Here is a 72,089-nt window from a genome sequence, read left to right as displayed (position 1 = left end):
GGTATGTTGTGTATAATATTCATTGGACAATGCCCTCATGGCCATCCCTTTAATCAGATACCATGCATATACCATCGAACTACTAAATGGAACTATTTATAATTATTTTCACCATGATGTTAACACCATCCAATTTATTGTTTGAATTCATATTTTTTATTATGACTTTAGCTCAGGTTATGTTTGATTCATTTGAAGCTGTCCTTCAATCCAGTCGTGGTTGTCCTCCTGCATATCAACTCACTATGTCGTGACTGTCATATGTACATTACCTTATTACCACGTCAATTGCATGACTCATGGTTTTGTTTTTCACTTTCGCCATTACCTACGGCTATTTGCATTCATCATTCATCACTTTGCATTGTATTTCCACCGCTTTTGATAACCTTACACCCCATATAACATAAATCATTTCGATTTGATTTGTTTAATGGCTTTTCATAACGCGCATGTTTTCTATTTATTGCAATTTATTTCCATAAGGTTTGCTATGATAATATCCTTACCCTGTTGTATTACCATATTGCTTGCCATTATATCATATTCCATTTGCCATTATAACTTTACACCATGCATATATTACCAATAGCATTTCTTTTTATGCGCTATGATAAGGTTAATACATAAATCATTTTGATTTTGTATTTTCTTGCAATATATTTCATGATGTGCATATCCCTTATGTTTTACAATATATCTCTTTAATTTTAAAATGACCACCTAGGTCATGTTTAAAATTATCTCCATAGTACTAATGTTTGATTTGTTTGTGCAAGTTTCGGCTCATTGCATTCGTTTTCAATCACTTTTGCTTTGAGGAAGAATACTTAGCGTTATGGAATGTTAGGGTCATGGAATGAAATATAAGATGTACTTTGGATTAGGTATAAGGTAAATGTAAATGTAAATGTAGGATATAGGATAATGGGTATAAAATAATGGGTATAGGATGAAGGTAATGTAATGAATATGCATTCAGGTACTAATCTCAATTTTAACAAACTCTAAAAATTTCTAAAAAAAATTCAAATTTACAAGAGCAAAATTGTGTACTCACAATACTTGTACTTCCCTGACAATATTGGATGATGTCTTCTGCTCCTTGACAATATTGGATGAGGTCTTCTGATCAAATGTCTTAGATAGATTGAAACATAGAATTTTATTTCTGCTTCCTGTTCTAACATTCTTCATTGATTCTGGTTCTTGGATTGCTGATGTCATTCAAGTCCCTCTGCAATTGTTTCATAATAACTCAGGTCCCAACTGTCATGCACATTTTTATGCAATATGTACATGTTTTTGCTAACATTTCAGGTCCCTCTACAATTAATTTCAAAAATATTTCAGGTCCCAACTACGAAAAATACAAGTTCCGTCGTCAATTCAGCTACACAACTAAGTTTCTTTTGTGACCTTCCCCCTTGCTTATCTAAAGACTTGTCCTCAAGTCATATTTCTGTGGTGGATTTTCTGCAAAACAAAGCTATTATAAAAGTAGAACAAGAAGTTGTGAATTCATACACTCCAAAATGATTTGGTTTTCCTCTATTAATTCCCATTCGCTTGGTGCCAGTTACTTGGTTCTTGGTTTTCACTAGCAAACTTATATATATATATATATATATATATATATATATATATATATATATATATATATATATATATATATATATATATATATATATATATATATATATATATATATATATATATATATATATATATATATATATATATATATATATATATATATATATATATATATATATATATATATAGATTATTTTTATTTTTTTTATTCTTCTAGAGTACTGGAAGATACATGGCTCTATTGTTCCATTACTTCCACATCTGTTTCTTGTATCAGTTCTTTCATAAATTCTTCTTTGTTGATAGGCTTGTTGTAAACTTTGAGCCTATGTCCATTTACCAAAAATGATGTAGATTCTTAATCAATTGTTTTGATTTGAATAGCTCCATTGTCAAAGATTTCTTCTATCTCATATGGCCCTAACCAATGTGTTATGAAATTGGCCTTGAAATCTTTGAATTTGGAGTCAAACAATAATGCCCAGTCTCCTTGTTCTTGATGAATTTGTCATTCCATTTCATTATTTGTTGTTGTACCAATGTTGTGTGTTCTATTTCCTTCTATCGATGTTCATTCCAGTTGGTTTAATTCCTTTAGCTGTTGTTGTTGTGCTTCAAACAGTTCTAGTCCTAGTTCTGCTACCAACTTAAATGTGTGTATCTGAAACTCTATGGGTAGTAAGACTTCTTTTCCATACACTAATTGTAAGGACTAAAATCAATTGTGTTTTTCCATGTTATTCTGTATGCCCATAATGCATCTCTTAACTTTTCTGACTAGTCCTTCCTATTTAGCTGTACTATTTTTTTCATTATGTTTTGTAGGACTTTATTTGTTGCTTCGACTTGTCTGTTTGCCTGAGGATGATACGCTGTTGATTTTCGGTGCTTTATCTTATGCTTTTTCATAAGATCCCAAACAAGTTTTGAAGTGAATTGTGCTCCTTGATTAGTTACAATCTGTCTAGGCATGTCAAATCTCACAAATGTTTCCTCAAAGAGGAAGGCGACCACTGTATTTTCTGTTGCCTTTGTGACTCCTTTTGCTTCCACCCATTTAGTTACATAATTTGTACATACCAAGATGTACTTCTTTCCATTGATGGTGGATTTATTGGACCCACAAGATCTAGAGCCCATTGCTCAAACGGTTATATAAGAACTTGTGGTTTAAGTGGCATCTCATCTGATACTATTGGTCTCCCTACTCTTTGGCAATGGTCAGATCTCTTGACATAAGCCTTTGAGTCTTTGAAGATTGCTAGCCAGTAGTAGCCCAATTGCAGCACCTTATAGGTTGTTCACTTGTCTACAAAATGACCACCACATTGTTCATCATGACATGCTTTCAAGATTTCTAATATCTAATCTTCTCTCACACATTTTCTTAGTATTAAATCTTAACTAGTATAAAACAGATCACCATTTACCCAACTATATCTAGAGCTTTCTCTAATGATCTTTTGTTTTTGTTTCTTTGAAAATTGAGTTGGAAATTTTCCAGACAATAGATAGTTTGCTATTTCTACAAACCATGGTTCTTTTACTATTATTGCAAACAAATTTTCATCTGGAAAGCTATCTACAATAGGATTTGGATCATTGGGTGTATGTAATCTTGAAAGAAAATCGGCCACTTGATTGTCTTTCCTTTTTCAATCTTGAATTGTAATGTTAAATTCTTGCATTAATAGTAACCAGCTTGTTATTCTTCCATTTGTAATTGATTTGTTCATTAAGTATTTAATTGCTGAATGGTTGGTATCAATGAATACTTGGTATCCTGTTATGTAATGCTTGAATTTGTTTACTGCATGTACTACAACTAACATTTCTTTTTCTGTGACTACGTAGTTCAATTCCGTAGGTGTTAAGTTTTTGTTTATGAAGTGTATAACATAATTGAACAGGTTTTCCTTCTATCCAAGTGATGCACCTATAGAAATATCAAATGCATCCATTGAAATATGAAATGGCAAAGGCCAGTTTGGTCCTCGATGGATGGGTGCAGTTGATAGTTTTTCTTTCAATATCTGAAATACATTTTGACAATGATTTGTCCATTGGAATTTGACATCCTTTGCTAACAACTTGAATAGAGGTTGGGCTATTTTCCTAAAGTTTTATATGAATCATCTATAGTAGCCTACATAACCCAAGAAACTCCTTACCTCCTTTTGAGTTGTAGGTGGCATTAAATTCACAATGACTTGTATTTTAGCTGGATCCACCTTATTTCCTGATGAGGAAATATGGTGTCCCAAAACTATCCCTTCAGTTAATATCATGTAGCATTTTTCATTACTCAAGGAAAAATTTGTTTCGATGCATCCTTTTAAAACTTTCTCAAGATTGTTTAAGTAATCATCATATGTGTTTCCATATACGTGAAATCATCCATATAGACTTCTACACATTCATGGATTAAATCAGAAAATATTGCAAGCACTGCTCTTTGGAAAGTTGCAGGTGCATTACATAGTCCAAATGGAAAAACATTACATGCATAGGGTCCCCATGGGTAGGTAAATGTTGTTTTGTATTGGTCTTCTGTTGCTATTCTAATCCGATTATACCCACTAAACCCATCTAGGAAAGAGAAAAATTTATTCCCAACTAATGAGTCTTGAACCTGGTTAATGAATGGTAGCGGAAAATGATCTTTTAATGTTGCTTTGTTCAATTCCCGCTAATCTACACATATTCTCCACTTCCCATTTTTCTTTGGTACAATTACCAATGGAGAAACCCATTGACTATCTGATATAGGATAGATGAACCCAACCTTGAGCAATTTCTGTAGTTCTTCCTTCAGGGTTTCTTTCATCATAGGATTCATTAGTCTTTGAGGTTGTCTTACTAGTTTAATCTGATCATCTATAAAGATGTGGTGAATACATGTGTTGGGATGAATTCCTTGGATATATGTATAATCCCAAGCAAAATCTTTTTAATATTTTTGTAATAATGCTATTACCTCCTATTCTTGTGACAATTGAAAATGGTTACCAATGTTCAAATGTTTTCCCGGATATATCTCAATTGTTTTGTTGTTGAATTGGTAGCTGTGTTTACAGGAAAAATGTTTGTAAAGGATTCTTGCAAGGATTGGATTGTACAAGTTTCCTGAAAACATTGATTCAAAAGATTACTTGCAGCTTCATATTGAATCTCTCTAAGCTGCTCTGAAATATTTGGTTTTGAGATGAAAAGATCCATTAAATCTTCATTCTCTTCTTCTTCTCTAAGATCAAAGACCTGATTGATACTCAGAACTCATTTAGTTTGATGTTGTTCTTGTTCTTCAAGAATTGATTCTAAAGAAGGTCATTGTGTGGGGGAATAAAGTGTAATGTGTTTTCTTTCATCTCCATGTGCAATAATCATACTTCTAGATCTGCATCCTATAAAGGCATCAACAGTGGCTAAGCATGGTCTACCTAAGATTAGAGGATGTCCTCCAAAATTTGTTTTGGCTGCAAGATGAGGAAGTCAAGATACTCCCATGAATCCAAAGGGACTATAATATCTTCTAGTATTCCTTCTGGTACAACTTTAGATCTATCAGCTAACTCTAGGATTGTAGAAGTAGATCTAATGTTGTTCAAATGCAAATACTTCATTGTCTCCATAGTCATTACATTTATAGCAACTCGCAAATCTATCAATGTGTTTAGAACTAAGAAGTTATTTACTGAAATAGTAACCATAGGGATACCAGGATCAATATATTTTTCTACTACTGTTTTTGTAGACATGAGGCTTGCTAATTTGCCAATGACTTGGATTGTAGTAGGATCCTTCTTCTTTTTACCAGTTTTCTTAATGCATAATTCCTTTATTGTTTTAGCATATATTGGTATTTCTTTGATTGCTTTCAATAAAGGAATTTTTACATAATCATTTTTCAATTCATCCAAAATGTCAAATTCAGGAAGGCTCATTTCAATTTGTTGCTCTACTAACCTCTCAGGATAGGGTGGTGTTTGAGTTATAATAGTTTTTCCTTTCTGAATTTGTTTTTCTGAATGTGATGTTTTAGGTTGTTCTCCTTGCTCATTTGGTTCTTCTATGATTGGAGGAGAATCCTTTTTAAGCACCTTTCTAGACCTTAAATGGACATCATTTATGGGAAGAATAGAATATGTTGTAAAATATGATCCTTCTTCAACATTGTATGCAAGTTTATCCATTTTATTGCTTGGATTTTCCACTAGTTGGGTTGGTAATTGAGTTGGTCTAGGCTCGTTTGAAGGTAGTTGTAACTGTTGTGGTTTTGTTAGTAGTGGTGGAGAATTCTATTGCTGAAATGGCATCGATAATGGATATGCAAAATTCTGTTGTGGAAATGGCATGGATTGTGGATATTGTTGGTATCGAAATGGTTGTTGATATTGTTGCTGGTATTGTTGTTGGTATTGTTGAGGCCGCTGATTTCCATAACCATATCCCCTCCAACCTTGTGCAGGTTGGTTTTGATATTGTTATGGAGGCCAATCTTGCCATGGAATTGGAGTATCCCAAGAATTTTGAGGTGGATACTGATAGTTTGTTGAGGGACTTGTTGCAAATTTTGTTGAGGAATCCTTAGCTGCCAAGGTCTTATTGGTGCCACATAGTAGAAACCTTTTGTTACTTGCACTTCTTCCATTGGATTCATTTGCAATTCGTTCAACCTTAGACAATTTTTTGTTGAATTATTTTCTGTACAAAGACCACACACTTGAAAACTATCCAGAGGACATTCTCTTAATGCATGTTTCTTTCTACATTTAGGACAAAAGATTGCTAAAGTTTGTTCTTGTTCTTCTTTCTTTTTGTTTGCTTTTAGAACATCTACTTGTGTCCCTAGTGTACTTAGGAGATTAGTTTTGAATTTTTCTAGAAATATTCCTATCTCTGCTCTTGTTACTCCTCCTGCTGTTGATTTTGCTGCTTTTGAACTAACATCTCTTCTTCCAGTTTTTGATCTTCCTCTAGAATATTTTTGACATAAATCGGAAATTTCATTAAATGCCAAGTTTGAAATGTCATCCTTTCCCATTACATTCAGAATGTCAAGGTATTCATCCCTTATACCTTTGAGAAAGATTGTTTGAAAGGTGTCTTGGTTTAGAGAGTGTTGTTTAGACTTTTGTAGATTATATGCAAATCTTTCTAAGTATTCTTCTAGACTATTGTCTTCTTGTTGTGTCATTCTAAAAACATCCCCTTGGGAGTCCCTAGGCCTATAATAAGCTTGATATTTTTTAAGAAAGATTGATTTCATTTCATCCCAAGAAGCTATTGTTTGCTCTCCTAAACCCATGAACCATTTTAAATTTGTTTCTTTCAATGTAGCAGGAAAGAGACAAAGCTTGTGTATGTCATCAGTGTATCCATAAGTTCTACACAAGATATCAAATTCAAACATAAAGGAATTAGGATATTCCGTTGATATTCCATAAAAAATTGGCAATACAGAAGGTGGAATATTTTTCATTTTCACATCTTATCCTAATACTGCACTTGTATCCAATATTGGAAAGCCAAAAGTAGTTTCCTGATCACCACCATCTTCTTGTCTTTTCCTATCCTCTTCTCCTTTCCTATCATTTTCTCATTTTTCCTCTTCCTCTCTTTTTCTTCTCCACTCTCTTTATTTTCTTTCATATTCAAGTCTTTGTTTATGAGTAAGAATAACGGATCCATCTCCCTCTTCTACCATAGCTTCAATTGTTTCAATGTCAACTTGAGGTTCAAGTTGTTCAAAAATAGGTTGATCTATGGATTCAAAAATGGATTTTTTTCCTTAACAATTTCTTTTTGTTTTCCTGAATTAGGTGTTGTTGTTGATGGTTTTTTTCTTTTTACCTCCTAGGCTAACAAAGTTTTCCTTTCAATTAAAGCTAATCTTTGCCCTATTCTTTATTTTTCTGCCAATTCCTCAATTGTTGGTTTACTAGTAACCGGTGTTGTTAGCTTTTATGGTCCTACTATTGAAGGGGGTTTTATTTAATAAATCTACCTTTAGGATCTTTATTTCTAGGCATAAATAAACATAACCAAAAGAAATGTATCTTAACTAATTTGTTTATTTTTGTTTCATCAAATTTCTAGTGGATTTTTTTATCTTTCTATTTTACTATGCCGATAATTGCCTCCTTGGCAACGACGCCAAAATTTTGAGCTAATTTATTCACACAAATTAACACAAGTATTCATTATCAATCCAGGTTTGTAAAACTTGGAGGCAAGTCCATAGCATGTGGATATCAGGTATACCCAAGCTCAGAAGATGAATTTTCAAGAACTAAAGAAGTACATATTACAAATACAAGCCTATATTAACAATTTCTAACTCACTTTTGCAATGAAAGAAAGATGAATTGGCTTTTAACTTAAGAGATCCATTTGTGTCCTTCTCTCTCAATTATCACTTAATGAATAGAAATAAGAACTCATGAATTAACAATAACTTAAGATGCATAAATCAACAATGAAGGAGACTCTTAACTTAAGAGATATTTGAGAATTTTTCATCACAATTCATTCATCATTATGCTATCATTTGAAAACTGAAAATACATAAGAAAAATTGTTTGCATGTAACAAATGAGAATTCTAGTTTTGATCTACCAATTTAATAGAAGGAGAATTCAACTTGAACACTTTGTTGTTCCATCTTACTAAAGTGACAAAAAAAATAAAATCCAATAATATAAATCATCACACATCAATTCATAAGCAAATCTTAAACAAAGCAAATAAACAAATTCTACAGTAACCAGTTCATGGAAAATTAAGCTAATCTAACAGTGAAGTGTACTTAACTTGGAGGGGGACCTCCACCGTTTCTTTGCACACTTGAGGTTGATATCAAATGCTGAAACTTCAGTCACTTATCCAAGTCAATGAACAAAAAAATGAAAGTAGAACAAGTTCTTCAAATTAACCTCCAAAATCCAAATGTCTCAGCATAAAATTATACAAAAATTACATATCATAAGCCTTCAAAGTCTTGGCTTAAATAGAAGTTTATGAAACAAACTGATATAAAGTCTCTCTAACAATCACAACTACTCATATCCATCTATATAAGTTGAATTCATTCATTCCATCCCAAGAAATATTGACAATCCCATAAAATCACAAAACTACCCTATTTCCTAGGGATTTTCTGGGTGACTAGTCATGTTTGACTAGCCTTGATCGGGCCTAATAAAGCTTGTTTTGACCAAACCAAGTGGAAATAGTTAAGTCCTAGTTCCCAAGATTTCCATCCATGTATCTAACTCGAGCCCAAGTGTCCTACAAGCATGTCATCCACATAGCTATTACGGGAATTTCTGATTCTGTCAAAATTTGCACTTGAAATCAAATTTTCATAAACACTTTAAAAATTGCAAAATTAAAATTAAATACCTGAGTATACATGAAACACATTAAAATGGGATGGATATAGTGGAAAATAGATGGAAAGTATAGGGATTAATTAAGTTTCCTCAAGCAAAAATAGACCAAAATTGAGGGCCAGCAAACCTCCCAAGGGCATTATTCATAAATAGGTGTTCAACCGTCGTATGAGAGATACATAGAATTATAACATAGTTGAAGATCTTGTTGAAGCTCCTTCAACTATTTCAACCCTGAAGGTGATGCAAAATTTTCCCACCTAGAAGAAGAGCTTATTTTTCGCAATTGGAGTTATTGATCCTTTATATTATAACCTTGTATTCTTTAATCATGAGAATCATACACCCAAACTTCCTACACAATTAGCTTTCATGATCCAGCTTGTTGTTAACAGCTTCTTGTTCCGCGTTAGCAGAACATGTAGAGAAAACCAACCATCATGTCTGCATCGAGGAAGCTAGTGTGATTGCTAGAGTGTCTCAATTCCATCACCAGAAATTTAGGGAAGCCCTTGAGATTGAAAAAAGGCCGATCAATCTGAATAGAGAGGATGGCTGGAAGATTAGTAGTTGCTGGGTCCCAGCCCTCTCCTCCTAATTGTTTGCCTTCTTTCCCTCCCTTAGTATTTGTTTTTATTGTTTGCCATTTATATCAATTTATTTGTTTATTTTATTATTATTATTATTACTATTTAATATATATATATATATATATATATATATATATATATATATATATATATATATATATATATATATATATTATTATTATTATCATTATTACTTTTATTTTTTTATTAAACTTTGTGTTTCAATTTTGATTTAATTATAATTTATTCACTAAAATTAATTTCTTATTAGTTAATTTATTTAAACTATTAATGGTTCTTAATATATTTAGTTTTATTTATAATTATGTATTTTCTTTACGTATTAATTTTATTTTAGTTTATAAAAATTAATTTTAAAATTAATCTAAATTTAATTTAAAACTAATACACTTTTGGTTCCTTAAATGAATTGGTATTATTGTAATTATTTTATTTTATTTTATTGTCCTTTTTAATAAAATTAATTTGAAATATTTTTATTTTTTATTTTTTATTTTTTATTTTTATTTTTTTATTTTTTTTTTTTTTTTTTTTTTTTTTATTTTTTTTTTTTTTTATTTTTATTTTTAATTTTTAAATTTTTTTAATATTTTTTTAATATATATTTTTTTTTATTTTAACACCATGGTTGATGTTTGTAACTAACTATAATTTTTTTATTTTTATTTATTTATTTTTTCTTTTTTTTAATAAAAAGTAATTTTAATTTAATTCATTTTATTTTTTCAACATATTTGAATTTATTGATTTTCTTATTAGTAATTTTAATTTTAAAAGAAAATAATAATAATAATAATAATAATAATAATAGGTTTGTTATGTATAACTAACTATTAAAATTTTAAAAAGTGATTCATTTTATATGATTTAATTCATTTTAATTTTTCAACATATTTAAAATTATTAATTTTGATTTACTTATTATCAATTTTATTTGAAAAGAAAATATTTTTAATAATAATAATATTATTATTATTAATTTCCCTTTATCTCGGTCAAACTAACCGTTATCATTTTCTAGCTGTTATTTTTTAGCCGTTGAGTAATGGATTCTCTGCCCTATCTATTTAATATGCTAAATGAGATCTGCTCATTCAACTTGTCTTGATGATGAACTGCACTGGAAGGTTCGAAATGCGTCGAAATAAGTTTTTCTATGTGATTTTCGCCAAAGATTCTTCATAAAAAAATGATAATATCTATCAGACCATTGTGGATGAAGGATCTTCAACCTATATCATGTCTCTTTATTGTTGGAAGGCCATTAGTTCTCCTTAATTAAACCACTCACTCACTACTCTAAAGGCCTATGATGGAGGAGGCTTCAAGCCTTATGGAATTTTGTGTTTGTTAAAAGTTGACTTAGGTGGAAAGACAATGCTAGTAGAAATCAAATTTATTGATAGACCATTATATTACAATCTTCTACTAGGTTATACATGGGTTTCCACTATGGATGTTGTCGTTTCAACTTATTTCATAATGATAGCTTTCCCTCATAACGGGGGAATAGAGGCCATTGTTCAACTCTTCTTCTTTGACAATAATTCTCAAGTTTTTGGAAGCATCCCTCTTGAGGGAGAAAACCCACATCCTTATCAACATGTCATGGTGGAATTGATTAAGGATTCTTCCCTTATGGGGACCATTTATTTTCCTCCTCCTCTTCCTTATCTCCTTCCTGACAGCACGAACCTGGTTTCCCACATCAACATGATATCTTCTTTTTCTACTCCATTTGATCCTTTAATAGTAGAAAATGCATATAATATTGAAACCTTTGGTGACTGCATGTCACTCAATCCTATTGAGATCAAATATGAAGACATCTATTCATCTTGTTCGACACACTCTCCTCTTTGATCAATTGGGTTGATCATTCCTTATATTATGGTACTTATTATGATCCTTTCTTTATTACATTCTTTGATGATGGAAGCATCATGGTGGTCATGATGCCAGGTGATGCACTGTGGGATGAGAATCATCAATATTTTTCCCTACTATATTCTTCTAAGGATAATCTTTGTGATATTTATTCACCCAAAGTCATTGAGATGTTTGTGAATTATATCCACATTATCAATTCTAAGAATTTCTCAAATATTGAAAAGACTATCCCTCTTAATATTTCCATCAAGCCCATAATTGTGAACAATGTACATAATGTTGCATCTTTCTCTGCCAATGAGATCAATATCTATAAAAAAAAATCCAAGAATTTAGAGGCATTTTCCCTTGGTCATACGAAGAGATAGTAGCTATAGATCTAAACATTGTTGTACATGAAATCAGAACATATCTTGATGCTAAACTAGTTCACTAGCACCTATGGTTGGTACATCCAAAGAATTTTTTTGCTATCAAGGATGAGGTTCAACAAATTCTCCTTGCTGGTTTCATCTACTGAATAGCTCTAATTGATTGGGTGTTGAATATTGTTCCTGTCATGAAGTAACAAGGAACAGTTTGTGAATGTGTCATTACCAGGACATCAATCGTGCTTGCCCTAAAGACAATTATCCTACCCTATTTACCAATCACATTGTTGATGATTGTACTGGTAGTGAGATATTTTGTTTCTCGACGGTTTTTCCGACTACAATTTAATCAAAATTTTCTTATTGAACCAACATAAACCTGCATGTATTTGTCCATGGGGCACATTTTCACATCCAAATCTCCCGTTTGTATTGAAGAATGTTGGGAAATTTTTTAGAGGGCAATGAACTATGCCTTCCATGACATTAAACAAAATGTATAACTATATTCAGATGACCTACCTTCCCACTTGAAACATCGTGCAAATCATCCCATGCATCTTAGGGCTATCTTTTTACATTGTCAGCATTATAGCATTAGGATCAATCCGCAAAAGTGTGTGTTTTGTGTGCAATCTCTGCAACTTTTTGGCTTTGTTGTATTAAATCAAGTAATGAGTATAGATCCATTGAAATTTCAGGCAATCGTAGATCTACCTACACCATCCTCTCTTGTTCATCTAGAATGGCTCTAAGGGAAAGCTAACTTTCTACAAAGAATTGTTCCCAATTGTTCCCAATTATGCCGAATTGACCAAAGGATTTAGTTTATTGTTGAATAAATGGGTTCCATTTCACTGGGATGACACTTTCTAAAAGGTATTCAATTGTTTGAAAGTTCTTCTCGTTTAGGCATCCTTGTTGTATCCCTCATATTATCAACATGATTACTTCCTATATCTTGTTGTTACAATTATTACCATAGTTATGGTATTCCTCCAGGAGGATCATGTTGGGGATGAAAATCGCATATGTTATTTGAGTCAGAACTTAAATGAGACAGAGATGAATATACTCACGTTGAAATGTTAGCTTTGGCAGTTGTTCAAGTTGTCCAAAGGCTTCATCGCTACATCTTGCTTCGCAAGACTATAGTTATTTCCAATTGTAACCCCATGATGTACATTTTGTCACAACAATTGATGTGGGGTAAGTATTCCAAATGGATTATCATCCTCTAGGAATTCGATTTGGAGTTCATCAAACCCAAATCCAAGAAATCCTTAGTCTTTGTCGAACTTATATGCGACCTTCCCACTATCGAAATTGAAACGACATCTGGTGATTTTATTTCAAATGATTCATTGTTCCTTATAGATTCATATGACCTATGGTACAGAGAAATCATCATATATCTCCAAAACCAAAATTTTCAGCCTGATAGCTATCACTCTAAGCAACAACATATATAATATTAGGCTAAAAACTATATCATAATTGGTGACATTCTTTATTGTTGTGGTATCAATACGACTTTTCAATGGTGCCTCATTCATGAGGAGGAAGATAAATATATAAATTAATGCCATGCTAGGGCATGTGGTGGACATATGTCTGACTATGCCACCACACAAAAGATTTTACGTGCTAGTGAATTTTGGCTTACTGTGTTTTGCGATTGTATCCTCATGGTCCAAAAGTATCATTCTTTCTAGATATATGACAGTAAAGCCCATGTTCCACTAGCTCCTTTACACCCTGTTATCAGCTTTAAACTTTCACAAAATTTGGCATTAACTTTATGACATGTAACCCTGACTCGATCGAGGGGTATGGATACATCATTGTGGTGGATGACTATTTTACCAAGTGGGTTGAGGCAATACCTACATATAATAACACAAATGAGACAACTGCTCTCTTTCTCTTTTATCATGCCATTGCAAGGTTTGGTGTACCATATGCTATAGATACATACCATGGGAAGCATTTCCTTAATCACATGATATCTGAGCTCACTGCCAAGTTTGGCCTTCAGCATGAAATCTCAACTCCCTACTACCCACACATGAATGGGCAAGTCAAAGTAATAAAAAAGTCTTTAAATTATGCTTCAATATATGATAGGGATTAACAAATTGGATTGGAATATTATCCTTTATGAAGCCTTGGGCATATTGAATTGCTATTCAGACTACTACTAGTTTCACATATTTTCAACTAATGTACGGTATAAAAGTAATCATTCCTATTGAGTGTGAAATCCCATCTATGAATCTTATTTTCAAACTCCTCCCTACCACTTCAAAAGAAGAATATCATTTCCCACATCTAAAATTTTTAGATGAAACTTGGTATGATGTCACGATAGCCAATGAGGACCACAAGAAATACATTAAAGCACAATATGATAAGAATGTTATGCCTCATGTCCTTTCGGAAGGAGACCTTGCCTTATTATACGATTAGGAGTCCAGTAATGTAGGGTTTCGAAAGTTCCATCAAATATCGCTAGGCCCGTACATTGTTTAAGACGTTCTTTCTAAAGGGGCTTATGAGCTTATTTGTTTTGATGGAGTTCCATTGGTGAAACCCAGAAATGGGTTGCACCTTAAGAAATACTATGCTTAGGTAGGTTTTGATAATTCACTATGTACATATTACCTATAGGAGTGTTGAGCGTGTTTGCATTGTATACCCTTCAAATTTTCTTATTGTTTCTATTAATCTTGCTTTACATTTGGTTTGCATATGTTGGTATCCCTTCAACCATATTTTTGTTATGATGATGGTGCTAGTCATAGTACTTGAAACCTTTCCTCTGCAACATGGGCTATATATTCTCTGAATGGAAATTTAGTGAGTTTACAAGGGATTTCTATTGGTCACTCTACCAATATCATTGCTAAGTATAGTGTAGTAATCAAGTTGTTGTCTGATGTTATTTCTCATGATATTTCTCATATAGTTATCAAACTTGACTCACAACTTATAGTACTATAGTTGAGTAATTCTATTAAGTTACAAGTCCAACTATACTTTGTATGTTATTAAGGATTCACCTTGTGGAAATACATTTTGACTATATCCAATATGAACACATTCCTATAAGTCTAAACACACAGATGCATTGGAAAATCATGTATTGGATAGATATTTGCAACATATGTAAATTCAATTGAATTCACATCACATACATTAAACAAGATAATAGAACACATAAATAAACACCAATTGGTAGATATTTTTATATCTATAAAAGTTTTGTTTTACCAAAAGATGTGCCCAAAACACATATGGCCACATGACCTATCATATAAAAAATACATGTATTCAAAACATGGATTTATAAGACTCGTAGTAGAATAAACTGTGATGGTGCTCATGATAACAAACAAATGCCCGAGCTACTTTGTACAATAGTTGACTAACATAGTTAGGCACTCAAATAGTATGGTGATGTAGTTTCATAGGGATCTGATTGACCCTAGTCTTTGGTATTCCCTAGGCCAATGTGTCAATATGTTAATCAACCTCTGTGAGAGTCTCAAAACATTGAGATCCTACAATACCTCTCGTGGCCTTGTAGTATCTTATAGTCCAACCTGTGCCTATTGTGGGTCTCCAATGTGTTGAATATAGGATGGATCCACTTGATGAATCAATCCAATATCTACATGTTAAAATCAATAGTTAGTCTTGGATACATGAAAAATACCAAAAGTTTGTAAAACTAAAAAATCAAAATAAAACTCAAAATGGTTTTGTTTTACCTATGGCACTCCATTGCTTGCCTTTGGGTAACATGAGCTTTAGATCTTTGTCATATTCTATCTGTACATATGGATAGTCTTCAACCATGATGATCTGCATACACAACTAGCGAGGGAAGGGAGGTGTGAAACTCATGGAAGATGGACTTGCATGTCTAGGCATGAGTTCTACCCACTTCCTCATCCGTGGAGATCTAGAATCCAAAATCTTGAGTCAGATATGTTGTGGCTGGAGTAATGTTATACTCTCCAAAGAAAATGTGATCAAAATGGTGTCATGTCCAAAGTTTTTCAATTTCCCCTCTTTTGCTATGGTGAGTAGTTCCTTCATGTTTTCTAAAATCCCTTCACTCCAATTGAATATTTTCATCTCTATGCACTCTAATGCATAGTGTATTTGGGACTAGTTAGCCAAATGAAATGTAGTGTTGCTGGTCAATCTAGAAATAATGAATAGGATTGTATTGAGAGGTAAAAAAACCAAATCCTTACCTCTATTTTTACCATATTTGGATAGGTGGGATCGAGATTTGTAGTGTCCTGCTATATACTACTTGACAGTCTCTCCACCCCTTCTCGAACCAAATAACGAGATAGGAGCACCTCTTATTGATAAAATTTTCAATAAATTAATGTATTCTACTTGTATGTTGAGCATGTGTACTCCAAGCGTGAGGGATTTTGCATGCACATCTCATGCCTGAACAAGATACTCCAATAGTTCCATCTATTTTCTCATTCCATGACACCAAAATAATTTGAGAAGCCCATAGTTTCTCAATTCCTAGATGGTTTTTGCATCATTGGAAACATCCATGTCTTGGATTTCATGTTCTCTTTCCTACCAAAATCAAAGCCATTTTGTTTCGATGGATACCTAAAATATGACAAGAAAAATAATTATAATAAATCCCATGGAAAAATATCAGCATAATTTGAGTGAAGGGAGTAAAGAAAAATTTTCAAATGCACCCAACGCATCCTACTAAAGGGAGCTACTGCATTGCAATGACCTCCACAATTAAGTTTTTACTGGCCCTACACACTTTTTGAAATTGTTGGGGTCCAATAGGGCTAGGAAAAAAAACTAAAGCCCCAAGTCACTGAAAGACTAAAAAAAATTACATGAAATGAAAACTAGAACCTTGAAAAGAAAGAGGAGGGAAAGATCTCCTACCTAGAAATGATGGCAATGAAAATGATCCATCGGATTGGCTGCAATTAGCTAATGAAAGATCAGGGGAAAAATGCACTTAGAGCTCACATAGCAATAGGTAAGATATGAAATGGTAACAATGAAATTACATTTCTCCTATTTATGGTCCTTTTAACGATTATTTTATTATGTTTTATTATTTTGACCTAAATTTTACCTAATTTTACCATGCATCAAATGTTTTTAATATTTTCGTGATGTTCTGAGCAGGTTAATAGTTGTTTGAAGGAAATTATGATGTTTTTGAGTTGAAACATATCATTTAGACTATACAACATACTTGTATCACTTTTTAGGGCTCTGTAAACTCACGAAAAGGGAACTCCCTAGAGTCTTCTTTTAGCTCTTTTCAGACTCCCTAAACATGACAAGGTTGTCGAGCACTTGTCTTTTCGAACTCATTAAAGTAAATGAAAATATGTCTACTCAATATAAGTTTAACCATTTTCCATAATGAGATGGACTATTTATAAAAAGGGAATACCTTAGTCGAAGATGGATAAGAGGTTCTCTTGCGTATTTTTTTTCTGACTTTTCAAACTCAAGAGATAACTTTATGAAAAGGAACCTTTGGAGTTTTCCTTTTTGCCTCTTTTTCAAACTCTCTAAATACGAAAAAGATGTCGAGTTTTAGCTTCTCTAGACACGTAAGAACATCAAACAATGATGGATTCATCCAACATGACGAGGATGAATCACTCCTTCTTAGTGTTCGTTAAAAATATTTAGACAGATTCCTATGAATGATGAACTTACATATCAAGCATATGTTATCCTCCTTAGGCTGGTTAAAAAATGGTTGTGGAAACTGGGAAAACATGGTACTCTACCTATTAATAGCAACGAGTCACTATTGAACATGAAACTCTTCCACTTCATCTTTTTGGTTCTTGGATTGGGAAATTCTCTTGTATTTTTCATTCAACATACCATATCAAAGGCTCTATATTTGATCTTAGGTCAATGCTTACAACTCCTTCCAGTGTCATTGATATGTTCAAGATAAGTCATTCAGTTGATATTTGTTACAATTATCCTAAGCCTTCATTCATGTCTTCCATTCCTGAACACATTTGGTATCAACATCATTCTATCTCAAACCTTGATAGCTATTTCATGTCATTGACAGGGGTGACATCAAGGCCCTCCTTTGAGAGTTCGCTTCCTATGTAGATGAGCTCATTATCCAATAATTTGACTTAGGAATTCCCTTCATTACCTTGGGGCTTGCATAGATCAATGAAAAGCTTGCTCACTCTCACCGACATGTTTTCATTAATGTCCTTCGACTGAAATATTCTGTGTAGTGTTAGACATTCAAATCATTCATTCAAACCATACAGATTGTACTATGGTTCCTTCAGATCCATTAACATCATTGGCAATTTCTCTCATGTCTGTTAATGGTTTACATAATTTTTTTATAATTAGAATTTTCTACCATGTTTGACTTCATCTCATTGATTAACATGGTTAGACTCATACATCAGATAATTGAGTGAATGAGATAGAAGACCCCAGATCTAGTTTCATCCATTCAGACTACAATATCATGATCAATACAGGATTATAAAGTATGATGGAAATTATCATATAGATAGTCATCTAATCGTGGGTCCACTCTATATCATCAGTGGATGAGACTTCCTGATTAGTTTACATGTAATGTTACCTTATGTGTTAAGCATGGATATGTCTCCCTCTAAAAAAATATCATGATGAAAATGTATTATAACAGATGATGGTCTCCACCAATTGTTCTTGATCCAGGCTTGTCACAAGGTAAAGTTCTTTAGTCATCAAGTTCCATTACAGGCTTTTTACTTTAGGGGGAAATATGTTATATGCCATTTTGTCACATCTGGTCAATAGGCGTACAAATAGATCAATCAACATCCATGAACATGTTGTCATCATCCCTTCACAAATCCCTAAGCATGAATTTTCCAAAAAGTTTTTGTTTCTGGGATTAATAGCTTGAAATCAATTTTTTTAGCCCTAGCGAATCCTACCTCTTCATCTACTCATATTCAATGTCGGTTCCTCCCTTCTACACCAACGCTAGTCAATGCTAGTTTCTCCCTTACGCATGTGCATTGATTTTAGAAATTCGAGAAAATTAAAAGTAATTTTAAAGCTTCCTCTGCTAACATCTTCTAAGAGTTTTTTTAACAATTTAACATGGATATGAAGCTCGAATAATAGTTGATCCTACCTTGGAGACGTCACCTCTTACCGCTTAAGGTCACCTTACCATCATAAGTGGATATCAAGCTCATTATGGTAAATCCTAAACTACCATCCATCTCCTATAAATTTACATTAATTCATAGCATCAAGGTTAGCTTTTGGAGATTGATTGTATCCTCATTTTTCTTTTTTTAACCTAAAGGAGTCATCATCTTCATGCATTAGGGTTTATATTGAGATGCTCTTTGTGACAAGGAAGGAAATTTCAACTTCGATAGACATCTACATGATCCACTATTGTTTATGGTTGTAAATTTTCTCCTATTTCTATTAATACAAAGAATATCTTGTTTTCTTGTATGCGTTGTCTTATGTTTATATTCATATATCTCAATGACTTATGGATTCATTGAATAGAGATGATAGACTATGCTAGTTGGTTGTTGTAGATCCTTTGCTTGTTTTAGTCATGTCTCAGGTTCTAATTATAGAACTTGGAGCAACAATTGGAGCTTACAAGTCAAGAGGAAGGAAATCTTACTACATATTCTACATAGGCATATATCTGATTCTCTAAATTCTCTATGGAAAAAATTATATTCTTTTCTCTTGTTGTTCCAGAACAATCCACTAGGTCTAGGAAGTCCACCTTTGTCTACAATCGTAAATTCCGCATAACAACGAGAATCAACACTTTAAGAGGGAGTGCATGTAATGTCTAAATTCTTTTTATTTATTATTATTACTATTATTATTACTTTATATGCAATTTATCTCATCTAGGAGGTCATTAATGAGGAATTCAAATGGATTCCAAGTCACAGGCTTGCATAAAAACTTATTGATCAGACATCCAAATTATGATTTATTTGAAATTGATTAGGGAAAATATATTTTTATGTTTAAAATAATCTTAAAACAAATTTGCACTCCGAATTGGAACATATTAGGCTTTATACACTTATGGGCATGGTTAGAAAATAAATTTCAAATAGAGATCAAGGGCTCACTTCAAGTGTAAAATTGAATCACCTAAGAACAAAATACTTTCATTCGTAAATAAATCAGAACACCTTCCAAGAAGATGATCAGAAAATATGTCATCAACAATACAATTATTTACAGTGAAGTAGATGAGGAAACCTTTCTTTTCCTTAAGGAGCTCCCTATAATACTTTGCACTTTCTGCTACATGCTCCCCCTAACATCATGCTGGTGTGGCTTTTTCTCTAAAGCCACTTATTGTAGGTTCTCTCCCAAAACTTTAATGGTTTGATATTTGATATTTTCACCTTTACCCATATCATCTTTTCTTCTCCAAATTCTTTTACATTTCCTTGGCTGGTTGTTTTGACACTATAGTTAAAGTGTCCATGTAATGATATTCCTTCTTTTTCACCTTATCCTTCAAAAATAGGGTTTTTTTCTTTGTTAATTAAATAGATGATGAGATCTATACCTACAATATCATGATTTATGTCCATAGTTGTCACAATTATAACATTTTATGTGACCTATAAATAGAGGGAAATACATATTATTCCCAAACGATGTACTCAAACTTCCTTTTACAAAAAGGCTATGCTCAATGGCTTTATGGGAAGAAGCCTTGCAAGGATAACAAAAACCATGAAAAGAAATTTTGTACCTGAACACATTTTTCCTTTGATATTTTCAATATTGAGGAGGGAAGTGCCTTGATGAACCCTTTGGAGTTATTTTCTTTCGTTGTTGTCCATGATTTTTTAATTGGATTGTAGGTACCTACAAACTAGATCTATTATTTTCTATATTGCTTCTTGCATTAATTTCCCCGGCCTCTAATTCTTCACATTATTTTTTCTTCTCTTTATATTTCTCACCCATTGCTTCTTCAACTCTCCTTGCTGTGTCCAACATTGTTTTTATAATAGAAACTCTTGTCTTGAAATTATCCTCTCTACCTTTAAGTATTTGAATAATATTTTTCAGATATCTTTTTTATAAACTAAGTTTTTCTATTTAGGCCAAAGATGAGGTAAGTTTAGCTTGATCTTCATCTGAACTCTCCTTTTCTCCACCATTTTTATTGATTTCTTCTCCATGCGGTGAATGTAGCCTATCCCATATCTCCTTTGGAGTCTTCAAATCCATGAATTTCCTAGTATCTAGATTGTGAAGATTATCATAGATTTCACACCTGGCCTATGCATCCTATTACTAATCTTGATTTGAAGAAGGGTTTATTACCATAACCATTTATCAGCATTTTCAAAACCTCAGATCGACGAGCGTATATTTCTAATTTTACCTTATCTCTCAATTCTTGAAAATTTGTGGGTTTAAGCATGTAGCACTTTGATAACATGTTCTGAAATCCACCTTCCAGTGATTATGCTACAATCAGGGTGCCTCATTTGATACCACATGTTGGAAACTTAGTTATACTAATAGGGGTTGAATCCGTATAATAATTATTTAAACAATATACCCATTTTTTCTAAATCAATTAGCACTTAAACAACTAGTAGCATAATGAAAGAATAACAAATTTAATCATGCATGCAAATTCCAAAACACAACATTAAGACAAATACACAAGAACACCATGATTTTAGGTGGAAACTCTCAAGGAGTCAAAAAGCACCATACTGCTACTATGTTTCTTTTCTTTAATTAATCTTCAAGTAATTTGTTTTACATATATTTGTTGGCCACAACCATCTAGGAAGCCCCAAATCCATATATAGTAGGCCCCACCTTGATGAATGCCCCAACATCAATAAATATTATTGCTAGCCACAACCAACAAGGAAGCCCCAACTCCCTATCTAACAAGCCACCACTTGCTAAATCTTCTCAAAACTTCACCCTTTCATACATTTTCATATTGGGTCTTTCATAATCAACACAATCAATAGTACAAAAGCTCACATGACCAACTCAATAATTATCCATCATAACAATCTATATTATAAAACCCTTATGCAACCATCAACAATATACTCTACAGCTACATTATCCTCTGAATTGATCTCTGCAACGAATATATTTCGACTTCATCATATATAATAGTGAAAATAAACTCTATCACGGGTATATCATATTCATGTTATAATTTTTTTCACACCAATTAGAATAAAATGACACACTAATTACATTCCATAGCCCATGATGACCATACCAAATAAAATAAAAATTAATTAATCATTTAAGCTCTCACACTAAATACCATGGGAAAAACCTCTGTTAATTTCGCATGGTTTTATTTTCACTACCAACATTGCATCATCACATTAAATAACACCATTCAAACCCCTTGCAACATTATCCAGCACCTACAACTAACTAAACAAATGCTATAAGGTTGACATCAATTCAAACCAAGCATTATTGGTTCCAATAGATAAAAAGATGGAAGTATTCAAAATTAAGTACCATGTAAGACAACATATTAAATCTTTTATGTATCAGGAGATTTTTGTCCCCTTCTACTTAGTAACCTGAAAAAGAGCATGTTGGAACTTATAGAATAGGAAGTAGTAGCTTCCCCGCAAGTTGTATCTTATAGAAAAAAATGGAGCTAGAAAACTCCTGTAGGTAGAAGCCTGCAGAAAATTGATGTGAGTGTGAGTGTGTGCTTCTAGCAAGTCATAGCTTACAAAATAGAAAATAACATGTAGCCTCCGATTGGTGGGTTCCTATAAAAGATAATGTTAAAAGGAAGTGGTTGATTTCTTTACATAACAACAACAAAGTTCAAGGTTTTTCCCTTTATGGGTTTCCACTTATATATAATTTTTACATGTGCTTCTCTTATGTTTGTTTCTTATGTTGTTATTTAATGTTAGTTACACATTAAATCTGTTATTCATGTGATATACTAATTCTCCTTTAATATTTCAGATAATGATTGAAAAGTAAAGTAAAATTTGTAGATTAGTCATCATCAATGCACTATACTAATTCACCCCCCCTCTCTGTATAGTCATGTTTCCAAGATACTTAGCACAACATTCATTTAACTGGAATGAAAATAAATTTTATATTTTAGGAAACTAAAGTTACAACAAAGAAGTTGGATCTAATTCTGATCAATGAACTATCTATCTTTCTATGTACCCACCTCAAGGAGATAATGTGTCTTTATACATGATGTTCTATATCTAAATTAATCAGATCATTTGGTGGATATCCATTAGTATTAGATTTTTCCATCTTGATACATGAACTTTCTGAAAGATAGACAAAATCAAGCGCATGTTGACCTTATAAATGATATCACAAATGGTAGCTAATTCGTTCTTTCCTTTCGAAGTTCCTATTCACCTTTGTAATTTTCATGCATGATAGTATTGATTTTTTCATGGACAAGATGATCCAGAGATTGCAATATTTTGGTTTATTGATCCACTATTATATCTAGTGTGAAAATACAACACCCTTCCTCACAGTTGCAACAATGGTCTTAAGTGAGTTGTAACAACAACCATGTGGTGCGAGACAACAATGATGAGATTCAAGGAATCCAATAGTTGTAGCATTGAAGAGGCGAGATTTAGAATAACAAGGAATTGAGAATTGCAACAACAAGGATTTGAGAGTCATTGTAGCAAGGAATTGCAACAATGATTACAATGCCCTCACGTTTCAGCATGAGTAACACAAACTACAACAAAATAGAGAGTTGTAGCTTAGGATTTGCAAAGCCTATGTCCCATGGAGAGTTGTAGTAGATGTTACAAGATTTTCCACGTCTACGCTTGGAATGTACATGCATTGACTTATTCTTTCATATCATTATTAGGAAAAAAGTGTAATAATATCCGGAAAATGTATAACAATAATTATTAAAAATATATTTCAAGGTGATAATCATAAATTTATAAAAAAATGCATCATTATACATGAAAAATATATTAGAATGATATGGGAATAAGAAAATGATGTGCAAAAATTTATTGGATGTGTGTTGAAAGGATCTCAATTTGAGCACCCATCAACATCCTTCAGATTTTGTTTCATACAGAGAACTTAAGTGCAACATGTTGCTATTGTAATATATCCTTCTTTAGTTTTTTATATAAATATTCAAGTCCATTTCATGTTCAACCATGATACCAAAACATTTCCCAAGAAGAATTCTCTTGCACTAGTTCTTTTATTATCATGAATAATTCCTACCAAATCTTCAACATTGTATTTGTATAAGGTGAAATCTTTCCTTCTTGAGTGGAATAATCCTATGTCCATAGTCCCCTTCAAATACCTAAAAATACATTGTATAACTTGCACATGTCTCTTCCTCGGTCAAAACTGAATCCTTGCAAACAATCCCACAACTTGGATGATATCAAGTCTTGATGTTGTCAAATATAATAAGTTTCATTCATTGACCTGCACAAATTTTAATTTACATTTAGAGATTTTTCATCGTTCTTTAATTTGCATCCTATGACCATGGGAGAGCTAATGGATTTACAATTTTCTATTTAATCTTCTTCAACATTTCATTCAACTATTTGGTTTAAGAGATGAATATAACTTTACCTAATTGAACAACCTTCAATCCTAAAAAGACTCAAAATTATTGGATCATGGGTATTTAAAAGTCTTCCTCTATTTTCACTACAAAACCTTCGACTCATCATATCAAAATCACTTCCAAATATGATATCAACCACATATATAACAATGGTCAACAAGTTTTCATCATATATTTTAATGTAATCTTTTTCATTTTCCACTACTCTTTTGAATCCTTGTTGTTTTAAATGTTTTTCAAGTCTTGCATATTAATCCTTGTGATCTTTGTCTAGTCCATAAAGAGATTTTTTCAATTTGCTTTCATAGTATTCACTTAATGGCAACTGAATTCCTTATAGTTTCTCAACATACACCCTCTTCTTCTATGTCTCCATTGATGATTATTAACTTAACATCCATTTGTTAAACTTTGATATTTCTAAAGCATGAAAATTCTAAGGACATTGCGATTGTTTCATGTATGGAAAATAAAGAAAACAATTTGTGATTTTTAAATCCTTCCACTTGATCATACACTTTGCAAACCAATATGGCCTTAACCCTCACTACATGGCCATTGTCATTCAATTTGTTCCTAAACATGCACTTTGTACCAATTACATTCTTATATTTTTTTTTAGGTACAAGTTTCCATGCCTCATTTTTCTCAAGTTGACTTAGGTCTTCCTCCATAAATTTGAGTAATTTCTCATCTTGAGTGCCTTGGACAATAATTTTTTCCTTTATTTTAGATAACAAGGAAAATTATGCATCCTTTAGTTTTCTTTTCAATTTCCTTTTGCTATGAAAACTTGAATATTATTTTCAAATATTTTGATTTATTGATAACACTTTTAAACATATCTTGATAAAATATTTGGATATGGAAATTCTTTATCCTTCTCTTATTTTTATTTTTGTTCTTCTTATACTTATTCTTCCTTTTCACACTATCTACTAATCATATTGTTTGATTATTTATTGTGTTGTTGCTTTTCCTTTTGGGGCATATTAAGAACATTACCAAATATTCACATATTATATAATATTCTTAGGTACTAAAATATTTTAAAACATTCATAAGGTATCCACTTTTTTCTATGTATGAATGGTACTAAAACTTTTGTGTGCTAATATGTCAAGGACTCTAAGCCCCTGGAGTTCGAGTTAGTCTCTTACATGACTAGTAGCGTGATCGATAACAATTATATTAGAATATTAGGAAAATCCTCAAACTGTAACCTTTTACTATAACGAATATATGTCAATATGTCAAGGGCTCTTAGCCCTCATGTTCTATGCCCTAGTAGCCTTGTGATGGGAACTTTGACTCAGGGATATATTGGTATTAGATATCAATAAGTTTTTGAACCTCTACCCTTTTGGCTAATACATTGATATGGTGATATTTCAATGGATTTAAGCCCTTAGGCACTACACCTTTCTATCATGCAGCTAAATATATGGCTATGGGATACATGTATATCAAGATATTGACGAAACCATGAACTCATGCATTTGTAAAATATCTAATACACCAAGCATCTGATAGACAAAACAACAATTGATAGTGATAATTATTTTCATTACCTAATGCATAAGATTAAAAAACATTACATTTTAGCGAATTCCACATTATACAAAATTTGAGATTTCTTCCTCGAAATTTAAAGTTTCTTCGAAATTTGAGTTTTCTTCAAATTTGATATTTATTCATTTTGATGCTCATGCCTTAGATTTCCTCATTATATTCAAATTTCAGGATTTCTCCCATTTTCTCCATTCCAAAGCCAAATCAAGATCCTATTTATATTTTTCTCTTTACTTTGGGTCTGTCCTTTCTTTGACATCAATCACAACATTATTTGACTCATGTATTAGCAAGACTTCTTCAATCACAAATTTTTTCACTCTCGTTGTATCATCATGTTTCATTTAACTTCTTTGTTGGCTTAATTTCATCCACACTTTGTGGTTTGTTTGTATTACTTGTAACCATAATATAGATTTTCTTTACCTTACCTTCAACTATTATTCTCACAAGTGGATGTGCCTTACTAAGGACCATCAACAACTTTTGGTTGACCATGAACCATACATTACATAAATAGTTTCATCTTACTAGAAATGTTTCTTTATCACAATAAGTTGTTTTTGGTTTATGAGAAACTATTCAAAATTTTGATCATGGTGGCATACTCACCTCATCAAGTCTCATAAAAAGCTTTTAAATGGGTACATATGACTTCAAAGTTTTAGTTTAGGCTAATCTATCCATTATACAAACATATGAATGAAACCATTTTCTTTTCATTAATAAAAAGCACTATTTAATGAATACCAATTCTTAGGGGTGTCAGTTTTCATGGATTCATTACTTCTGCATCAACCTATGGTGCTATTTATTCTTACGATCTTATTTCTTCTTGTTTTTTTTGCTTCAAACTCTCTTCCTTTAATAGCTTTTATTTAATTTCTTCATTCTTTACTCCCATTTTATTTTTCCATTTTGATCACTACTTTAACCTTTTCTATTATTCTCTCTTCCTATTTAATTTTTTCTTGATTCATTCTTCTCCCTTAGTTTATTATATCTTCTTCTTCATTTCATGTAGTCAAGATATTCTTTTTTCTTCATCTTTTCTTGTAATAATTCATTCTCTACACCTAAAATATATGTCATACACCTAAAATAACATAAATAAAAAAGTTATTTTTCAACCTAGATTGTGTATAATGTACAACAATATGACCTATGGGTATTGATTGCAAAACGTAATTAACACACCAATGTCATGCTTTGGCATGGATTATATTTTGAATTTTCTTTTAAACTTCACAATTTGAATGGTTTTTTCATCACTTGAAACTTTTTTTCTTAGACTCTTAACTATGACCTTACAAAGGAACTATTATATAATGAAGATCATTGAAACTATAACTAGACCTAACCTGGAATTTACTTTGGCATATTTCATCTTAAATTTGACTCCTTACATCGACACTTTCTCTCCACTTCAACTAGACACGATCTTCAAAAGATAAATAATTTTTTTGAATTAACTTGAAAATGTTATATAGTGACTTGACCATAACTCTCCGCTCAAAGTGTCAGGTGTTAACAATTTGTAGGTTTTAACCCTACACATATAATTTTTGCAGACATACCCTCAATATGAAACATAAATGACTTAGTAGCATATGTACATGATTTGCATAGAGATTTCACCCTGAGAAACCCAAAATCACCAAAATATGACAAAATTTCCTATATATCTCAATGATTATATAATTTATATACAATTCCCTCTTAAAATGACGGTTTCCTCTAAAAAATCTCTAACATAACTTCTAATATTATCCCTATGAACTAATGATGAAAGATAAAAAATGAGTATGGAATTACAATATTTTAAAAGGAAATGTTTCCAAAAAAATTTCTTCAAGGGTGTTTCCTTGAAAGGTCTCGACCCCAAGGATGTGTCCTTCATAAAAGAGTCACTTCCCACTTCCCACCTCCCCCCATACCACCAATGACAACAATTATATGAAGAGGAAATCACGTCCATTAGGAATTAAGGGCCAAACACAACAAACAATGCAAAGAATATATCACATACTAAATCTTTTGTAACTTGTTGTTTTATTTCCATATAAGGGGTTAGAAGAGTACATGATACATAATCCAAGAAAATAATACCCATTTTTTATTTACACGAACAAAAATTCTTAGTTCTTACATATTTCATCAATGAATTTACAATATTCTTCAAAGTATCCACCTTTACCATTCATGCCTTATTCTCTTCATCAATATCTCTCACAAACGTATGCTAAACATCAATATGCTTTATCTTCAAATTATAAGTAGGTTTCATTGTGAAGAATATCTAATTTTGACTATTGCAATTTGTCCTTATAACTTGTCGTACTAACTCAATATCTGAACACAATATTTATAACCAAAAAAAATTCCTTACTTGCATGAGTAGCTACCATATATTGAACTTCTATAGTTCAGAGTCCAACTAAAAAATGTATCTTTCTCATCAAATTGATTGCTCCTCCAAATAGGTTAAACACATATGTAGTTGTGGATATTCTGTGATCTATATATTTATCCATGCCTGCATCAATAAAGTCATGTACATAACCCACTTTCCCAGCATTAAGCCTCCTTGTTAGCACAATCCAAAATCAGTAGTGCCACATAGATGCCTAAAAATGCTATTTATTGTTGTTCAATCATCCTTCCTTAGATTTGACATATACCTGCTCAATACTCCCATTGCATGTCAAAATTTCTACTATTGTATAGACCATTGCATGCATCAAACTTCCAACTATACTAGCATATAGAACATGGGATAATTCCACTTCCTCCTCCTTTCTCATGGGATGTTGATTCATAGATAGCTTTACACCTATACAAATATGGACCTTTACTAGTTTACTTTACTAAATTTTAAACATTTTCAATGTTATCACACCATACTTCCTCTTATTTAAAAATTTTTTTATCTTTTCTCAATATCCTTTAATTTCCATGCCCAAAATGAAATTTGTAGCACCAAGAACTTTCATGTCAAGTTTAGGGTACAATTGAGTTTTAATGTCCTAAATATTTTCCCTGCCATTTGCAATTAGCAACATATCATCCATATGGAAGACTAAGTAAATATTTCATTCACCAACTAATTTAAAATAAACACAATGATATGTTTTAATCCTTATGAAGCCAACCCCTCTTTATATGTATCAAATCTTTGATATGACATCGTAGGTGATTGCTTTAATGCATATAGGGACTTTTTCAACCTACATACGAACTCTTTGTTTCCCTTCACCATAAATCCTTTTGGATGCTTCATGTAGATCACTTATTCCAAACACCCATGTAGGAATGTTGTGATCACATCCATATTTTCTACCTAAATATCAAAATCAGTTGAAAGAAATACAATAAATCTAATAGAAAAAAACCTCTAAAGAGGAGAAACAATATCAACGAAGTCAATTTCTTAGACCCGGGAATAACCTTTCGCTATTGACTAAGCTTTGTATTTCTCCACTTTTACTTCCACATTCAAATTCTTCTAAAACAACCATTCCATAAGATCCCAAGACTCAGTATTTTCTAAGCCTACCATTTCTTCAATCATGGCCTTTCTCTAGAATTTTCCATCCTTTGAATTAGTTTCCTCCATAACACTTCTAAGATCATCATCAATAATAATAATAATAAATATTTGAATGGAAATCGGATGTTGTATACCTTTTAGCTTCCTTCTTTCTCAAACTAATCTCCTCAAAACTGAAGTATGTCATTCTTCTTCTTCTAATTTCTATTCTTCTGTAGAGGCTACTTTATTATCCTTAAGATTAAACTATATCTTCCTTGGCTCATTATCCCTTGGTAGGACTTATTATTTGAAAAAATATTTCTCTAAATACCACATATTGACTATAAACACTTTTCTTAGTTTATGGGTTCCAAAATAATAACCTTTCAAACACCGATAAGTATGAACCTTTCAGATTTACTATCCAAATCAGCATTTCATCCTTTGGAACGTGTACATATGCATCACAGCCAAATGCCTTAGGATGTGTTAGGGAAGATTTCTTACCAATCTGTGACTTGTGTGAAACCTTATCATTTAAAAAAAATGAGGGTGATTTATGTATTTGGTAACATCAAGTATCCACTACCTATGTCCAAAATTCATGTCCTATCCTGGCACCACTTAGCATGCTCCTCCATTTTTCCATCAATGTGTCATTCATATTTTCTAGAAACTTATCTGTTGAGGTGTGTATGGAGTAGTGTTTTGTTCTTCTTTGCCACACTTCTTATAAAACTCTTCAAATTTGTTCCCATAGAATTCTCCACCATTACCTTTCCTCAACACCTTTATTTTCTTCTCTATATGATTTTCCACTAGATCCTTAAACTCTTTAAATTGGTTAAAGGTTTCAGATTTCTTTGTAAATACATATATCCATTGATTCCTTAAGAAGTCATATATAAATGAGAAATATTACACAAAATAACATAGTGATGGAACTAACATACATCCAAAAACATCATTCTGAACTAGTTGTAGTATTCCTCTGTTCTCTTAAAATAAGAGGAGAATCTCACCCAATTATGCCTCCCATATAAACAATGTTGACATAAATCAAAATACAGAAAAACAAATTTAACATATATTCTACCATACCATTACCGTATAATACTGAAATTATCTTCTTCTTGATATGTCCCAATATTTGATTCCACAACATATTAGTTTCCCCAAATAATATAGGAGTTTTTCCTTATTTTTTCTCCTCTCGTAATAACAACAAAATTATTTCACCCATCTCTACTAGTGTTCTAAAACAAGATATACAAAGTTTCATTTTGGATTCCCCTCAACCATACCAAGTTTTCCTTGAACCATGCTACATGCATCCTTTTCAAACATTGTTTCTAGAATTGCATGACTCATCTTACATAGAGAAATAAAATTTATTGTCATTTTTGTGATGTGCAGAACAATAAGGAGTATTCTACTCTTTCCACCAATCAACATAAATTTGACTCTTCCTTCCTCTATGGTTCTAGTTTTTGGGTCATCTCCTAAGAAAACAATGCCCCCATCATATCTTTCATACTCATAAAGGCACTCCTTGTGGGAGTTTTGTTGAAAGGATGTAGTTGAGTCAGATAACGATTCCTCATGATCTTCAATTGTACTTGAAGAATCTAGTTACATATCCCTCCTTCATAAAAGGAGGACATTTCTTATGAAAAATGAGAATTATTAGATCCATTTCCATTTTTAGTATTTTTATATATACATTTTTTTGTAATGCCACTTTTTTCCACATTTCCAACATACATTTACAAATTTTCCTGAAGATTTAGATATCCTTGTAGATTTAGATCTCCCAGTTAAGGACTTACTTTTATTGGGAATTCCCTCCTATAGAAAAGGCATCTCCATTTTTACATTCCATATTTTTCCTTCTCATCTCCTTTGACAAGAAGGATGAGACAATATCATCAAAAATCAAGTTAGTTGCATTACTATCTATGGAAACAACTAGACTATCCCATGAATATGGTAGAGAACAAAAAAAATGATTCGCTTATCTTCAACTAAAATCGTAATATGAACAAATTGTAGTTGACTTACCACTGGGTTGAAAGAATTCTAATGATATAGCATTGTTTCTCCATCCTTAATCCCCAGGTTATATAAAAACCTCCATAGGAACATTTTTTTCGCTAGGGACATAGGCTGAGACAAAGTCCTCATATTGTCCCGTGATTCCTTCACTACAGCATCTCCTAAAACATTCAGCAATATAGAGAATAGTCTTTTAGATTAATCACATTTTAAGGATTGGGTCAATGCTTCGAACCAACTAATTTGGTTCATCCTTAGGACATGTTAACAATTTGCAGTCGAGTCCATTCAAATTGACGAGCCTTGTTAGCCATTCCCTTTCCATGAAGGGCGATAATGTTAGATATGTCCTAAGGATTAACCACATTAGTTAGTTTGAATCGTTGACCCAATCATTACAATGTGATTAATCTGAAAGATTGTTCTCTACATTATGGATCACAAAAGTCTTATATCTAACACATTCAACAATAATAAATCTGGGATATATAATTGTACCATGTTTTCTTCCTCATGATCTATCTTGGTCTAATGTCCTATTGACAATGTCATTGGTTTAGTACATGGATCCACTACAATCCACTGATATATGTCTACTAACATATCCTTGGTATTCATCTTCCATAGCTCAACATTATTCCCATTAAATTTATCAATCTCTATCTTTTCATCACTTAACATTTCCTTTCACCACAAAAAAATATTCCTTGTATCCTTGACTGTAACAAGGTCTACCACAGGCTTAAGTAAAAACCATTAGGCATGAAGGCATGTTTTCAAGCCAAAACTACTACGTTACCAACTTTAGGTTTTAACCCTGGATATATAATTCCTATAAACTTATTTTTTATATAAAATAGAAAAAAATCAATAGAAATAACACATAATTGGCACAAATATTTTACCATATAAATGAAAAAATAGGTAAATTAGACTAATTTTTCTATATCTCTCAATGATTACATAGCCACTATATAATTCCCTCTTTAAAATAGGGTTAGATTCTAGGGAAAACACCTAAGATATAATCCACAATCAGATTTGTGACCTACCAATGAATGATCTGGATTTACTATGAAAACAAAATATATTAGAGGGAAAATTTTCCAAAAGTTTAACTTCGGGGGTGCATCCCCCAAAATCCCCTACTTGTTAGGCTCTATAAAAGTCCGCCCCATTGCACCATAATGTAATGTCCCTTAATAATAAATAATAATAATAATAATAATAATAATAATAATAATAATAATAATAAGTAATGTAATATTAAAAATACAAGAAAATAAATAAAAAATAGTAATATTAAATAATAATAAAATAATAAATAACAATACTAAAGCTCTAAATAAATATAAATAGAAATAAAACAAGAAAGCAGTAAAAAACAGCAAAGCTATCAAAAAGTAAAAACAAAAGAAATAAAACAAGAAAGCAATAAAGTTGCATGTGGACACATGGAGTGTGTGCATGTGGTTCCCCTTCCAATGTTTTCTCTATTTAATAGATGATAAGGAGGATGAGAGGCATTCTAGCATTCCATCATCCATTCTCTTGGGAGAATAGTGTTATGAGACAAAGGATCCCTGGCAGTAGTATATTGATTGAGGGCTCAGGGGTGGCCAGTTGTAGCAATATTTTGTGCAATTGAGCCTACGGTTGGTAGGAGAGTCATCCCCAAGTCTTTGTTATAGGTATCAGAATTCAACTAGCATTCAACTAGCATTCCACAGGTAAGTTGTCTCTCTTCACTCATATTTTTAGAATTTAATGTTAACCAGATGATAAAGTGCTTGTTGATTATAAATCAATTGGTTAATCTAATTAATTATGTGTTGTTATTTCGAGGCTGTTACACACAACACCTTCCAAAAGACCTTTATATGTGGGATAAATCCCCCCTGTTAAAGGCTAGGGTCCAAACACTAATATTCATGTTATGAACACATAACGCATGCCCATCATGATCATGCACACACTTTACCTTCTTGTAAATGAAATGTAATTAATTTTAAATCAATGACATATTTTGACTTCATATGATGATTTCAATACCAATTGTGTCATTAAACATAAAAATAAATAAAAAACACTTTACAACTTCAATTTGAGCACTAAAATAAATTAATATCATTATGGAGTAGTCATGCATTCATCAACCAACGATGTTTGCATGCTAATTAAGAGTTTTCGTACATTTCATGGACAATCAATGTGTCATTCCTAACTTGTATGTTACACTTTGTTGAAAGTAATATTTTCATTGGTGACAACTAATGTCATTCATGTCAAAGGGGAGACAAAAGAAAGGAGATTTCTAGGTATAATGTTAGTTCAATTCCTTGAAAGATCATAAAGTGACTTAAAGAATATTGTTTTTTTTCTAAGTTGCAGTGTCCAAATGAAGATATGGATGGCATGCTTTGATAATCCCCTCTTAGAAATTTCTAATGGTATACCACACTTGGTAAAAATCCTATTAGATAAAAAGATAAGTTAGCTTGAAGGTGACAAACACAAAAGGGAAGAAACACCAAATTTATTATTAAAAGTGCCAAAATTGTTAAATGTCGAGCATCTTCAAATTGTAGATAAGACTTTGTGGATGATATATACTATATAGCACATGGAATTTACACTATTTAAGAGGGTTAATGTTCATGAATCCTAGGCAAGGTCCGACCATCGATGATTTAATGAATGGTGGATAAAAAGATAACTTGTGCAAGAGTTAATGGCATTCACGACCCCCCACATCAGTCGGCCTCTACCACAATGGACCAATAAACTTATGACATGTGGTAGGTGTAGAAAGATGACAGGTGGACACCCTCAACATCTGTGACCCATGATGTGGTAGTTTGACGTGGATGCACATGTGGTAGGGAAATATTGGCTGAGTGGAAATGGGTGACATGTGGCAGTGAGAAATTGGTAGCACGTCAATGACATAGATGTACATGATGTGGCAATATGATGATGACATGGTATAAAAACAAGGTGTCATGTGGCACACTAATTGGGTGATATTTGTTGGTGAATAAGAAGAAATTTGGGTGACACATGGCACCACTTAGAGTTCTGCATGTCATTGGTCAAGTTATGTTCACATTAGTAGAGATTTGACTATGTTTCCCTATGACTAAGTCAAATGGAAGTTTCTACACATGTGAAAATAAAAAAGAAGAGCATTGGGCCATGTTCTAAATTCACATTTTCTTTAAGCAATCCCAGGAGAACCACAGATATAAATATATATGCAATTGGTCTGATCATGGTTTTTTATAAGTTGTTCATTCATTGTTATGTTTGTGCTTATTGGTAGTGCAACATTGAGTTTTGTCTTTATCAGTGAGATCCAAAGGCGAGTTCGTGCAATGAGGCTTGAAGGTTATACGTTATTAGCTTTGTCTTTTATGTTGAAGGCCAAAGGCTATGTGGTGAACTGAAGCCCGAAGGTAATTGACTTTGTTTTATGCTATGATACTTAGAGGAAGTTGGGTTTGTTGAGGCCCAAAGGACTTTTATAATAGTGAAGATTGAAGACAATTAGCCCTGTACTATTTTAGTACCTAAAGGCGCTTGGCTCTAGTGAGGCCCAAAGGCCAAAGGTGATTATCTATGCATTTTACTTTCAGACTGCAATGCTTTTGACTCCATGTCATGTTGAGGCTCGAAGGTCATCAAATCTATGTTTTATGTTGAGACCCGAAGACAATCAGCTCTGTGCTATATGTGGAGACCTTGTTATGAAACCAGCTCAAGAAAAGATAGAAAAGATAGATCAACGCCTTAGAATTCAGCCTCTTCGAGGGGGAAACCTCCTCTACATTACATAAATGAACAATTCTTGGATGATACAAATGAAAAGACCTCCTTTCTATATATAGGAGTCTAAGGGGTTATAACATAATCAGAGCCGACATAACAATAATAATATAACAGCACAATAATAACAATAGTGGGCTTCTATGGGGCACAATAGTAACAATATGGGAACTACATGGGTACATCAATATAATAAGTGGGTTATACTAATAACAATAAGGGGTTACACTAGTAGTATAGGGGCCTAACATGCCCCTCTCCTTCAAAAAGTGTTGTCCTCAACGGTTGAGTAGTTCTTGATGCTTCTATATAAAATTCTTGTCCTCCCATGTGGAATATTCAGCGGGTAAGTTCTTCCACTTGATGAGATACTCTGAAATTGATCGATTTCATAGCTGTCAGGTTCTTTTTTTTGTGACTTCTCCAGGTTCCAATATGATTTTTCCTTCCTCTTCAATTTCTAGCAATATTGCTTGAATTGGGATCTTTTGCAACTTTTGAATAAGTTGCCATACTTCTTCGTCCTTCTTCCATTCATCCCTTGCTTCATTTATCCAATCTGGTTGGATAATATAACTAGCACAAAACAATGCTTCCACATCCTCATCCTTTAAGAGTCTTCCCATTCGGCAAGGTCACCATTTTTTAAGTGCATGTAGTGTTGCCAACATTTCCTTCTCATAAATAGCTTGCTTGAGATGTAGCAGTAAAAATACCCAATCGCCTACATCAAAACATTTTTCACTATGATGTTGATCTACCTGTTGTTTCATTTGATTTTGCACCGAAGTGGTGCTATCCTTTAAAAGTTGGAGAACTTGTTGTTGATGCTTGATGTGATCTTTCACTGCTTGAACCTTTCTCTTCTTGATATGTCCTTCTATATTTAGATTTTGAGGAGTGGTAATTTCTTCCAATCCTTTACAAGATATGGTCGGATTCATTTCTTGACGCTCAATGTGATCTTTCACTTCTTGAACATTTTTCTTCTTGATATGTCCTTCTGTCTCGCTAGTTTGAGGAGTGGTAATTCCGACCAGTCAATTACAAGATATGGTTGGATTAGTTTCTTCTTTCTTGATGTGATCTTTCACTTCTTGCATATTTTTCTTCTTGATATTTCCTTCTATCTTGAGAGGTTGAGGAGTGGTCATTCTTGCCAATAGGTTACAAGATATGTTCTGATTCATTTCTTCTTTCTCTGGGTTCGGGTCCTGGCATATATCCTCTTCTTTTGATGTTTCTTGATAATTTTCTTCCTCCTCTTCATACTCTACGTAAAATAATTTTTTCTCAGCACACTTATGACCTTTAGTGCATTTGCTATCACAATTGTAACAAAGCCCTTTTTCTCTTTTTTCTTCCAATTGTTGTGGTGTAACCCTTGTAGGTTGTGGAAGGCTAGGAGGAACAACACGTCCATCTTTATAGTTGTGAGGGGTAGACTTCCTTGTTACCATAATTTTACTTTCAAATATGTCACAAAGCCCTTTTACTCTTTCCAATTGTTGTGGTGTTGCTCTAAAGAAGGTTTTGCTCTTTGTATCCTCATAATGTGCTATCATTTCCTCCGTGAGAATTGACCACATAACAAGTTTTTTACAAGAACAAAGCCCATTATACCATAAAAATTGATCCAGTTCTAAATATGAAGATGCAATACATACCTTTTGTAACAGTGGTACACCATGTAGATCAAAATATTGCTCCATCTGAAGTATCCAATTTACCGGATCCTTGCCATCAAACTTCCTCATTTTGCTTTTTCTTGATTTTAGAACCTCGACCTTGAAACAACTGTAACTCTGTACTTGCAGATATTTAAGTTCTGAAATTGCTACCTGTAGTAGCCCTTAGTGTCCTCTTTCCAATGCCACCAGTCTGATCCAAATTGGATTCACCAAAAAAGCGTTATGCACAACCTCCCAAGATGACCTGATTATAGACCTATCCAGAAGAGTGAACTTGTATGAAGTGCCACGTGTCAATTTTTCGACCTATGGATCTGAAAAATGCATATAAAAAACTACAGTCTGTCCTCTTTTTGTACCTTCTTACTAAATTTCAATCCAATGCTCAGAGAGAAAGTTATGACTATTTTCCCCAGGTCACATGTTTTGAATGTAATTCAGGAGTCTGCAAGAAGACCAACTTCCTCAGATCCTATCTCCGTAAATATCGCGCAAAAAGCTCTGCAATTCGGATCCAAGGTTAAGCACAATTTCTTCTCAAATGGGTTTTTTTGGTGACTTCTGAAGCATCACAGAAAAAAAGTTATAGCGAAAATGGCACGATGACCTGTTTGGAGCAGTGAAACCCTAGAATCCAAAGCTCTGATACCAAATGTTATAAAACCAACTCAAGAAAAGATAGAAAAGATAGATCAACGCCTTAGAATTCAGCCTCTTCGAGGGGGCAACCTCCTTTACATTACATAAATGAACAATTCTTGGATGATACAAATGAAAAGACCTCCTTTCTATATATAGGAGTCTAAGGGGTTATAACATAATCAGAGCCGACATAACAATAATAATGTAAGGGCACAATAATAACAATAGTGGGCTTCTATGGGGCACAATAGTAACAATATGGGCACTACATTGGTACATCAATATAATAAGTGGGTTATACTAATAACAATAAGGGGTTACACTAGTAGTATATGGGCCTAACAGACCTAGAGACGATTAAATTTGTGCTATATAGTGAGGAGTGAAGATGACTACATCTATGCTATATAGTAAGGTCCAAAGGTGATTATCTCTATGTTATGTTGAGGCCCAATTTTTTGACTCAATTTTATGTCATGAAACTCAAAGGAATTGGATATATTCTAAAAGGAAAAATTATTTGTGTTATAAATTGAAGCCTAAATGAATTGGATGGGCATTATGCATTGAGACCCGAAAAAATTGGCTTTCTGATATAAGTTGAAGCCCAAAGGAGTGGCTCAATGATATATAGTGAGACTCCAAGACATTTTATTTTTGTACGCATATGGTGAGGCATTTCCTGTACATCATATTTTCAGATGTCGGCTCTGTATCATATGGTGAGGCTTGAAGGCGTCCAGATCTATGTTATATGGAGGTATGTTTCTCGTGTGTTTGAATGATTTATGATATATAAGGTATGTATCATTAATCTTAAAGTCTTATCCTTTTAGTTGTTCCTATGTGGCATTTCGTTATCATTAAATAATAAATATATTGGTGATGCTTCACATGGACTAGTAACACAATAACCGAATTGGTGTTGAATTAGTTTGGTTCAAGAGATGTCACATGGTTGAATTTTATTGATTTTGCCGAAACATATTTTTATCCTCTAAGGTGAATAATTTTTAACATTTAGGTAGACCAAAGAAGTGAATTTTTTAGAAAAAGCACAAAAAAAAGTGGAATTTGTACGTAGCGAACCAAAAATGGGTAGTTTGTAGAACAATTTTTTATAATGTTTCTGTTGGTTGATTGGATGAAATTTGATTTTTGAAAAGGAGGAAATGAATTCTATTATTTTGTGATCTATATAAAGGACATGAAAAGTAATAATAATAGGCTTTTAAGGATAATATATTGTATTTATTTCATTACTCTCAAATGTTTTGGGTCATATGAGAAAGTTGAGTGTTGATACAAGAAATGGAGGAATAGTTATTGTTGATGTTTGAGGAAATGATTGAAGTTGTATTGATATGATCATATTTGGAATTTTTTTGTATGCCTTGAAGATCTAGTTTGAAATATTGTGAAAGGTGGTCCACAATAGTATGAATAAGGGGTTTGGCACGTTCATTAAGGTTGGTGAATCGATTAGGTTAGAGGCTAATACAAATCAGTGCCTGCATATATATTTGAGGTTGATGACTCAATTAGGTTGTTGCCTACAATAGATTGGTTCCTATAAATCTATTTTTGGATTGGTGACAACAAAATTATTTTTGGAGGATGTTTCATGGAGTAGGTTGTTTCCTACAATTATATTTTGGGGGTTGGTTCCTCCAATAGGTTGGTTTTTGAAAATTGATGTAACCAATATTGAAGAAAATAAAAATATTTATGGTTTTCTCTTGCAAGGATTTAACCATACATCTTTTGTTTACATGTGTTGATGTTATGATGTTGTATATTAATTCTCTGTTATGTTCTTTGTTATGATCAAAATGTAAAATTGTTTAATTTGGTATCATTGGTTGTTACACTAATTCACCCCACCCAAAAATATGATATTTATTCTAACGAACTTCATTACCTTATGCCTATTAACATATATTGCTAATTTCATGCTCATTTCTTTATGAAAATATGACGAGTTAGAATTTGGAACACTACATACCTCCCATATTTTTATATAAAATATTCTATGTCTCTAGTGCATTTCCTTCTAAATAGAGGCCTCCTCTTTGAAGAGGAAAAGAAACTAATAGCTAGAAAAATCTTATTTCTTACATTACCTTAAAATCATTGTAGAACATAAATGACTATTCTCCTATCAAAAGATAGGATGACCTAATCATGTTATCTTCATATAAGGATTTCCTCTTTTATTGACATATTTATCTATTTTTGGGCTTGTTCATACGCATCTCCTCAGTCTTTACTTTTTCTTTATATGGGGACAGATACAGAGATGCATATGCGGAAAATTTGATTGACCTTGCCCCTCCTATTTCTTCTCTGGCGGCTTCACACCTTATTATATTACTACAATTTGATCCATTCATTGAGACCAAAGCCAAGGGTGGGGTCAACAAGAGATGGAAGAAAAGGAAAGCAAGAAATAAAGGATGCATAAGCAAGCTTGACCACCGGGAAAGGATGCGCAAGCAGGCTCGACTGATAAGGAGAGGATGCGTAAGCATGGCTCGACCACCACCCCCCACCCAATAAGCATCAAGGGATAGAGTCACTCACTATTCCGATGGTGAGGGTGCGTTAGTACAGTCGACTGTCAAGGAGAGGGCCGGCAGGGTGAGGACCGACAGGGTGCGTAAGCACGTGACTTAAATTCCATCAAATCTACCTTGAAATGTTATGGAATTTTAATTAGTTTGGAAGGATATTCCTCTTCCCACAATTGACCTTATTTATAATGATAGTGTGCCACATGTTTGTATTGAGAATATTCATGCATATCCTATATGTGAATCTATACTTCCAAAATTGATACACTAGGTCCTTCCACCACTATCTAAAGAGTCCTTTTTCAATGATTTTCATAAGCTTCACATGGAATTATCTATTTTCCTATCATACGATATATTTCATAATTTTCATTAATAAGAGGAATACAATAAACACAACAAACTAGGATTTTCATTCAAACCATTGTCAACATCTGAAAGAATTGAGGGATCAAATTTGAGGAATTGAATAGAGATGAATGCTCACATAAATTGATAAATAAGGAATGGGATATTCCTTCTTTGGTATTACTTCTCAAAATAACTATATTTTCCTGATGGCATTAATTCCATTGAAATCCAATCACTTGGCCCTCGGCATATTATTTTCATAATATTATTTTCATAAATCCCTTACTATGACTCTATTATTTCTTCTTACATGGGATTTTTCTAGAGATGCACCGCCCTCTACTTTTCAATAACCAATACCCTATCCCAGGATTTATTTGGATACCATCACAAATTTAAACTAGGAATATCAAACTTTCAAACCCTCAACTCCAATAACATTTTCTTTCAAACTTCCATGCTACTACTACCGGTTAGAATCAACCTCTTTATTGGAAAGTAAAGCAACCTTGATAATAGAATACATTTCAATAAAATAGTCCTCTACCATAATATATTGTGAAATACTATACTCAAATGTTATCTTTGTTTCCTAAGTAACATTTGTAACACAAGCTAACATTTCTGACATGCATCGTACTTTGGGATATCACATCCTCTCAACTAAATATCTTTTTATTTGATATCTAGCTTAATTTGGGTGTTCAACACATCTCTTCTTAACTTGTATTGTTCTTGGGCTTGCTATAGATATTGATAACTAATTTTCCTATATACCTAATCAAAACCTCCATCAATCACAACCAATAATACTAAGAAATTAAACTTAAGAAACCCCTTATTTTAATTAGGTCATAGTATTTGTATTTTTAGTGTAGCATGGGTGAGCATAACAACGATGTCTTAATTGGTCAGATAGTTCAACAGTCTCTTTAGGTATCTCATTACCTCTTTTTGTGAATCTCTTAAAAAACACTCATCCTAATGCCTCCCTTTTATTCTCATTTCGATTGTTACATAGAGATCTATATTTGATCTATATAAATACAAACCTTCTTATTTTATTCATTAAACATCAAAAGTAGGAATTAATATTTCACAAGTTCACTACTATGACCCTAATTACAAAATACTACAAATTCTTTGCATCAATAGGAATTGGCTTAAATGAAACCTAGAAACTCTATTTAATGATATCCAAATCCCTTAGATTGATGCTCATCATAGAAAATAAAAAAAAAAATAGATTTTATATCAATGATATATCCAATTTGTGAAATCACTTTTGAAGTGCTTATTTTTTAAATTGGGTATTTTTAAGAGGAATTCAAATAAATGACCCGTTTATTCAAATCACTCATAGAAAGTTTTAGAAGTTCCTCTAAATGATACCAACATCATTTTCTATTGAAAATCTACAAAAAAAAATAATTCCTTGAGTAAATTTCAAACAATTATCCCACTCTATGACCACAAAAGATATTTTATTCCATTTGTAATAAGCATTGATAGATAAAAAAGGTAATGAATTATAAAAGATTAGAGGTAAACCCTTCAACAACAATTAAAAAAAATCACCTTGATCAATACCAAGAATATATAAAGAATAACCCTTTAGTTAAGGTGACACCATTAATTACTTGTAATGGAAGGATTTATTACACAAACCATGTTTTAAATAATTTAGCACAATCTAACACACCTCCGACATAATAATACTCTTCTCATGAGTATCTATATGGTATATGCCAAATACCGTTCATTGTTATAATATTTCGTTACAATTATATAAAAGGCGTATTTTGTTATTATGGCCACATTATATTCTTTATACCCGTAAGTATACCTATAAGTACCACATATTATCCTCCCTAGGTATATTACAATCGTACCCCATCTAATTATACCCTAAAATGTGTAAACTTTTGTTAATGATAAATCACACCACATACAAAATTTTTAAATGTATTTCACCCTCTTACCTTTTCTTCATTTTAAAATAACTCTTTGAAAAAAAAACCAAGGAACATACTAAAACTTATGCATTATTTTAGCAGCTTATTTGTGTGAATCATGAAAGTAGTAAAATGGAAAACTTTATAGGTTAAGCATCACATACAACGATAAATAACTAAGAGATACACATGGAAAATATTTGGAAACATTGATTCATGTTCCTCGCTACTATGTGATTTAATTACTATGAAAAAAAGCTAAAAGAATAAAATATTATTTAATAGAAATTATTTTCTACTATTTAAATCCCTATGAGTCATAGCACAAGACCTAAACACTAAATCAAGGCCAATTGGCAAGGGTTAAATGAGATATATTAACACAAGTTTTACACTATGACAACTTTACAAATTACGAAAGGAACTTTTCCACTTGTTATAGTAGTAAAGTAGTGAAAATATCATGGGATTTGAAGAATCTACTATGGAAATTTCATAAAATAGAAGGAAATAGTTGCACAAGTTGTTGGAAGATGGAAAAGTAAATTTATTGAAATCCAGTGGTTGAAGGTCATTGTCAATGGAAGATATTACTGTTGGAATTATGATGCATGTGTTGTACTTGATGGCAACCCACTTGTAGCAAAATAATTCACTTGTACATGGTAACTAGATGAATCTACATAAGAGATATCAGATGTGACAAAATGCATGGCAGTAGTATTTATAGATGTGATGAAATGCAGGGCAGCTTCAAGGAATTAGTTCAGAAGGAAACTCTCTGAGATGACAGATCACAGTACAACAGGTTAACAACACAAAGTTACAGATCAGACTTCACAGAACGAAGAAAGACAGTTATACGCAAGTTCACCATTGGCCAAGTTGTGTATACACATAGGTTCACTGTATACAAGTCACTTATATGTACACATGCACTTTCATAGGAGGAAAAGCATGTATACCTTGGAAAACTAAGTTTTTGGTCTGAAGTATTTGGTCCATGGTATTTTGATCCATGGTATTGGTCCAAGGTATCGGGTCTAAGGTATTGACCCTAGGTATTTGGTCCAAGTTAATTGTCCCAAGTGGTTTTGGTCCATGGTATTGAGAAAGGCCTACAAACTATAAAAGGAGGAGAAGATCATTAGGCCAAGGTGTGCAAGTATTGAATATCTGATGAAGTGTGAGATCTAATATGCAGGTTATTGGGTTATGGTGTTGTGCTTGATATAAACCAAGGATGACCCTTATCATTTGATGAAGGATAAGATCTAATGATATATCAGGATCTTAATGCTTGAAGTGAATTTTCTTTACTTGGTTTGATCATGTATCTGAATAACTAGCGCATGTTGTAGTCTGTAAATATGATGATCTGGATATGACTGATGTTTGGAATAGTTGTAATGTTTAAATCATCCTTTATAGATATATAGATAGGTTCACCTTAGAAAAGAAGTGTATGCATGCTATTTCTACATATCAAAGCAGCGTATACATCATAAATTTGATTTGGAGATTTGTACGCTAGTTCTCTTTGAGGAAAGCACATATGCATGTAGGTTCGACACAAGGAAGTAGCGTATACCTTATAAAATATATTTTAGTTGCTTCTATTTACTATTGCAGTGTTGTGGGTTTTGGCTTGGGTTCTGGTTATTGTATTTTGGTGACAGCATTTTGAATGATCAGATTGATGGGTTGTCAAAGTGATTAACTGATTCAGTTGTGGTTAGTTCAAAATGAGATTGGTTGATGAAGATATATTTGATGAATGAAAGATGTTATTGATGGATCTAGTCTGAAAATTTATGAAACGTGGTCCCTGGAAGAAAATAAAAGGTTGTAGCCTTCTGTAGGCCAACACCTACGTACTAGTAAACATATTAGCTAGTACAAGAGCTAGTGGGTTGTAGCTCCCTTCCAGTAGAAGCTGGAGAATGAGAGAAGTTTGTAGCCTTCTATAGGTAGAAGCTTGTGTACTGGTATAAAACTACACCAATACAAAAATTGTAAATAGAATTTTCTTATTATTAAAAGAAGACAGAGACGATAGCAGTAGGTGGTTTTCACCCACATTGGGTTTGCACCTTATATCTTGGTGTTCATGTGTGTTTCTTATGTGTCATGCTTTGTCTTTCTTTTACTACACTGTCTAATGAATTCCTGATATACTGGTTAATGTTCAATGCATGTTAATTTGGGTAAATCAAAACATTTCTGCATATATGTGGGTTGCATTAAGTACAGTTGCATATACACGCTACTTCACTAAGTTGAAGTAGCGTATACAAATTAGTCTTGAAAGTTAAATTATTGATCTAATAATACTAATTCACCCCCCCTCTCAACATTATTTCCAACAATTGGTATCCAAGCAGGTCCTTCAGAAGAAGATTTATCGCTTGAAGGAACATCCATCATCATGAGTAATCAAGAAAGCAGGGGATCCATCAGACCAGAAATCTTTGATGGGAGCAACTTTGTTTATTAGAAGGTAGGAACCACAACCTATCTTCAATCTTTTGTAAAAGATGTCTGGGAAAACGTGGAAGGAGGATATACATTTCCATCAGTAATTCCTATAGGTACGGCAGGTAAAAAGCAATATGAAACCAATGGCAAGGCTATCAATACATTGTTTGGAAGTCTGTCACAATCAGAGTTTGTCAAACGTATGCAACTAAAATCTGCAAAATAAATAGGGGACAAAATCATTCTCAACTATAAAGGAGACTCTCAGGTAAAACGTGCTAAACTGTAAACTCTCAAAATTCAATATAAAACTCTCAAGATGCATAATGATGAAAGTATAGCTAGTTACTTCTTATGTATAGATGAGGTTTTTAATTGCATGAAGAATCTGGGTGAAGAGATAAAGGAAGTTACTATACTTGAAAAAAATTTAAGATCCTTATCTCCTAAGTTTGAATCAAAAGTATATGCCATAGAAGAAAAGCAGGATCTACAGACTATTACTATGACACAGTTACACGGAATCTTACCTGCCTTTAAGATGAGAAAAGGAGGGCCATCAGATATGAGAGAAGCCACATTTAAAGCTTCAACAAAAGGAAAAGAAGAACTCGATGAATCAAGACATCTTTCAAAAGAAGAAGAGGAAGTAAACTTTCTCAAGGAGCCTCAATGGGGTTCCAAAAGACTCATAGGTAAACTACCTTTCAAATGTTTTGCCTATGGTAGAGTTGGTCATTATTGCTACCAAATGTCCTCATAAAGATAAATATGATAAAGGGAAGAAATCTACAAAATGGAATAGAAAACAAAGTGTAAGTAAAAATAGCTACCATACTCATGAGGGTAGCGATGGTTTATTAAATAATGATGAAGATGAAAATAGTAATGACTATAGACTTCTGATGTTTTTTGGATGCTTTAGATGAAGATGACCTTTATGAAGAAATATCTAAACTCAAAATTTGTTTATAAGAAAAGAATATGATTATTGATACCTTGACATACCAACTTCCTGAAAGAGAAAAACACAATGAAAAACTAGAATGTGAAATTGTGGGTCTAAGAAAGAATCTTGAGAAAACAAAAGCTCTCAATCTTAGATTTGCTGAAGGATCACAAACCTTAAATGAAATTATCAAAGTGCAGTGTTCTCCTCTGATAAAGACAAGTCTTCGGTATACTGAAGAAGCATCTCAAGCACGGAAGTCGTTAACCTTCACTAAAATCTATCTTGATGCAGCAAAGAGCAGTGAATAGTTTGACAATCGTCAGCAAAGGCATAAAGTAGAGCACTAGGTAAATCAAGCTCAATTTACTTCAAGGATGAATAGAAAGGATGAATAGAAGCCACAACCAACCTCAAGTAAATCGTAATCAATTTGCTTCAAAGATGAATACCAATAGAAACTACAATCACCAGGTCAGTAGATTTGATAATCGCAGGAACTTCTTTAATGGTCAATGTTTCTCATGTCATAATTTTGGACCCAAAGCTGCTCAATGTGTTGCTTACAAAACCATCATGACTAGAGAAGCACGAAATCAAAGGAATGTAATAGGGATCAAGAAAAATTCCTATAACAACTCTTCCCTTATTGAAAATGAAATAGAATGCCCAATCTGTAACAACTTTGGCCATGAAGAATTTTCATGTAGGAGTAAATTTCGACAAATACCAGAAAAGGAGAAAAATCCATTAAATCCCAAAATATGTAGAAAGAAAGAACTGCAAATAGAAAGATGTGGTATAACCTTCTATGCATAAGGACAAGAAAACTAGTGGTACATTGACAGTGGATGCTCAAAACACATGACAAGTGACAAAGAAAAACTACACGCATATAATGCCTTAGAAAAGGAAAAGAGTGTCTCATTTGGAAACGACACTCCCGCTGTCATAAAAGGTAAAGGCTCTATTTTCTTGAAAGAAAAAGTTAAAGCTGGGAATGTTATGTATGTTGATGGCTTAAAGCAAAACCTGTTGAGTGTGAGTCAAATGTGTGATCAAGGAAATGAAGTAGTATTTCAATCAAATGGATGTGTTGTTCGTGAGCTTGTTACAGGAGAAACCGTGATTAAAGGTACAAGATCTCCAAAAAACTTATACATACTCAAGGGAGGAAAACAACAGTGCTATCTAAGAAAAAATAATGAAAACTGGCTATGGCACAAAAGATTGGGACATCTAAGCTTTTCTCAAATAAGAAAAACATGTAGATTCTAGGTTATTTGTGATCTTCCAAATATCAACATTCCTAAAAATACTATATGTAAATCATGTTAATTCGGTAAGTAAACTAGATCTCAATTCATCAAAAAGGAAGGGTCACCTAGTAAGCCTCTTGAACTTGTTCATACTGATTTATGTGGACCATCAAGGAAAAAGTCACCTCCTGGAGAAGAATACTTTATATCGTTCATTGATGATTTTTCTAGAATGTTTTGGATAGGTCTTCTAAAACATAAAGATGAAGCATTTGAAAATTTCAAAGCCTTCAAAGCTTTGGTTGAAAATGAATCAGATCACAAAATCAAATGCCTCAGATCTAACCGAGGAGGGGAATTTACCTCGGACGAATTCTTTGGCTTTTGTGAACAACATGGAATAAAAAGGAAATTCTCCACCGCAAGGACTCCTCAGCAAAATGGAGTGGTAGAAAGAATGATCATAACTATTCAACAAATGGCTCGTGCTATGCTAGATGAATCTGGAGCTCCTGCAACCTTCTAGGGTGAAGTTGCATTCGCCACCATCACTATTCTCAACCAAGTAAATGTTCGGGTAAAAAGCACTTAAACTCCACATGAACTTCACTATGGTAAGACTCCTATTGTAAAATGCTTCAAAGTTTTTGGAAGCAGATATTACATCAACAGGACTGATGAAAACCTTGGGAAGTTTGAACCCAGAGCAGATGAAGGTATTCTTCTTGGCTACTCTTCCCGAAGTAAAGAATATAAATGTTATAATAAAAGACTTGGGAAAATTATTGAAACTATTGATGTTGTAGTAGATGAAGCATGCAAAATTCCAAAACAGATAAAAACCGGATATTATGGAAATGGAGAAGATGAGGATCATTTTCCCACATCAAATCATACTAACTTTGAATAAGAAACCAATGAAGCACTAGAGGGAGAGATAACGATAGAAGAAAAGACTCTGTCCAGGTATTGTTCAGAAAAAACATCCAAAAACTCAAATTTTAGGGGAAAAATGGGTAGGTGTGCTCACAAGAAGAACTATTGCTGAAACCTCAAGCTATCTAACATTACTATCTTCCACTGAACCTCAAAATGTAAATGAAGCATGCAGAGATGAATGTTGGCTCAAGGCCATGAATGAACAACTTGAGCAATTTGAAAAGAATAATACTTGGGAATTAGTTCCTAGACCTCATGATAAGAATATCATAGGAAGTAAATGGATATTCAAAAACAAGTTGAACAGAAATGGAGAAGTTATTAGAAACAAGGCCAGACTTGTTTGCAAAGGATATGATCAACAAGAAGATATAGATTTTGAAGAAAATTTTGCACCTATTTCCAGACTTGAAGCCATAAGAATGTTTCTAGCTCTTTCTAGTTTTTAGAAATTCAAAGTATATCAAACGGATGTAAAATTTTCCTTTCTTAATGGAGACATAGAAGAAGAAGTCTATATTGAACAACCAGAAGGATTCATTCTTGGAAATGATGCAAAACTTGTATGCAAACTCAGAAAGGCTCTCTATGGTCTAAAATAGGCTCCAAGGGTCTAGTATTACCGTCTTGACAAATATCTCCACCAATAGGGTTTTTCAAAGGGGTCAGCAGATAACAATCTATATATAAAAATTGACAATGGTAAATTACTAATAATTGTTGTTTATGTTGATGATATTTGGTAACAACGAAGAATCCATGAGTCAGAATTTTGCTTCAGTAATGCAACAAGAATTTGAAATGTCCTTGCTTGGTGAGCTTACCTACTTTCTTGGTCTACAAGTTCAACAAAATAAAAATGGTATTTTTTTCTCACAAACCAAATATCTCAAACAGATCCTGAAAATGTATGACATGGAATATTCTAAACTATTATGTACCCCAATGGTAACAAGATGTAGTCTTAACTCAAATGATGACTTAGCAATAGTACATAAGCCAACTTACAGATCCGTGATTGGCAGTCTGCTTTATCTAACAGGTACCCGATCGGACATCATGCATGTTGTGGGAATAGTTGGAAGATTCTAAGCAATTCCAAAGGAACCACACCTTCAGGCAGTCAAAAGGATCTTCATATATCTTCAAGGAACATAGAACTTTGGTTTATGGTATCCTAGAGATACATATCTTACACTTCATGCATATACAGATGCAGATTGGGTAGGAAGTGTTGATGACAGAAAATGCACTAGTGGTGGTGCATTCTATATGGGTTCCAGGTTAGTGTCTTGGTTCAGCAAGAAACAAAGTTCAATTGCATTATCTACTGCTGAAGGGGAATACATGGTTGCTGCATCTTGCTGCACACAACTACCCTGGATGAGGGAAACCTTTCAAGACATTGATATCACATGTACTCCACCCATCTCCATTCTATGTGATAATAAAAGTGCCATCAATATTTCAAAGAATCTAATCATGCCCTCCAAGACCAAGCACATACCCATGAAATATAATTTTCTATGTGAACAAGGGCTTGAACAAAAGGTCAAATTGGAGTATATTCCCTCCAATGAAAAGGTTGTTGATATATTCACTAAACCATTGCCCATAGAGACATTTGAATATCTCAGACAAATTCTGGGAGTAGTTACGGCATCATCCTACTGTTAAATCCTATTTTTCAGAGAAAGGTGGGTATACATGAGTTTCACGAAGTGTAGTCACGTACACATGCTGGTTTCTGTGGGTACAGTCACATATATGTTGGTTTGAGAAAAAGCAGTGGGCCTGACTCAGGGGAAAGGGGTCTGATATGGTTTAGTGAATTATCTACTCTGCTTGATGATGGTTACAATCTGTTGATGACATGTGGAAATATGTTGGCTCTCATAAGTTGTTGATAACTTGATGTATATCTGATTGATGATGATGCCTTGTTAACTCTTATGATACATGCAATGATCAGATTTGACAGTGAACATCTAGCATAGGTTCAGGGGGAAGATATGCTTCTAATAATGCATTGATTCAGGTGATTCTTTTGATGGACATATACAGGTTGTTGGTCTGGATGCTATTGATAGATTCTTATGGATAGTGTATGATAGTTGTTGATGACTATCATGGTTTTTGTTTCAGATATTTGGTCTCTGTTATATATGTCATGTATATCATTTAATGTCAAGGTCATGAAAATACCTAATTTGTAACCCCACTATGCATGGGATGGATCATGTAATGTTTCTTGTTTTTATCATTTGCAAACAAGTGGTATATCCCCAATTGGTTAGGTGGATGAGTCAAATTTGGTATATCCCCATTTGGTTGGGAGACAAATGTATGTATGAGTTTTTGGTGATAGGAAGGTCATTGGTGATTTATATATAGAGTCATGTTATCATTTTGTAAACCTTGCTTGTGCTCAAGGGGAGCATTGACTGGATCATGGGAGCTCATTAGAGAATTCGGCATGTACTTAGGTGGAGCATGACCCTTTACCATTGATGTCAAAGGGGCGGAGTGACTTGGTGTTGTTGTTGCCATCAAGTCCAAAGGGGAAGATTTTTGGCATTATGATGCATGTGTTGCACTTGATGGCAACCCACTTGTAGCAGAACAAGTCACTTGTACATGGTAACTAGATGAATCTATAGAAGAGATATCAGATGTGACGAAATGCATGGCAGTAGTATTTATAGATGTGATGAAATGCATGGCAGCTTCAAGAAATCAGTTCAAAAGGCAACTCTCTCATATGACAGATCATAGTACAGTAGGTTAACAACACAGAGTTATAGATAAGACTTCACATAATGAAGAAAGAGAGGTATACATAGGTTCACCATTGGCCAATCCACGTATACATGCAGGTTCACTATATACAAGTCGCATATACGTATACACACACTTTAATAAAAGGAAAAGCGTGTATACCTTGGAAAACTAAGTTTTTGGTCTGAAGTATTTGGTGCATGGTATCTTGATCCATGGTATTGGTCCAAGGTATCGGGTCCGACGTATTGACCCTAGGAATTTGGTCCAAGGTATTGGTCCATGGTATTGAGAAAGGCCTACAAACTACAAAAGGAGGAGAAGGTCATTAGGCCAAGGTGTGAAAGTATCGTATATTTGATGAGGTGTAAGATCTAATATGCAAGTTACTAGGTTATGGTGTTGTGCTTGATCTGAACCAAGGATGAACCTTAGCGTTTGATGAAGGGTAAGATCTAATGATATATCAGGATCTTAATGATTGATGTGAATTATCTTTACTTGGTTTTATCATGTATCTGAATAATTGGCACATGTTATAGTTTGTAAATATGATGATCTGGATATGACTGAAGTTTGGAATAGTTGTAATGTTTAAATCATCATTTACAGATCTATACACAGGTTCACCTTAGAAAAGAAGCATATACAAGCTAGTTCTACATATCAAAGCAACGTATACATCATAATTTTGATTTGCAGATCTGTACATTGGTTCACTTTGAGGAAATTGCATATGCACGCAGGTTCAACACAAGGAAGTAGCGTATACCTTATAAAATATGTTTTATTTTATTTTGTTTGCTGTTGCAGTGTTCTGGGTTCTGGCTTCGGTTTTGGTTACTATATTCTGGTGACAACGTTTTGAATTATCATATTGATGGGTTGTCAAAGTCATTAATTGATTCAGTTGTGGTTAGTTCAAAGGGAGATTGGTTGATGTAGATATATTTCATGATTGAAAGATGTTGTTGATGGATCAAGTTTGAAAATTTATGAAACATGGTTCCTGGAAGAAAAAAGAAGGTTGTAGCCTTCTGTAGGCTGACGCCTACGTATTAGTAAACATATCAGCTAGTATAAGAGCTAGGGGGTTGTATGTCTCTTCCGGTAGAAGCTGGACAACGAGAGAAGATTGTAGCCTTCTACAGGTAGAAGCCTACGTAGTGATATAAGACTACACTAGTACAAAATTTGTAAACATAATTTTCTTATTATTAAAAGAAGACAGAGATGATAACAATAGGTGGTTTTCACCCGCATTGGGTTTCCACCTTATATCTTGGTGTTCATGTGTGTTTCTTATGTGTGCTTCTTTATTCTTCTTTTACTGCACTGTCTAATGAATTCATGATCTACTGGTTAATGTTCAATTCATGTTAATTTGGGTAAATCAAAAGATCTTTGCATATACGCAGGTTGCATGAATTACAGTTGCGTATACATGCTAGTTCACTAAGCTGAAGTAGTGCATACAAATCAGTCTTGAAAAATAAATTATTGATCTAATAATACTGATTCACCCGCCCTCTCAGTATTATTTCCAACAGTGGGTTAGTTAATGATGCTCCTTTTCATAGAAGGTTAGGAAACAACTAAAAGGAACCTCATAAGTAAGATTAAATGATCTAAAACTTAAAGTGAAGTTACCATTCTATAACATGGATTTTGTTTGATGGTGAATGAAACGAAATATAACTATGGTGCAAGCTGAAAATAAATAGTGATTATTTTTCTATAAGAACATGACTATCAAGGAAACATATTAGCAAGAAAGGAAAATGCATACAATTATATAACAATAAAATTATAATAATTTCATCAACTAAAGGAAATGGCAGGAAAGATATTAGTTTAATGGAAAACTATAAATGTCTAATACACCAAGATAAGAATGATTATATATAAGTGGGGTGCAAGGCTCGTTATGGTTTGTCCATTTCCTTCTTGATATTTCTTTGTAACTATGGTGAATGAGGAACTCCTTGTTCATCAAGGAAAGGAAGTGAGGAAGCATGAGGGAAATGAATGGTAGAGAGAAGATAGTGAGGTGCTTTATCTTCATTTTAATCCCTTAAGAATCACCTTTCAATTTCAAAATTTTCATAAATTACAACTCATGAATTTCATATATAGGAAGCCTTGAAGCTAGGTTGAAAAACTAGTTCCAATGTGAATTCGCCTGATTCGAAATAATATCCCTAATGCTTGATAGAGATCCTTCGAAAGACAAATGAATTGGCATTGATCAATTGAGAGCTCAAGTTTACCATGTACATAACCTTCGAGCAGTCTTAATACATAATACATAATATTTAAATTATTAAATAGACTTTGCATGATTTAGCAACTTGTACAAGTATATAAGTGTATGCAATTAAATTTATATGAATATCAAAACATGTTGGTTGTTCCAGTAAATGAACTCTCATTTTTATGATTTATGTTGCATAGTGAGATGTCTCAACGAACAATGAGGAAGTGTTACTATTTTTCCTAAAATATTTATCCATTAATGTTTCTTTCAATACCATTAAAAACACATTTGGGTTGATTCCCTTCTACAATGTGTAATGATTCAAGAATTAAGTATCTCCTTGCACCCCAATGGAAGTAGAAGGAATCTTATTTTTGGTCTCATTTTGAAAAATATAGGTGGGATTATTCATTGTGTCCTAAAATTTCCATCATCAAGATATTTGGTTAATTGTTTCCCACTTGTCCCAAACTTTACCGTCACATATACCATTTAGCTTGCCCTTCCAAGATTTGTATATTCTCTCTTATTATGTCTTAATAATATTTATTATGGTATTTTTTATATTTGAGATATGGAGATGCTATGGAGAACATAAAATGAGAACAAGAAGGATGATTACAGTTGCATGAATAACTAAAACTCGAGGACATCAGTGAAATGAGAAACTTTAATGATTCGGCATAGATATTTCAATTTTCCTGGAACAAACTTTCCCATTGTCCTCTGTTGATTTAGATGTACTTTTATATTTTAACATCTTCATGAACTAAGACTTTGATTTTCTTATGAAAGGATGTGGTGGGATTTGTTTATGTTTCGTGATGGAAATGTAGTGTGTTCTTGGTTAATTTGGATGGTTTAGTGCTTCATTCTTCCCCACTTAAGGACTCATAATACTAGTTGGGTTGTGAATTATCCATTATTTTCGCCACTTAAAGCACTTATTCTTGGTCATTTTTCTGTGTGTTATCATCCATTCACTATCTTTCTTACCTATTTTTCCAACAAATGTATAATATTGATAATAATAATCCTAATTAGTAAAGTATTCTCATATTCCTTTATTTTTAACATATTAAAAAGGATATTCTTAATTTTACTAATGATTTCTATTCCCAGTTAGTTCCTATAACTTATATGCAGGTTGAGTAACTAACCTCCAAGGTTGGCATATCTACACAGCTCTATGGAAAATTTATGTACATGGTTTTTTCTCCTAGAATGGATGAAAACATTCCATGTTGTTTACTTCAACTCCAAGCTGATTCTAGAAGCCTCAAATAGATCATTAATAATTAGGATAGCTTGTGCTAGACATATTTGATTCATCAAATTTGGGTGCAATTTTTGGGCAAATCGAGAAGAATTTGGAAAAACCAAAACATGGTTTTTGTTTAGGACATCCACGACTATGTTATTGATGGCAATTAATTCCAAAGAGTCTATATTTTCAGAGTTATCCTCAATTATTTCAAGGACATGTTTTTAGTTTCACCATTGACCACCTATGCCCGAAGTTCAAAAATGTAGAAATTAATGTGTAGATTGTAAACTGGTCATGAAATTTTCTAAATCACAAGACTTGAAGCTACTCTACTGATATGTGGAAGTAAATTCAGGATCGAGAACAAAAATCATTAATATGCTTCAATATTCAACACAAACGCATAGATATTTGTCAAGGGGAAAGTAACTGATCAAAACCCCTTAATATTTATATTGTGTTAATTAAAGAATCTTGATGAATACAATATGCATTGCTCAAGTGTGAGTTGAACCTACACCTATCACTTCTATCTTCTACCTGAGTGAATGACCCTGGCCAATACTTAGCCAAAATTTCTATCCTCCAAAATCCTATTTCCTTACATTGTTCCCTTAGGAAATTTCCCCTGTTATTTAGGAATTTCTCACCAAGGAACTGTGCAATTACCATAGGTCGATTCTTTGACTACATGCACAATCTATACAACTTGAACTATTTTAAAACTCATAGTACACTACCCTTGAACTCCAATCTCAACTAGGTAACTCAAAATTATTTGCATGCAACAATTATTTTGGGGTGATTAACCAGTTAACTTGATGATCACTCAGTGTGGAAAAAGTTACAAACCCACAACTTGAACTCCACTAGTTCTTCTTATAGTGAGAACTAGGGAAACTCACAATAACTCAAATTAATTGAAATAAATTGATACAAATTAGCAATCAATCATGTATGATTGAACTCAAGTGTCTCCAACTCAAATTTACTAAGTTAACTGAGTGAAAAGAACCATGTCACCTCAATTAACTACCTCTAAGCATTCTGCTGAAATTGAAATTCGAATGTTAATCTAGTTTGACTAAGGAAAATTCAAAACTATATTTCTTGTTGCATTTTCAATGAACCATCTCAGAAAGAAATGGATTATCAGATACCCTAATCATGCTTCTATGGAAATTGAATTTTCCTCTTGACAAAGCCCTTTCCAAGATATCTGCATCTTGTTCCTCTGTCGAAATGTACTACAACAGCATGATTCACCTATTAAAAAAAAATCATAGATGGTGATACCACATGTCAATATGCTTGGATTGATCATGAAATACTAGATTCTTAGAGAGTTAGATACAACTCTTATTGTGTCCTTAAATCACTATAGGATCCATATTCTAACCGAATAACCCAACAATAATCTTTCTCATATAGATAGCCTCACATGTTGCTTCACCTAGAGCCATGTACCTTCCTTCTGTTGAACTGAGTGCCATGGATCTCTGCTTCCTGTTGTATCGAGAAACCATTGTTGACCCAACAATGGAAATTCCTCTTGATGTGCTCTTCCTGTCTAATGGACAACTCACCCAATATGAATCTGTGAAGCCTTTTATTTTCACTCCCTCTTCCATTTGTACCAAAGATCAAACTAAGTAGTGTGTCTAAGGTATCTCAACACATGCTTTGTTGCCTTCCAATACAATTTAGTTGGCTTAACCATGGCTTGACTAAGTTGGTTAACTGCATAACACATGTTTGGTCATGTGTTCACCATGTACATGAGTGAACCCACAATCTCTCTGTAAATGGAAGCCTTCACTTCTTCACTTGAAGTGGCATCCTCTTTCCTCCTGTTACTTACTAGAGGAGTTTCAATGGGTTTACTACTATCCATGCAGAACCTTTTCAGTAGCTCATTGGCATACTTTCCTTGAGAGACGAACAGTTCCCCATCTACTTTCCATACTTCCGAACCAAGGAAATAATGCATGAGTCCCATGTCCTTCATCTCGAACTCTCTTGCAGGGTCCTCCTTGCAAGATCTAATCAAATTCTCATCATCATTAACGAACAAGTCATCGACATATAAAATAATAATCAATCATTTACCTTCTACCACAATCTAATAAAGGATTGCATCAACTTCACTTTTTTGAAGCCAAAACTAGTGATATAACTATCAATCCTAATATATCGAACACAGGGTGCTTGCTTGAGTCCATACAACATTTGCTTGAGTTTCCACACATGCGACTCTCTGTCAAAGGTCTCAAACCCCTTTGGCTGCTCAGTATACACCTACTCCTCAATAAACCCATTGAGCAATGTTTTATACACATCCATCTAGTGCAGTTTCCACCCCATCTGTGATGAAAGTGCTAGAATTGACCTGATGGATGAGTTCCTTTCTCATCATAGTTAATTCCATCCACCTGAGAGAAACCCTTGGCCACAAGTATGGCCTTTTGTTTCTCTATGCTTCCATATACTACATGCTTTACCTTGTAAAGCTATCTAGAACCAACCACTCATTTGTTTTTTTATCTTTCCACCACTTCCCAAACATTATTTTTGGCAATGGAGTCATATTCCTCCGACATAGCATCAACCTATACTAGTTTCCCTACAGATTCATCGAATGAGGATGGCTCTGTCTCTACCATCTCACTCATCAAAGCCATGTAGCCATAGTACCAATTTGGTGACCCCCTCTGCCTATGTTGTGATGTGGGTTCTCCCACATTATCTCTATAATTCTCCAATAATTTGGAAACATCCTTGGTTCACTCCCTTCATTCTCTCGATATTTTTGCTTGAGTGGATGTCTCCACTCTCTACTCCTCTACTTGTGGTTTCTACCCAACTTCTTAAGGTTCTTCCTTTGGAGCTAAAAGCTCGTAATTAGGATGTAACTGAGGATACCTCTCAAGGGAAAACCTCATTTCCTTCTCACCAAACTTCACATCGTGGATGACCACTATCATCCTAAGGGATGGAAAGTACACTCGATAGTTGTGAGTTGTATCCGTGTACCCCACAAATGTGCCCAACTCTACTGTAGGCTCTATATTTTTCTTTTCTTCCTTGGAAGCATGACAGTAGATCGATGATCCAAAGATCCTGAAGTATGACAGAACTAGTTTTTTCCTCGTAAAGGCTTCCTTCGGTGTACTCATGCCAAAAATCCTCTGAGGACTCTTTTTTTGGAAATAGACCACAGTGTTGCATGCTTCAGCCCACAAGTGTAGAGGTATGATTTGGTCATGCGACATCACTTGTACTACTCCCAAAAGACTTTTGTTCTTCCTCACAACCACCCAATTTTGTTTTTGGTTATGAGGTGTTGTCAACTCCCGTCAAATTCCTTCCTTTACACAAAAAATTTTAAACTCATTTGACATAATATCATTGCCATTATCGATATTGAAAGCCTTCACTTTCCTACCAGTCTCTTTCTCAAAAAGTTCTTTAACCTTAACAAGTTTGGAGAATCTTGGTCTTTCTTCTGCATGAAGTAGATACAACACTTCCATGAGAAATCCTTTATAAAAATAACATAGTACATGTTCTTGGCAGTGGAGGATGTCGAGAAATGTACACATACATTAGAATGGATCCTTTCAAGGATTCCATGCACCCTGTTGTCCCTGTCAGACCAGGAGGTAACTCCTCAAATCAAAATGCATGTTACTCATTCAGGTTGTTAATGATTTATATACAAGAGGGATTGATTGTTTGGTTCATCTCCCAATGACTCTTTGTCTTCTCTACTATTTATTTACATTAATTACAGCTGTAAACCCAATACCTCTGGTTAGGTGTCAACATTCCCCCCTTAATCTAAAGGGATGTTGGTGAGTCCGAGCATCATTCTGAATCTTTCAAGATTTTCTCTTCCAAGTTCTTTGGTGAAGATGTCTACAATTTTCTCATTAGTGGAACAATGGCAAAGATGGATTGTTTTGGCCTTAACATGATGTTGAATCAGATGATATTTAGTATTGATGTGCTTTGTTCAATCATGGAATTTTGGGTTCTTGGCCAACTTTATTGCAGAGGTATTGTCAATCATGAGTGGAGTCGATTGTACTTGTTTTACTTGCAAATATTCAAGAATTTTCCTGAACCACACAATTTCTTTTGCTGCCTCAACTACTGCCACATATTCTTCCTCTGTTGTGGAATCTGTTGGAACTGATTGTTTGTGTGATCTCCAGGATACAGCTCCTGATCCAAGACTCATAGCAGAACTTGAAGTAGATACCCCAGTTTCTTTGTCTCCATCAAAGTCTGAATCAGAGTATCCAATCAGGTTGAAGTCGCCCACCTATGTATACTTGATTCCTAAGTATTGAGTTCCCTTCAAGTACTTTAGAACTCTTTTTGGAGAATACCAATTTCCCTCACAAGGCTTTTGCATAAATCTGGAGAGGATTCCAATAGCAAATGAAATGTCTGGTCTGGTAGTAGTTGGGTAGTTGAGACTTCCTACAAGTTTTCTATACTTTTTTGCATCCTCAAATTTTTTTCTTTCAATGGATGTGAGCTTTTAGTTTTGTTCCACTGGAGTAGTCGGAGGATTGCATTCAGTCATGCCAAACCTGTTCAACAGATCTTCAATGTACTTTTTTTGATAAAGGAATATGGGCTTCGGATGTTGAGTTACTTCAATACCAAGATAGTAATGAACATTGCCCAAATTAGTCATTTGAAAACCTTTCTTCAATTCCTTGTTTATAGATGCAATGTAGCTTTCATTGTTCCCTGTCATCAAAAGATCATATACATATACCACAAGATATACAACTATTTGGCCAACTTTCTTGACAAACAAAATTCCATCATCAAGATCATAATGTTTGAAAGTGAGTTTCAGAAGATGCTTAGTCAGTTTTTCATACCAGGCTCGTGGTGCTTATTTGAGGCCATACAAGGATTTCACAAGTTTTCATACTTTATATTCATGTCCTTTCACAGCAAATCCTTCAGGCTAGGACATATAAACATTTTCTCTTAGATCTTCATTCAAGAAAGTAGTTTTTACATCCATTTGATGGACTTTCCAACCATTCTAAGCTACTAGGGCAAAGAGTGTTTAGATGGTAGCCCGTTTTGTTGTGGGGGTAAAAGTTTCGTCATAATTGACCCCTTCCTTCTGTACAAAACCTTTTTCCACAAGCCTGGATTTGTGCTTGTCAAGTGAGTTGTCAGCTTTATACTTGTTCTTGTAGACCCACTTGCAGCCAATTGGTTTGGTTCCTAATGGAGAATCAACCAGCTTCCAAGTGCCATTCTTTATCAGGGCATCATACTCCTTTTGCATTGCTTATCTCCATTCATCATGAGAGACAACTTCTTTAAAGGAAGTTGGTTCAAAATATGTAGACAAATTGAATTCACAATCATAAGGAACATCCATATCAACAAGTGAATCAGAGTCATTTACATTACCTTCATTTTTCTGGTTTGAATTTCTAGTTCTTGGCTTTCCAACCTCATCAGGATGAACACTTTCAAGTGTATTTGTCAGCCACTTTGGGGGACCTTTCTCAAATGATCCAGGCTGCTCTGTTGATTGAGTTGGGACTGAATGAAGATTGAGTGTCCCAATTTTTTCAATCACATCACTCAAAGTATCATCCGTTGTTGGAGTTTCATGTGCTTCAGAAGAAGATTCCACAAATTGATATAGTATAGGAATCTTGCCTTCAAGATGTGGAATCTGATTATCAAATTCTTGAAATTATTTTTCATTTGTGAGTCTATCCAAGCAATCAAGTTGCCTTTCAACAACATTGTCAGTTTTGGATGATTCAAGAAAAACTACATCTCTAGATACAACAAACTTCTTGTTGACTTCATCATAGAGACAGTATGCTTTGGAGGTGTTTGAATACCCCAGGAAGATACACTTATGACTTCTTGCACCAAGTTTGTTTCCATGTACCTTTGGTATTAAGGCATAACAAGTGGAACCAAAGACCCTGAGATGCTTTACCGAAGGAATGTGCCCATACCACATTTCATTGGGAGTCTTGTTTCTGATAGCATTAGATGGACATCTATTCTTTATATATACATCACATAGGACTGCATCATCCCAAAACATAATTTTTACATTTTTGAAGAACATCATGGAGCGTACCATATTTAAGATTGTCCTATTCATTCTTTCAACTACATCGTTTTGTTGGGGATTATAAGGCACAGTTGTTTGATGTTTGATCCCATGTTGGTGAAGATAGTTTTGAAATTCATTTGAAGTGTATTATTTTCCATTATCAGTGCGAATAGAGCCAATATGAGATTGTTCATCAATTTCAATCCATGTATGAAAGTTCTTGAATGTTTGAAAAGCATCAGATTTGTTCTTCAATAAATAAACCCAACACATTCTGGTGTAGTCATCAATAAATGTCATCATATATTTATTTCCATTTGTAGAAGAGAAAGGCATTGGACCACATAAATCTAAATGAATGAGTTCAAGTTTTCTATGTGCTATGGAGTGTGAATCATTAAAGGAATGTTTGCTATGCTTTCGTAGAATGCAAGCATCACATTGCTTAATCTTCCTAGGAATTGTAGGCAAACCAATAACACCATTTTTCTTCAACAAGCGGAGGCTGTCATAGTTCAAATGTCCAAATATAGGATGCCATAATAAAATTGATGGAAGTGTACCTTCTTCATAATGACAATTATATGAGAAATGTTGTACACAAGCAGAGGTACCATTCAACTTGAGAAGCCTTTCTTCTTCTATCCTCATCATGACAAGTGAGTGGTCAGATGATTTTCTCACCTCAAGCTTGCCATCAAACATATGAATGGAGTGACCTTGTTGGTGGATGTGGACCAAGGATAGAAAGTTTATCCTTAGTTGTGGGAGATATAGAACATGATGCAAAAGAAAGTCTGGAAGACCAGGAAATTTAAGCTTGATTGTGCCAACCCCTGATGGCTTGAGTTTTGATTGGTCTGCAAAGTATACTGCTCCATCGAAATTTTTAGTAAATTCTTCAAAAAAATCTTTTCTATGAGTCATGTGGCAAGTTGCTCCTAAATCAAGAAACCAATCATTTTTCGAAGAAGCAAGTGAAGCATTAAATAAGTCTTCATTTACTCCAATATTGCATTGTGCCACAACATAATGAGTGGATTTAGGTGCTTTACCTTTGTCTTTGTCATTATTTTTACCTTTGGGCTGGTTTCTTTGCTGCTCAATTTTTTCCGAAGGAAACTTGCATGTGGAGGCATCATGTGATCCATTCCTTTTGCAGTGTATGTAGTGCAAATCTGACTTTTCTCCCTAAGAGTGTCTTCCCCCCTGCCTTTGAAATATCTTCTTCTTCCTCTTCGACCACCTCTTCCTCTAGAAGAATCTTGGGCAAGATTCTTTTCTTTATGAGCAAGGCACACAACCTCTTTAGAAGATTCAGGGGCTGTCTTCTTTCCAAAAGCTTTCTCTCTTTCAGCAAATTTTTTTACAAGAGAGTCAAAGGTAATATCTTTGAGATGTCCATTTTCTTGCAATGGATCAAGATAATTGGATTAAGTAGGATAAAGTGCCTTGAGAAAAGTGATCAGAGGAATATCCAATTCGACCTTAGTGACTTTGATATCATGCATTATAGATTTTACTTCAGATGCAAGAGCAAGAGGATCATTATTTTGTAATTCAAGGGTGAAGAGTTTAATCATGAGTTGAACAACTTCAACTGTAGAGTGTAAGTCATAGAGTTCCTTCAACTTTTGTAAGGCTTCGAATGCATTTGAAAATGGCAAAATGTGTTGACTCACCTCTTCACTTACAGATGTGGCAATCAATGCATAGGCTTTGTTGTTCTTATTTTCCCAAATGGCGAGCTCCTTGTCTGAGGTAGGCTAGACTGGCACTTCATCTCCTTCTCCAATACACATTCCTTTTCATAGCTCACTAAAAATGAGAGTGTGTTCGATTTTCCATTACCATTCAGGATAATTCTCCTTGCCAGTGAGAACTATTGCCACAATGGATATGATTGAATGCATATCGTTATACCAACAATGTTATACCAACAACGTTCAACCTGGTATCACCTTCTTTCACATATATACTAGAGTTTGATGTTTAAGAGATGAACGGTGTTAAGAAATTAATGGCGAAGATAGGCGGTTGAGGTGAGTGGAGGAGATGAGCGGAGGAGATGAAGGGAGGAGGGTCGACGATAAGTGAGCAATGGTTATCGCAAGCAAAACAAGTCAGGGCGATAACCACCGCTAAAGGTGAATTTTGGGTTACAAGCAAGATTTCGGGCGGATAAAAAATGGTAAGTGGTATTGAGAGAGGAGCGCCAAATTCCACTAAGTGATGGACATGTAGCAAATATAGGTGAGAGAAAAACTGCTCATTGCGCGTGGGTAACTCTCGTGCATCTAATGCACTCGAAATCACTATAAATCGTTGGATTTGGAGGTTATGATCAACAGTGGAGATTAAAAGCCACCTTTCAGGTGGGTAACTTCCGTGCAAGTGGTCCCCTATGAAATCAATGTCAGCTATCAGATCTGGAGGTTAAGATCAATGGTGGAGAATGAGCTAATTAAAATGAAACCTCTAGAACTGTGTCCAAGTGGTTTTAGTGAAGGGTATGATCACATAGCAGACATGCAGTGGTATTTATTGGGGCAACAGATTTGCGATATGTGATTAAAAAGAGAACCCAACAATATTTATATATATGGGTTTATAATACTTGAGATCAGGCTCAAGGGAATATGGAAAAGGATATATGTGAATATGAAAATGTATGTATGGTTTTTCAATGCGAAATGGTATATATACCATACTCAAAGCAAGAGGAAATCTGAGTCATTACAACTCCTTAAACAAATGTATTAAACGATAAATGAATGAAAGCTCTCCTTCGGCTTCAATGCACCATTCGACGAAACAACAATGAATAAGATTTCACAGGGTTTTGATAGAGATGTGAGCTTGCAAAAGATAAAGAAAAAGGCAAAATATAATAGGAGTTACAAATTAAAAAGGAAGCCAAAAAATGGTGCCTGCTCTGATACCATGTCAGACTAGGAGGTAACCCCTCAAATCAAAACTCATATTATTCATTTAGGTTGTTCATTATTATATACAAGCAGGAGTGACTGTTCGGTTCATCTCCTGATGATTATCTATCTTCTCTATTATTTATTTACATTAATTACAGTTGTACGCCCAATCCCTCTGATTCGGTGTCAATAGTCCCAATCATTGAAGGTGGATTTTTTGTACCTACCCAATGTACACCCTTTTCATGTATTTCGCTACCCTAGTGCTCCTATGGGTAGGGCTGTAAAAATCTACCGCATGATCTTCAAAGTGCCATGATGCAAATGGTAAAGTCTTCTATGCCATAATTCATCGACATCTTGGATCTGCACCTTTTATGCTTTGGTGCTCAATGATGCAAAGTCTTCCGCATCTAATTTTTAGAGATTCTTCATTTGAACCCCAAGTTGCTTCACTTGCCCCATGGCAATGTGTCTTAAGGAATCCTTCCTTTTGCTGAATATCACATCATAGCCATGGTATTCCAACACCACGATGGAAACTAGATTCTTCTTTAGACCCAATACATACATCATAAGAGCGGAGTGAGACTCCCTCTAAAAATTAACTGTACCAATGTTGGTCACGCTATACCTTCCATCATCTCCCATATCGATGTGCATCTAGAGATCCTTCTTCTCCAAGTAACTGAACATTTCGTTATTGCCTATCATGTGGAATTAGGCACCATTGTCAAGATACCACACACTACCCATAACTATGATTTCCATGCATGTAATGAGGGTAAAAATAATTTTGAACTATGAATGCAAGGCTTCACCCTTTGCTCCTCCTATAGTCTTCTTGCTTTCCTTATTATGTGGAAATTTTGTGGCAGAGTGCCCCAGTTCATGACTGTTAAAGAACTTGATTTTGGACAAGTATTTCTTCTTGCCCCCTTGCCTAGGTTATGCTTTCGATTGGGCTTTCTCCCCTTTCCCTTTCATTGCCTTTCCATCCAAGACACAATTCTCTTCATCCTCGCCCTTGGATGAATTCATGTCTCTGTTGCTCTGCCTTATTTCTTCATGCACTAGATCGAACATAACCTCTCCCATCTTCGTAGTTTGTCTCTACCATTTACTAAATCTTGATAAGTATGCCAGTTATTCAGAAGGCCCAAGAGGGCTACAACTATTATGTCTTCTTGAGGGACAATAACACTAACCTTGCTGAGTTCATGATAATGTTATGTAAAATTTCTCAGGTAGTACAAAATTGTTTCATCCTATTTCATTTTAATACTTCGAAGCTTGTTCTTTAGTGCTAGCTTCCTGTTGTCACTATTGCTCTCAAGCAACTCTATTAGTGTTTTCAACATCATAAAAAGAGTCTCTTTCGCGTTGATATTTGAGAAACATGATCTCAAACTTGCTCCAATATGATCCTCCTTGCTTTAACCACATCCTTCTTCCACTAAGCAAGATCATGGGAATCTGATGTTGGGGGTTTTGCTACATATGTCTTCATGAATTCTAGCAGCCCATTATCATCCAATACTGCCTCGATGTGGATCTTCCATGCTAGAAAATTTTTGGTTCATTCAAAAGCATACTCAACCCTGAGTCCATTGAAATCCATCTTCTTAGTCCTAGAGAAAACATTTAACACTGATCTTCAAATTCAAACCTCCTGCATTGAGAAATTTGAATTCTCTTCTCTACTGTGAATCTAGATTTGATACCATGTAGAAATTAATGTGTAGATTCTAAACTTCTCATGAAATTTTCTAAATCACAAGACTAGAATCCACTCTACTAATTTATGGGAGTAAATTCATGATCAAGAACACAAATCATTAACATGCATCAAGATTCAACACATATACACAGATTTATCTGGGGGAAAGCAACTACTCAAAACCCCTTACTATCTGTATTGAATTAATCAAAGAATTTGGATGAATATGATATGCTCTACTCAAGCTTGAGCTCAACTTGCACCTGTATCTTCTATCCCGTACCTGACTGACTCACCTTGGCCAACACTTAGCAAAAATTTCAAGCCTCTAAGCTCCTACTACCTTGTGTTATTCCCTTCAGAAATTTCCCCTTTTATTTAGGAATTTCTCACCAAGGAATTGTGGAATTACCATAGTTCAATTCTTTAACTGCATGCACCACTTGTACAACTTGAACTAGGTTAGAACTGATAGTACACTGCCCTTGAACTCTAATATCAACTGGGTGAGTCAAATTGTCTACATGTAATAATTTTTTTTGGGCTAATTGATTAGTTGACTAGATGATCACATAGTGTCAAAAAAGTTACACACCCACAACATGACCTCTACTAGTTCTTTTGACAATGAGAACTAGGTAAATTGACAATAACTCAAATTAATTGAAATAGATTGCTACAAACTAGCAATCAATCATGTAGTACTGAAATCAAGTGTCTTGAACTCAAATTTGCTTAGTTAACTGACTGAAAATATCCATGTCACCTCAATTAAATACCTCAAAGTTTTCTGTTGAAATTGAAATTCGAATTTTAATATAGTTTGATGAAGGAAAAGTCAAAACTAGATTTTCTTATTGCATTTTCAATAAGAAATCAGTTACAGAAACGCACTAAAGTAAGTTATTAATAGAATATCTCATGCCAAATAAACCCCATATGTTTGGATCTTCATCTAAGATCTTATCAAGGCGAAATTTGGGTAGATTAGTCATGATTTGGCATACCAGTTTTGGGGCCATTAGTTCCAACTCGCCCCTGCTTTGTTTTCTACAAAATCATGAGGAAGAACCAAGATTGGGGGTTTCTTAAGGAGATTTTTTTCATTGTACCATGGCTACAAGATGACCCCATGTGGTGACAACTAGGATTAAGCCATTTTATTATATAAACTATGGGTTTTTTCTTAATAAAATCACTATTGATGCTCCATTATTTTATCTTCTTGTGTTGACCTTGTAGTGATTTAGTTTTCTTTAAGGAGGAAATATAGTTGGTTGGCTTGGGCCCACCAACTCAGCATGTTCCCCCTTGTTTTCTTGAGAAATTTCATGTTATATTATTGTGTGTGTCTCTTGAATATTTTGGCTCATGCTCTATCTCAATGAGAGGACAACTTGTGTGGTTTATTGGTAAACACCTCAGTTACATACATATAGATTAATTTTTTTTATTGTATATAAGAATTAATATGATTTTTTTTATGCTCTCAATGTTGGTTCGAAATATACCTAAATTTTTTTCTTCAGATCTCACTTTGGAGATTTATATGGGAATTTATCCTTGATTGAAATATATTTTTTAGTGGCTTAAAATAACATGCAATCATTGTGAATGGTTATAGATCATAGATATATGCTAAGATAGTTTATTATTGACTGATGCATGTTCAACCCATCTTATGCATGCGAGGACTACATATGCAACTATATAATGTTTCCATTTAGTTATGCCTTATGTATTTTAACATAGAGGACTTCGCTCTATTAAAGCACCTTGTGTAGTGTCTATCATTATATATATAGACACACACACACATACATTAGTTGTAGGCTTACCCTCAATTAAAGCAGCTTCTGTAACATTGATAAGTGTCAGGATTGGAAAAGTCTTAGATATTGTTTTGAAACAAGATTAATGTTATCTTCCATCCTTCTAAAAAGTAATCTATGTGCATTGTTTTAAAAATGAAAATATATCGATCCAACTTATGTTTTATGGTTTGAAGTATGTTTTTCTTTTAATTTTTGCACCTTTATCGTTTTTTTTTATCTTGTAATTGAATCACTGATCAGGGTCTATATAGAGGTATGACCTTGGGGAAACTTAAGACTAGTCAACATTGCCTTTAGAAGTGATTGAAAAGAGAATTGCATAGATTTAAATAGCAGTTTTTTGGTCAAGCCTATGTTTTTTATTGTTGTGTGTTTGTAGAACCACAATGAGGTCTTCAGTACCTTTGTCCATTGGCAATTGAGTCAGACATTATTTCAACCATCATAAGAGGAACCAACATTAACAACTTATTTGTTATAACTCTTGGTGTTGTCATGTGTGAAGCTTTCTTAAGCAAGATAGATTTATTACTAAATTTGCGGATCTTTGTGGTTCCCATCTCTGAACAAAATGTGTAGTGTCGCTAAGTATTCAACCCTAGATTGACAAAGTAAATGTTGAGTAATCCTTCTATCAAATACTACAACCAACAATACCTTTCTATTCATATAATAATAATATGCCATTATATATCATATTTCAACATTATGTTTTTACATTACATACAAAGAAATAAAGAAGTTGTACTTTATCTCATATAAAAATTTATTTCTATCTATAACACTATGCATTCTCTAGTCTAATATTCTCTATTCTTCATCATATCAAAATTATAAATCATATAAAAAAATTCACTACATCTACATTATATGGTCATTTGGGTATTCTCACATTTCTCAACACCTACTATAATACATATGAATTTATGAGCTATACACAATATGATCCAATACCTTATATGTGTTAAAGCTCAAGCATTAAAGCTACTATTCATATCCTTTACATTTTGGATTGATGCTTTCATCGTTATTGCCAGGATTGGAAACTGCATCTAAATACAAGCTCTTCACATCCAATCATCTTAAGTGAACTCTTCAACATAATCTTTTAGGACATGTTATTTTGATTTATAGAGGGAACACAATCATCATATAAATTCATACTTGTACTTTGTATATGTGTGTTTGAGGTGGGTGGGGCTGAGTAGTGGTATTTGTATTATTTTTTCCCTCTTTACATCTTTCCTTCATTCTAACTTTTCTTCTCGTTTCTTGATCAGTCAAGTGAAAAGAGGGTATTTAACCTTAATTCTAATTTTGTGGTGCGACTATTTGATTTAAAGCATCTTCATTATTAATAGGTAAAAATTTATTTTTAAATTAGTTAGGATAATAGATCATAAATGAAACAAGGGAACAATCTCGTTCTTATAGATTCAACATTATGAGTTTCTTTATATGAGTTTCACTTTAACCCATGCTCATTTTTGTTATGTCCTAGCCCTTATCAACAAGATACAACTAATCCTCGAACAATGATATGAACATTAATATCATTAATCCCTGATAAAATTAATAACTCTTTTACTATTTTTCTAAATACATTTTCTATAATCCTTGAGAAAGAATGTAATAAATGAATTTATCTAATCTAGTAATTTTAAAAAGAATTGACACACTTCTTTAGAAATATTTATTAATGATCTTATTCGTCCCTGCCTCTAGCAATGTAGGGACTCTAGCGATCAATACAATGTTGACCATCGATTAATTGATTGTTTGACCGAAAATTTTCATCTTATTTCGGTCTTTAACCAAAGTTTAAGATTGGCTATTTCCGTTCACTAAATTTTAACCAAAGTTTTAGAATTTCCCTCTTATTACAAACTTCACTTGCCCCGATGCTATTTTGGGGTGGACAAGTTATTTTATCTGAAGTTTCATAAGTGAGTTTCAAGCAAGTTTTTTTTTATGCAAAGTTTTTAAAAATTGGTTGAGGCAAGTGTTATTAACCAAAGTTGCATCGGTGACTATGACCCTCATTTACACCTACCCCATTGTTTACAGCTTCCACCATCCAAACCACCAAACAGCCATAGTTTCCACCTGCCAAGATTTGAAGAACTTCAAGAACTTCAAGCTCTACGGATTCTTAACCCTCCTCTGCCCTAGTTGCCAGGGCATTTTTCTCATGCCCTCACTGCCACTATCCAAACCACAAAACAACCATAGTTTCCAGATTTGAAGAGCTTCAAGCTCTATGGATTTTTAACCCTCCTCTGCCCTAGTTGCCAGGGCATTTTTCTCATGCCCTTAGGCTTCTGTGGAGGCTAAAGAGCACCTTCTCTGTGTTTCATGCATGTCATCCAGAGCACCTTCTTCTCTGCACATAGTGCGTTCAAATTTCAACAATTTAATGTACAAAGCTAGCATGTCATCCAGAGAACCTTCTTCTTTGCACACAGTGAAAGGTATGTTCAAATTTCAACAATTTAATGTATAGATCTAGAATAAAAATAGAGCAAAAAAATATATTTATAGTTTTTATTTCCTGTATACCTGCAAAATATTGACATGGGATAAACTACTTACTCTGTTATCGAAGAAGTGTTTGTTATCGAAGAAGTGTTACAGAGTACGCTGAGAAATGTTTCTTGTTTTACCTCAGATGCAGGTCGGCTGGGAAAGAGAAGATCATGAGTTTTGAGAAACCGTTGTGGTAGCCAATACCCATATTGTGTGCAAGTTCTCTTCTAAGTCTAGTGTAATCCCACCATTTTCTTAGCCTTGTCATTTGTTTCCTGGCACAGCAGAACCACACCTCATTGCCAAACACCTGTGTTGCTGAAGACAAAAGCCTTTGCAGCTAGTCGATCCAAGGAGGTGTCGATGGGCCCCTCTCGCACTGTAGGTGTTGAGCAAGAGTTCTGTTTGGAATGTACTAGTAGACGAGTATGGGCTCTCCCTATTCAAGGCAGCAGCCCATCAGACGCACAAGGTTTATATGTTCAAATAATGATAGAAACTTTATTTCATTCATCATCTGTTCAATTGCATGGGTGTCGATATGTCTGATATTTTTTACGGCCACACGACAGTCGCCTTTGAGTTTCCCGGCATAGACTGTTCCAAATGCGCCATTTCCCAATCTTTCTTCTTTGGAGAAGCCCTTTGTGGCCTTCTCCATCTCCTTGTATGTGAAAATTGGGATTCTGAATGATCCATCATTGGCCAAGAGGAGTTTCTTTCGGCTTCTCCTCCTTTCGTTTGCGAGAGCCTTCTTCTTGAAGAAGTAGTATAGCAGGACTATCACCACCACCAATGTCACCCTTGAAATTAACCCTAGATCCATGGAAGGGTAAAAAAATTGACTTACATCCAAGAGGCTAACAAATATAATTAAGATTGAAGCTCTGTAATGGATACTTTCCTTACCTCCGATGAGAACAGCCACTGCAGTTGCCCCGCCACAATGTTCAGTCAAAGGATTACACTTCTCTGAAAAATTAATATTAGCAGGGCTAATCAGGCAAAGACCTATGTACAATCTTGTGTTTGCTCTTGGTAAAGAGACCTATGTTCTTGGCTCACTCGACCAATTAACGAGTGGTTAGGGCATGGAAGAAAGGCGAAGCCGTGCCTCGAAGCTGCTTGCTCGACCAAAGAGAGAGAGCAGGAATAACCTTCGATTCTTAGTGGATCAATTTAGAAATGTGGGTTGTTGTTGGTTACTTGCATGAACAGGAAGGAAACAATCCTCATTTCACTTTCACGCCTTCAGGAATAACTGGTAGCGAATACCCATCTTGTATGCAAGTTCTCTTCTAGATCCATTTTCCCTATTTTTCCCTGTGCATGAATGCCGCTATTAACTATCCTCCTACAACCAAGTATGAATGCTGCTATTCACTACCCTCCTGCAAGCAAGTATGCTGCAGTGATTCTTAAGCAAGTATGAATGCTGCTATTCACTACCCTCCTGCAAACAAGAATGTTGCACTGATTCTTAATATTACTACGAAATATTTGTAGATACGATATTCAATTGCAGAATTCAATTGCAAGGCATAAAGGAAATTTCAATGGCAGGGCTCAATCAAAATCAAGGTAATCAAGCTCAACAGAGAGACTCCAAGTAGTCACTGTGGAGTACTAAAAAGGTATGTTTTTAATGATCATTTCAGTGGCTTTTCAGTGGGACTTATGAATCTTTTACATCATGAATGTGGAAAACAATAGAGAATTGTGATAAAATATGTGGAATTAGTATGCAAGACTTAATCGCTGATAGTTGTCATTCTCCTGTGCAAGAAAGGGTAAAAACGAGCAGCTGCTGTTCCAAAGAAAAAGATAGGAACAGGGTAACTGTTGTCCCTTTGATGAAGGACCGAGTGCAAACGAGGCAAAGCAGGCTGAAGCAAACTGGTCCGGAAAAGGAGGAGAAGGCACCAGCTCGACGGAGGAGAAAAGAAGTGATTAAGGATTAACAGTTTGGCGAATCCCTCAGGATCTTCGATCTTGAGGGATCGCTGCTTTATTTATCTTATCGCTTAGACATCTCCGCCGTTACCCTTATATAAAGGGACGGCACTATTAGTCTGGGGGGATGCTTTTTTGTAACTTTTTGTTAAAGATTGAACTTTGATCATTGAAGTCTCATTGAACTTAGCTCATTGTACTTTCTCTTTTATGCATTAATATAAACTTGGTGATTATCTTATCTCTGCATCTGGATTAGCTTAAAGTGGTGTACCCTTGAGGCTAAGGGCCCGGTCCCGGAGGACACTTGCTTCTA

Source organism: Pinus tabuliformis, chromosome 1_2 (assembly GCF_031772625.1).
Source record: "Pinus tabuliformis cultivar Carrire ecotype Pingquan chromosome 1_2, CPIR1, whole genome shotgun sequence".
Taxonomy (NCBI): domain Eukaryota; kingdom Viridiplantae; phylum Streptophyta; class Pinopsida; order Pinales; family Pinaceae; genus Pinus; species Pinus tabuliformis.
This window is presented reverse-complemented; position numbering follows the sequence as displayed.